Genomic DNA, 72,089 nt, shown 5'->3' on the forward strand with positions numbered 1-72,089 from the left:
GGTTTTAGTGTGTGGGTTTGCTTTTATCAGCTTGATCTGATGTTGGGCAGAGAGTTGAGAGGTGAGGGAGGGGCTTGAAAGCTGTCAGCAATCAGATCCCCAAATGGAATTGGGAGCTTTATTATACAACTTTCCCTCCTTCACTTTTCCTCCTCATCCTCTTTAAATATATTATGTACTTTACACATCTATCTTATTGTATTGTCCATCTCCTCATTCTAAGTAGAATATAACTTTCATTTATATAAGCAAGGGTATTTTTCCTATACCCAGTTCCTAGAAGAGTGCTCAGCACAGAATAAGAACTCAATATTTGTTGTATGAAAAAATTTATCTTTGTTCCTTCTGCATAACAAATATCCTGCACTTAATAGCAATTAAATATCTGTTGAAAGTATGAATAAAATGAAATTTCTGACAATAAAGTATATAAGAATGTATCCTCTAAACTAATAAACTATTATAATAATTGTATTCATCCTAATCACTTTGAAGTCAACTGACAAATAATAATATTTTTAGAAAAAACAGTGCATAAAATATACTATTACTAAAGATAAATTTGCATGTGAGCTACTTTTCAATAACTTCATAAATCCAATGTTTTTTAGACTTTAACTCAAATTAATATTATGTACTATCTCCAAATGAACGAGGCAGTCAATTTGAAATGTTCTGTTGCCTCTTGGATACTACCAGCCCAGGAACCTTAAGCAAAGTAGACATTATTTGACCAGTAATAATGAGTCCTAATACATAGTAGGCCAGTAAATATTCCAGAGCAGTAATGTGCACAATAGCATTTTGGTTGATTTTTTCTTTTCATCAAAACATGTTTTTTTAGAAAATACCCATACATTGTAAATAAGGCAAAGGAAAGGCAGCAATGACATATTTTAAGATGCACTTAAGGATAATTTAATATCCAAGGAAAGGTTACTTTGTTTGACTTGCCATCTACTATTGATTAAAATCCTAGATATATGAAGTTAGTTGTTAAATTGTAGATTTTTTGTAAGTAAAGACACAAATGTTGTCTCTGGCATAGAAAAAAAAAAAAACCCTAAAGTGATAGTTTTATTTTCCTGTAGGAAATTAACTTATAAAATACAGGAATATAAAATGTCCTGTAGAATAACAAATGTTATTCTAACACTCTTTTTCTATTTTAAATATCTATATATACCCAGTTTCTCAAATACTCTTTGAATCAGCTTTATAGTCCCGCTGTTTCCCTCATTTACAAATAAAACAATTTTGGACACATATTCATTCTGTATTTCAATGACAGTTGATTATATTTTTAACTTTGGAAAATTATACTTTGAATCATCCTTTGGATGCCTGATTAACAAAAACAAAAACATGACGTTAGAGGAAAAAAAAAAAAAAAAAAAGCCTAATACCTTAGCCACCAGAGGAGGTGATTTGAAACTAGCTTTTTCAAAGAGAGAGTATTTAAGATTCCATGGCAGTCATAAAATCTCAGAATGCAATCACAAGTTCTAGAATTTAAATGCAATAGTCCATGGCTGGGTAGTATCTAATATAAGAGGCTGAGCGGCTCAGTCATTTCTATAACCATAAAAATGTATTTTTCAGTGAATTCTCAGTATTTGACAAATAACATCATTTAGCTGCTTGTGCTAGAGAAGTTTGACTTTCAGATCATAATGCCAGTTTATTATAACAATAGATAGCTCTTATACTTCTTTCCTTTAGCAAATTTTCTGAAAGAATTTTAACTTCACAAATATATCCCATATATCAGTCCTGGCATGGTCAGCCAGACAGGTAATAGAGGTAGGTAGTAAACTGAAGAAAGTAATAATCTGGGGTAGGTAACATCGTGAAGCTGGAGGACACTGTCTCACCCGTAAGTCACCTCCGCTGTGGATATTATATCTTCCCGTTGACACGACCAGCCCCATACATACTGGGGATCAATCTCCATCAAATCAACTTTTGAAAAAAAAAACAGGACCTCATCTGAGTCCCATATTGATTTAAATCAGCATAGTGTCAGTCTCCTAAGCATTTTTACACTTTGTCTAACATGTTGAAATGAAATGCTTATTTTTCCCATTAAATGCAGGTGGGACTTTCCAAGTCATCACTGGAACGTCTGTTGGAAGATCAAGCAGCCACCCACTCTGTGCCCTCACACATTCACCCCTGCACCTTGTCACTCTTCTCCATCCTCACCCTAACCTGCTTTTCCCTCCTAAGTGATCTGGAGGATTTTGAAGGAGACCTTTGTGCTTAACTCCATATTTATAAAAACTTAATTACCATTCAAAACTTGACAGAAAAAGTGTATTTTCCCTTCCCTGAGGCCTCCTATAATCATTTTCTAATCTATTTTGGTCTAAAATAAATTCTATGTATCATTATATGGTTGTTGGAATATCTTTCTTAAATTTTTAATATATACACTTTAATTGACACATAATTGTACATATTCATAGGATACAGTGTGATGTTTCAGTACATGCATCCAATGTGTAATGATCAAATCAGGATAATTTGTACATGCATTGCCTCAAAACTTTGTCATTTCCTTGGTTGGTAACATTCAATATTTTCTAGTTTACTAGAAACTATAATTGTTAATAAAATATTACCCAAAAACTTGAAAATAGGATAAACTTTATATGCTTTCAGTATTATACTGATGCACTCATTGTCTAACAGTACCAATCAAGTATTAAATAATTCTTTAGAAGAGTGTACCATTGTTTAACTTACTGATTACTATTGATCAGACCCAGACTACATAAAGTTAGGCTTGTAGAAGATTAATAAGTTATAAATGAGTTTTTCTGATAGAGATGCAACAATTTACATCTGATAGACAAGAAAACAATAAAAGTTATAATTTTATTGTTCTTTAAGACATTACCTGTTTTGTATCTTACTTAGCAATCTTATTCCAGCATTATTTATCCTAGTGACTATACACAATCTATAAAATTTTCTTCTGAATAAGCTTCCTTATCCTGTGGGTTTCTTCATTAACAAATTTACTAAAAAAATTTTTTGCCCACTTATTCTTTAAGTTCACATAAATCCACTTACTTTGACCCCAATAGTTGAAATGAATGATTTGAGTTAAGAATATAGAAACTTTGTAGCTTAGCACAGGTAGTCAAGGTTAAAGTCCTTTAGTAGTACTAAAACAAACAAAAATCAGACCATAGGAACTAAATCCTTCCTTATTTTTCATAATCCATTAGTTGAAACCATGCTTTCCTATCTTCTGCATTTTCCTTGAAATACTTGCATCTTCTATAATGACATTCTATAATATTTGCCTTTTTGCAGTTTGGAAATTCTTGTCTTCATCCCTCCTACAAGAAGATACAGTGTGAATAAATTTTTTAAAAAATTCTTCCTATGTCATTTCTCAAAAAAACCTGTCACCTCATTTTAGATATACTGGACTTGCACATATGTTGTATATATGAATATACTATATATATGTAAATATGTGTGCATATATATATACACACATACATATGTATTTTCTGTCTTCTCTGTACTCCAAAAAGGCCCTAAGTTTTCCTAAGCCTCAAAACTCACAATCTAGGTAACAAATCAACTATTCTTTTTTTTTTTAATACAACCTCTGTGGAAAGTAATTTGGGATACCTCAAAGGGCTACAAGTAGAACTACCATTTGATCCAGCAATTCCACTACTAGGCATCTACCCAAAGGCAAAAAAGACATTCTATAGTAAAGACATTTGCACTCAAATGTTTATAGCAGCACAATTCACAACTGCAAAGATGTAGAAATAACCCAAATGCCCATCAATACAGGAGTGGATTAATAAAATGTGATATATTATACCATGGAATACTACTCAACTACAAAAAACAATGGTGATCTAGCACCTCTTGTATTATCCTGGATAGAGATTAAGCCCATCCTTCGAAGTGAGGTATCACAAGTATGGAAAAACATGCACCACAAGTACTCGCCATCAAATTGGTACTAACTGATTAACACTAAGGTGTTCACATGGTAGTAATATTCACTGGGTGTCAGTCAGGTGGGGGGGACCCCAGAACTAATGGAACCGGAGCACACTGTATGGGGGAAGGACAGGCTTATAGCCCTGGCTTGGGTGAGGCAAACGCATTACATGTAACCAAAATGTACCCCCATAATGTCCTGAATTAAAAAAAAATCAAAAAATAAATAAATAAATAAATTTACTAAAAATTTGACGCACACTTTCTATATATTTGCAAATCATAGTGTTAGTTTTTGAAATGTATACATTAACACAATTATTACAGAAAGTTATTTAGAATTTAGCCAATTGCAATGAGTTAAGCAAGTCACAATGGACCAGTGAGTCTAGCTGATGAACTACTCCATACAGACACTCATGTCCATTACCCTAGTATGGAAAATAGTTATCAGAACTCTAAAAAGATTCCTCTCAGCTATGCATGCTTTTGTGGGAACAGATTGTATTACCTTTGCAGCTAAATTGTTTTCCTCTCCTAAATTAGAGCTGTTAACATAGCAATAAGTGAATTTTATAAGAAATGTCTGAATAGAAGCATGAACATTCCATCCAACAGACACACTGTTACCAGATGTGAATGGGAAGGACCAGGAATGAAATGTCAGTCAATGTGATGAGCCTATCAGTACTTGGACTCCTCTAAGACAGGTGTTTAAGCTCGGAGCAGACAAATTTGAGATTCTATACTGTTTTTAAAGTTAATCAGTTATAGTGACATTTTAATTTTATGAAGATATGCACAGCCTTTGTTAACTAGTTGAGATAAATTAGAACTATATTAGTGATACCATTTATGAGTAATTACAACCTACACTTAGTGAATAAAAGAAAACTTATTGGAAAAGTGTATCAATTTGAGTGAACATAGTTGATTTTTTTTTACTACAAGCCTTTTGAAAATGTAGCTTTTTATCATTTATTTTACAATCCAGTTTAGAAATCAATAATCTTTGTAATTATTAAAACAGATCTTTTTGCTATTACAAAGAAACCTCTTTTTCTTGGTTAATAAACAGCCTGAGGAAAAAACTGTATGATGACAAGATTTACAAGTAGATATTCACAGTTAATTTAAATTGCATAATGACAAGATATAAAATATTTAGTAACTATTGTATCTTTCTAACAAAATAAAATGACTAACTCAAGTCTTGATTTCTTAAAGCACCAGTGTCAACATCTGCTATTTCTTCAAGATAATTTATTAGTAACCATAATCCTAGCTGGAAATAACATACTCTATTTCCACTAATTTTCTATCCAGAAAATTTAAGAATATAGGCATATAATAAAATGTGGTATATGTATACCATGGAGTTCTACTCAGCCACAAAAAATAATGGTGATCTAGCACCTCTTGTATTAACCTGGTTAGTGCTGGGGCCCATTCTACTAAGTGAAATATCACAAGAATGGAAAAACAAGCACCACATGTACTCACCATCAAATTGGTATTCATTGATCAACATGTATATGCACATATAGTAGGAACATTCATCAGGTGTTGGGCAGGTGAGTGGGGGAGGAGGGGATAGGTATATTCATACTTAATGGATGTGTCGCACACCATCTGGGAGATGGACATGCTTGAAGCTTTGACTTGGGCAGGGCAAAGGCAATATATGTAACCTAAACATTTGCACCTCCATAATATGCTGAAATAAATAAAAGAATATAGGCATATAATTTTTCAGTTCTATATTTCATTGTTACAAATTCTGTTTTACAAAAATAATAGGTGCACACACATGTCTAGGTGTTAAAATGTTACTGTTGGTAATGCAGCAAAAGAGATACAGTCATAGAAATCCACATTGATTTAAAAGATAAAATATCTTAACCCATGGAGTAGGTTCCTTTCAGAAGCTTAGGTCTCATTCTTCTATTTTATAAATGGTCATTTAGCAAACAGAACAGGAAATGATATATTTTCCATCATTTCTTAAACTTTTCATTTTCATTATATTATCCACATATCAAATATAAACAGAATATAACACCTACCTCACATATCGGTGTACTTTTTTTACATGTCTAAGCAGACTATCATTTGAAGACAATTCGTGTGAAGATATTCACACCCCTCCTCTTGTGCACCAGAAACTCCTAGCCTAAAATTTTATGTTCAGATTTTTCTGTCCCTTTCCTAAACCTTACCTATGTCTTTTATGTATAAGGCCTCTACTGACTTTAAAAGAATGTAGATGAATCACTCAGGGAGATAGAGAAGAATGAGAATCAAGTCCAAGGCCTCTGAGGAATTTGCTGGAATAACAATTGAAACATGGAAAGGAGAATTAAAACTTATCATTTCTTAGCAAAAGTCTATGGAAATGAGGAAACATGTTAGTATGCACTGTCAAATCTCATTAATGCAGTCTTAATTCATTTGCTATTTATAGTCAAGTAAAGAAGTAAAAACTAAAGGAAAGTTTGCCTGGCATTATACATGGGAAAGTGGACTCAGCCAGCAAATAGGTAGAATGAACAAGACATTCAAGTAAACCTCTTTCAAGCACATCAATAACATTTACCTTTTCATATAATAATTGTTCTGTACCCCCAAGTGGAGCATGCCAGGACCAACCTTGCTTACCTGCTGCTTTGATGTGTAAATCATAAATCAATTGCCATTACTCATTCATTAAAGCAGGACCTTAACAAGACAATGGTCAGTTTCTTTGTGCTGTGGTTTGAATTTGTCCTTCAAAGTTCATGTGTTGGAAACTTAATTCCCAATTCAGCAGTGTTAGGGGGTGGGGCCCAATAAGGGTGATTAGGTCATGAAGGCTCTGCCGTCATGAATTGATTAATGCCATTATCATGAAGTAGGTTAGCTATCACAAAAGTGAGTTTGTTATGAAAGCAAGTTCGGCCCCCTCTTGTTCTCTTGTATTCTCACACTTTTGACTTTCTGCCTTCCACCACTGGGTGACAATGCAAGAAGGAAGGCCCTTGCCAGATGCGAGCACCTCAGTCTTGGACATCCAAGAACCATAAGATGCATTTTTTTCTTTATAAATTACCCAGGCTGTACCATTATGTTATAGCAACACAAAACAGAGTAAGACACTCTGTGATCTTGACCCCACATCTGAATAGCGTGCAATTATATTTCAAATTATAAAATCTAAATTATAATAAAAAATATATTTTTTAATTTTTATTGATACATAATAATCGTACATATTCATGGATTACATCTTACATCTTGATACAAGCACACAACATACAATGATCAAATCAGGGTAACTGGGACAAGATTCACCTAAAACATTCATCATTGCTTTATGTTGGGAGCATTTGAAAAGTTCTAGCTATTCTGAAATACAATAAACTATTGTCAACTATAGTTGCCCCATTGCACCAGTGAACATCAGAACTTCTTCCTTCTATTAAACAGAATTACCCCTTCCCAACATCTCTTACAGAGATTAGAGGGTTGGCGAGGACAAACTCACAACTATGGGTCACAGACACGGTGAGCATTGTAAAGGGGAAGGCATGCCTCTAAACCTCACTTGGGTGAGGCAAAGTCATAAAATGTAACCAGAAGATATTTGCACTTCAGGGTTTATTATAGCATTATTCACAATGGCTAAATTATGGAATCAGCTTAAGGGTTTATGAAGGGATGAATGGATAAAAATAAAATATATTTTTGATAGAAGTCCTAGTGACAATATAAAATTTTTGGTAAGAGATTTAAAAATACTATATGTGCATATAGTGTTGATCAACTAATATCAATTTGATGATGAGTACATGTGGTCCTTATTTTTCCATTCTTGTGATACTTCATATAGTAGAATGGGCTGCAGCTCTGACTCCAGGGGGGTGGGGGAGCCGGGGGGCAAAGGCAATATATGTAACAGAAACATTTTTACCCCTCTAATATTCTGAAATAAAAAAGAAAGACTTAAAAATAATTTTTTCAATCAACTAAATTATAAATCTGATTCTAAAAATACTCAAAAAAATATTTAAAAGTATAACAAGGAAGGTACTAACTCATCTGAAACTACATGGCCCTGTGGATTTAGTGATTATCCTATTATAAATAAGTCTTTTCATACATAGCCAAATAATCAAAAAAGAGAAATCAAAACCTTAAAATTTTTATAAACTATTTGTGGCAAATCTTGAAAAATCCTGACACGAATTTATATATAGTCATCATTTATTCCATTAATGTGAATACTTATACATTTTCCAGCACCAATATTAATGTGTTTGATTACAGTGTGCTGCTCCAAGAACTTCTCAAGGTATTAAGTAACATAAGGTATTACCTTTCCAAAATATAAAACCTACAGAATTTTGAAAGATATCTGGTCCCAGTAATTTCAGATAAGAGATCATGGAGTGATATGTGATGATCCGATATATAATTTTACATAATCAGGATATTATCATACATTGTTTTCTAAAAAATTTGTATTCTCCTGGGATACTTAAACTTGTCTTAGCTGTTTGTGGAAAACCTTTATCTAATACAGGTAAATTAAAAACTGTGATGAAATTAAAATATTTACCTCTCTCCAGAATACATTTAAATCTGGTCATTGACAGTATTTGTGTCATTATTTTATAATGGAAAAGGAAGAAAAAATCACAAATTGGATTGAACTGAATTAGGTTGAAGAGCAACTGAAATCATTTACTGTTCAAATTCCATTGTGAATGCCTTCCCCACACACTCACACAAACATATCTGTACATACACACAAACAGAGCTAATACGCTGTGACCTTTGGCATCTATACCATATCTTCAAGATTCCCTTGGTGATTATCAAAGTTATTTTACAAAACTGGCCGAAGCCCATAAAAATTTCTCCTTACACAGTGCTCTCTCTACAATGGGAAAACAGCCAGTTTGAAAAACATAAAATGTTCCCTTTTTTTTTAATAATAATGCAAATTTACAATAAAATAAATATCTTAACTATCAAAAAAGAAGCAAGACAAGGTGAGAAAGGGCAGCTTGATTCCCAGCTATCCACTCTCCACAGTACCTCCCACTCATCCTTCTCAGGCAGATACTAACGTCTTAGGGAAGCAGAACCTGAAAATGTTCAGAGAGGTGATCCATCAGATCTCAGAATCCTGTCCTTAAGAAGATATCTAATATTGAGGGCAGACCTCAAGTCTGAGCTGATACCATAGAGAAATGAGACTTTGGAAAAGATCTTGGGAGGAAGTGATTATAGTTTGCATTTGGAAGGAATTTAAATAATTTGTGGCCACAAATGGATTATTGTGGTTTTGAAATATGGCTGAAAATTCCTTAAAACCTCTCCCATGGAAAAGTAGGGGTCATGTCCCCTCCTCTATAACATGGAAGGGCATGTGAGTACTCCAACCAGTAGACTTGCTATGTGACATCCGAAGTTGGGTCAGAAAAGACCCACCTTATTCTCTGAAATATTCTCTCTTGGAGTGATGAGCCACTAGGCAGATTGTTTGACTTGCAACCCTAAGACCATCATGTTGGGAGGCCATATATAGGTCCTCCATCAAAAGTACCAGCTAAATCAGACTTTCAGCCATCCCTGCCAAGAGTGAAGCCATCTTGGACCCTCCAAACCAGCCCAGATGAACTGAGTACCACAGACTAAGCTTTGCTGATGTCACGTGCAATTAAAAAAAAAATAGCATCTTTAATCTAAATTAAAGACTAAGGATACAAAGGAAAATGTACTAAATGATGAATGTATATTTTTACTAAAGTACTATTATATTAGGGAATAAGAAAATTGAATTAGGAATGTCATTGTTAAGCTTGTTTGGGATAAAAATCTACTTGACAACTGAAAAAAAAAACATTAAGTACTCACTGGAGGAAAAACAAAAACACTCAATATTTCTTACAGGGTTTATTGTTGGCTGCAGGACACAGTAATTAGGTGGGTGGATTACAAATTTTCCTTAGCTGGTGAACCAAAGTGAATGTGCTAAGTTCTTTTTATATAATATAACAAAAGAGAAGGAAGCCTGCAGGATGGTGTTAATCAAGGGTAATCTAACCTAGGAGTTTGAGGAAAGAAAGATAAAACCTTTAACAAGATAAGGGCAAAAAGGTCTTTAGCAAAAGACCTGGATAGAATGAGATGTTCTGGCAGGAAAATCTTTCACCTGCAGAAATTCTCCTCAAAAGATGAAGGGCTTGCTTATATAGTACACAAATACTCAAGTACTGTCAACTTTTTTGAGAATCAAAATATGATTCTGACATTTCCTCAGAAGACAGAAAAACTTACCTTTTCAGTTGGATGGTGGCTAAATCAAGATGGTGCTTCTTAATGTTTAAAGAAAGAATAAGCCAAATATATGACTAAAATGCATGTACACAATGTCTGGATGAAAGTAGTAACTAATTACAGATGCCATCCTGCAGATGCACTCAATTCAAATTGCATTCATAAAGAAGTCATCAATTTTATAAGTTTATATTAGTATATTTCTTAGGGAGATGCAACATGAAATAGCACGAGGAAAAAAGAAAGAAAGAAAAAAGAAAAAAAGGAATGAATTTCAAAATCAAATGTTTTGGAGTAGAAGTCCCAAGGGGTTGTGTTACTTAATCTCTCTCACTTAGGTTCCTCATCGATACAATGATGAAAGTAACCCTTACATTATGGAGTTGTTGTGATTATTAAATGAGATATTCTGCAGGAACTCTAAGCCCATAATACTGGTTCAGTAGGAATCTTATTAGTTGTAGTATGAAAAGGTACTGATTTGATATTTTCTAATAATTCCCAGCTCTGCTCCATCACTCCCTATCTACTTCCCGAAAACAGCTTCATTAATGCAATTTCACACTATTTTTAAAAACTTCATCAATTACTTCCTCTTTTAAAGCAGTAGTCACTTCTTAGTCTTCAGTCTCCCATTATGCTAAATTGTTTTCTCCTTATCATATCCCTGGACTCTCTTCCATCTATCCTCAGAGCAGGTGAGATTCTAATAGCTCAAAGAAGTGTTCTATTTCTCTCATATACATCTCAACACTCTGGGGATGGTATCTGAACCTAAAGCACAAGTGAACTTGCTGTCTATGATGAATTCTTTTTGTCATACTTGATGATCCAACTGGATGGTGAGGAGGTACTCAATGTGGAAGAATGCCTCAGCTGGTGACAGACTCAACCAAGCGTTGCTCATGCCATGTAAGATTTGCTCACAGTCTTTAGCCAGTTCCTTGGCTGGATGCATCACTACACATTCTATGATGCACTTTCCACTTTTCCCCAAGCTGTGTTGCTGCTATTCAACTAAAATCTCCAAACCTACCTGTGATGGTTAATTTTTCATGGCAACTTGGATAAGCTATGATGCCCAGTTGTTTTGTCAAACACTTGTCTAGATGTTGTTCTGAAGGTTTTTTTTTTTTAAATGTGATGAACATTTAAATCAGTAGACTTTGAGTAAAGCAGATTACCCTCCATGACGTGGGTGGGCCTTATCTAATCAGTTGAAGACTTTCTGAGAAAAAGATTGAAGTTTCTGAAAGGAAAAATGAATGAATTTTCCTCAATACTGCAATACAGAAATGCTGCCTGAGTTTCCAGCCTTCCAATGTGAGAAATTTGGACTCAAAATTGAAACATCAATCTTATCTGACTGTCCAGCCTGCTCTATAGATTTTATACTTGCCAGCCCCCACAATCATGAATCATGTGAGCCAATTCCTTAACCAACATATCTCCTTCTCTTTCCTGTCCTCAACTTACAATGGGGCTACGTCCAGATAAACCCATCTTGAGTCAAGAATATAATAAGAAATGCATTTACTATCCTTATAAATGCATGACAAAATCAAAAAAGAATCTCAAATCTGACCATTATAAGTTGTAAATCATCTGTATTTTTTTTCTTGGCAATTGGAAACTCAAAAATGGGAGGGTGTATTGGCCCAGTTCTGCCTGGTGGTGCTCTGCCATGACATTCTGAAACCATCTGTCTTAGTCCATTTTCTGTTGTTTATAGCAGAAAACCTGAAACTGGATAATTTATAAAGAGTAGAAATTTATTTCTCACAGTTGTGGAGGCTGAGAAGTCCCAGATCACAGGGCTTCTTGCTGGTGGGAACTCTCTACAGAGGCCACTTCATGGTGTGATATTTGCCCATGAAACACATGCAGGACATCACATAGCAAGGGGGCTTAGCATGCTAATATGCTAGCTCAGGACTCCCTTTCTCTTCTTATAAAGCCACAGATTCCTCTACCATGGTGACACATTTGTCCACTAACCTAACCCATTAATCCATTAATCCACAATTGGATTAATCCATTCATGAGGGAAGACCCCTCATGACTGAATCATCTCTTAAAGGCCTCACCTCCCAATACTGCCACAGGGGAGATTAAGTTTCAACATAAGTTTTGGAGGAGACATTCAAGCCGCAGCACCTCCCAGCATGTCTCCTCTTGCAGAAGAGGCTGAGTCAATCAGTGATTCAGATATCAAAAAGCAGATCAGCAAACAGCATGTGTGTTTCCACTTTTCACAGTTGCTGGCAAATATTACAAGTCATTCTCTCGGCGTCTTCCTTGCATTGGAGAGTGGAGGGGAGGAGAGAATTCTTTCGCTCTCAGGATGGTGCCTGGCACATAGTAGATACTCAGTGGAATATTAGCTCTAATTATTCACATATATTGCATTCCTTCAGAAAAGGAGAGGTGGGGACAAGGGAGGGTAGAGGAAGGTGAGAGGATGGTATTATGGTGATAAGTCTGGTTCTCTCAACTGCCACATCCATAAACGCCGTGGAGAAGAAGTTGGCACAATCATCTGTAATTCTCAGAACTCAATATATGGGACTTTTAGCATCTATCCCTAAGTAGTCAATTCCCAATCAAGAAGGTCCCACTGTTTCCTTAACACAATCATGTTATACTACTACCTTACGTAAAAACCAGATGACAAAACCAGATATTAAGCCTTTGACCATAAAACACTAAAATAATAAGCTTTAATCAAAAATATTATCTGGGATGAATTCAGAAGCTTTGGCTTCTATTTCTCTCCATGTCCTTGGATAAATTACCTTGGTATGTTGCTGTGAGGATCAAGTAGGTGTCCTATGCCAAAGGGCTTTGCAAAGTACCATCCAACTTCTATTTGAAGCTCTACTCCCCTTCATCTCACTGTAGAAAGGATTAACTTTTGTATTGATCAAAAATTGTGTCTGCGGCTAGTTTTATAAATTCAGTATAGATTCAGAGCTATTCATGCTCCTTCAAAGCCTATACAGTAGCACTATTCTTCAGCCAGATTCAGGACGAGTAAGATCAATGTTTTGACAAATAGAATGACCATTCAAAATGCTATGAAACAGAGTTGCATTATAGCTTGTCTCCCCTCCTTCCATGTGTGCACTTGAATAACAGATGGTGCACTCGATGAGCTGAGTAGGGGATTAATTGTCATTCCTTATAAGTAGACAAGCACTATCTATACTGATATTACTCTTCAAGTACCATAGAAAAGGTGCTGCCCTAAGAAGCAATTAAACCCTCTAACTAAATGTTGGCAGAAAGAACAATTTAACATCAATTACTTAAACTATTATTTTCATTCTTCAAATTTTTAAAGGGCAGTATTAAATGGTTCTGCAATAAGTCAATTTATTGTGATTAACTAAGTAATGCCAGGAGAATTACACTACGTTTCATTCAAAACTATAAGTTTTGGGGGCATTCCAAGATTTTTTCATCATGATGACTCTTGATTAGAAACATTTTCTTTTGAATTTTTAATACCATAATCAATGTTCCAAATACTGTATGACTCAGAAACATGTATCTAGCTCATGTTTAAAACAGATTAAAATTTACTTTTTCTATTAAAAGAAATATAGGTCCTATTTTCTGGTAATCTTTGGACCAACCTCTGTATAAATGTAACATGTTACTTTCAGGCAAGAATATTAATTAGGCTCCTTAGTCTTCAAAATCAATTACCAACTCTGTCTGTCACTCACACGTCCCATGATTATAACATATGGTGGTTTCTCTCTTTAATCAAAATCATAGAATATTAACAGTTGAAGTGCTTATAAAAATCTAATATAAGTTGTCTTCAATCTGAGATTTAACACAACTTTTCTTGAGACATATGATATTAAGAAACATAGAAAGGGACATAGAAACAATGCACACCTCTGTGCTAAGCTATATCTCTGTAATGAAATATGAGAAACTTACTATCTTATATTTCTTCTCTGGGTCTAACACTGCTTCTTTGTGCCCCCAATAATTGTTTATTGAAATCTCCTCCCCATAAAGTCTACCCCAAACTTCTTAATACCCCTACTACTACACTCTTTTCCAGAGTCCAAGTCTAAGGTGTATAGATCTTTACTATAGTGCAGAGAAAAAGACAAAGAGGCTAGTCCCCCATCCAAAGCACATTAGGGAAAACAGAAGGTCAAACTCAAGGAAACCAGATAGAAGCTTTGAGTCCTTTTGAAGATCAAATAAAGTTGAAATGAGTTAGGATCCAAACAGGATTAGATTGGAAATAAAATGAGGTGTGTACAGGTGAGCAAAGAAACAAGGAGGCTATATTCCCAGCACCATCACAGTTCCTGGTATATAAAATAGGGGTTTAATAAATATCTGATAAGTGAATGAAAGAAAAATACCAAAGTGAATGAATGGAAGTTCAACTGGTTAAAAACGTGGTGGTTAATTCAAAGCCAATTCTCTACTCAGCTGGCCATGCCCTATAAAACTGGGAGGCAAAAAAGCTACAACACCGCTAGGTGATCACTCTCTGCCTTTGGAATTATTCCTGAGGAGACTCTCCTTGAGTTGAAACACCCTGGGTTTCTGCCTATACCTATTTGACATTTGCCCATTTTTAGACTCTTTTCTAGGCTCTGTAAACCAAGTTTCTGGCCTAAACTGCTAAATTTTTAAATCCAGCATATTTAGCCTTAGTTTGTGCCCTTGATCATCAATATCCTATTGCAACTGCTTAGCACCTAATTACTTGCTTCCAGAGACAGCCTGATGCTCTCCTCTAAGCTTTTATTTGAGTATCTTTTTCCTTTATTTCTGATGCCCCATCTTATTTATTATTGATTAATTTTCCAGAAGTTTATCCACATTGTGGGCACTTTTATAAGGAAGTGCTGGTAGGTTACTTTTGAGCGTACATAGGGCTACACTTCTCCAGCCAAACCCATTCATCCCCCACAGTTGGAAAAGGCAAAATCTCTCCCTATTTCAGCTGCTTTTCTGAAATCCATCTGTTTTGCTTCCAGGGAGTACATGCCAGCTATTTTTGTGATTTTTCTGCTCCCAAGTCCACCACATGCTGCCTGCTTTCATCGTCCTCTCATAGCATGCCAGCATCAAGCAGGTCTTGGGGCTCTGAGTAATCTGTCCCCAGTCACTTATATTTTGGGGTACAGGGACATATGCTGTATAGAAGACAATACTTTTCAAAGAGAACTGCAACAGTATTTGTCATTCCACATGGTCACATTACGATATGGTTTTGATACCATTTCCACTGATGGGTGGGGTCTATGTCCTCTCTCCTTGAAACTCGACTGTCTTTTTTACTGCATCTGTAAATAGAGTATGGCAGAAATGCCACCAGTGACTTCTGCAGCTGGATCTGAGGATGTAAAGCTCCCACCTGGCTTGATGGAATACTTTTGGTGCCTTCAGACATAACACAGGCCGTCTGACGTCCCAGGCGATATCATGCTCCGAGGAAGCCCAGACTACCTGATTTGGAGATTCTTCATGGAAAGACCCTGACAACACATGAAAAGAAAGCATTTCCTGGCCAAATCTGAGCTTCCTCAGCACACAGTGATCTAGTTTCAGAGGTACCATGTGACTGCAGCCTTAGGAGAGACCCAGAGCTAGAACCATTCACCTAAGCTGGTTTCAATTTTTGAGCCCACAGAGACCTTGAAAGATAATACAATGTTGTAATTTTAAGCCCCTAAGTTTTGGGGTGAGTTATGATGCAGCAATAGATAACCAAACCACCCTGTCACCTAGTTTTGTTGTAAATATGGGCCAAGGGTGTTTAGATTTGCTATTGAATTCTTCAGGTTGTTTTATGTGGAGATTTGGAAAAATTATGTTACCACTGCCACTATCTTCCCAGAATCCCCAACAGGGATTTATTATTGTCACTTTATCATTATTATTATTATTATTATTATTTGCTCAGGTGACATTAATGTCCCACTAGACTTGAGAATTACTTGTTTTCATAAACTGACTCTAACATATAACTCAACTCTTGGAGTCAGGTTTATATCTGGTCTTTCCTCTTGGTTTACATGGCCCATTTCACCCAGATGTGCCATGATATGGGTGAAATTGAACTGATCAGCAATCGAGTAGATTCTATAAACCTCCTTGCAATGCTTTTGCATATATACCTGCTGAGAATTTGATTGGCAGTTGGCATCATTGCTGTAGGCAATGATTGGCTTCTTCTAGTGAGTTTTCTTACTATTGTTTTGTAGCTGATGGGTGTCCCCAGTGAATTGATGGAGGATGGGGGAATCTATAAATGATCATGCAAACACTTCTCTCATATACATGTGTATAGAGTGGGGTGCTTCCTATCAATTTAAAATTGTTCTACCATTTATTCCCATAAATAAGTTCATTTGTGTAAAATGTTTCTGGTTACAGCAGAAGAAAACATTGACAATAATTAGAGGAAACTGGCATATCTTATAGTTTGACCAGATGTGATAATTTGGATTTTTTTCCTCCAAATATTCACTTGCCTATCTTTCTCACCACAGACAGAGTATACTTTATCATGCTATTGATGTTCAGCTTGGCCATGTGAATTTTGGCCAATGGAATGTTACTAGACATGACATGAGACCTTGCAGAGCATTCCCAGATCTTCCATTTTTCCAAACCACCATAAGCATATTTTTCACCAGGTAATCATTGCCCCTTTAGCCTGGGCCCAAGAACAAACACCTGTGTTGAGCCTTGACTCAACCTGGTGCCTGGAGTGAAGCCCAGCCAACCCACAGCCTGGAGGGATCCATTCAGCCAGGCCATCCCAGGTGAGCCAAATTGTAGTTGCTCTGGAGTTTTAAGAATAATAATAAATTTTTATTTTGGAAAGCTGTTGAATGTTTGTGTAGTTTGTTATTTAATGTTATTGTGGCAGCATTAGGTCAAAACATCAAGTGTAGTCAAACCATAGTTAACTAGATACAGACTATCTTAGTCTGTTTGTGTTGCTATAATTGAATACTTGAGACTGGGTAATTTATAAAGAAAAGAGGTTTATTTAACTCACAGCTCTGACAGCTGGGAACCTCAAGGACATGGCTCTGCTTCTGGTGAGGGCTTTTGTGCTGTGACATAATGTGGCAGAGAAAGTCAAAGGGGAAGTGGACACCACGTGCAAAGAAACACAACAAAGAGGCATTCTGGCTTTTTAACAACCCATTCTCTCCAAAAAATTCCTGCTAAAACTATTCTAGTCTCAAGAGAGAGCAGAACCCTCATGACCCTAACACTAGGCCCCACTTCTCAATACCACCATATTGGTGATCAAATTTCAACATGAGTTTTGGTGAAGACACACAAATCATATCCAAACCATAACATAGAACAAAGGTCAGCAAACTACAACCTACAGGCTCAATCAAGCCTGCGGCCAGCTTTCATTAGTAAAGTTTTATTTATGTATTTTCTATGGCTGCTGTCATGCCTCAATGGGTAGATAGAGTAATTGTGGCCAAGATGGTATAGTCCCCAAAGCTTAAAATATTGACTATCTGACTCTTTACAGAGTGGTCAACAAAGTATAGAAGAATAAATCAGACAAAGAATGACTGAATTAATAACCTATTCAGACTACACAACTGCTAGATGAGAGCCCCAGCAAAGGCTGCAGGGAAGTTCACTGTGGCAAAGCAAAGCTCTCATAGATTGATCTTTGGCCTCAGTTCTTCACTCATCCCTGTATCTACCTTCTCTGCCTTCAGCCTTTGCAGTTCTTCCCACCAAAGGCTCAGAGAATATTTCTTTGCCCTTTGACTTTGGTCATGTGACTTGCTTTTGCCACTAAAATGAAGAGCAAGTGACCAGGACCAGAAGAACCAATTCTGAGCCCAGGTCACGAGACCCCTTGCAACTTTCTGTTTGCCCTTTTTCTCAGCCATTATCAGGGTCAACTAGCCCACCAGTCCAGGATAAAAGACAAGAGACACGTGCAACAAAGCTGCTCCAACTAAGGAACCCAAGCTAAGCCTAGACCAGACTAACTGACCTCCCACTCCCACCAACCAAACCACAGAGGTGTGAGGCAAATAGACACAGAGGATTGCATGCTGCTGACGTTTTGTGATGATTTGTTAGATAGCATCACTGGGGGACACAGTTAACTGATTACACTAGAGAGAATGTTAACACGGTGCTCAATATTTCTCACTCCCTGGTGTACATGACTTGCATAATTCCAGTCTGTGAGTATGATGAATTTTATTCCCACAATTAGGTTATGTTGTGTGACACAGTTCACTTTACGAAAGGAAGACTATCTGGATTACATAAACCTAATCATAGGAACCCTTTATATCCAGATCTAGAGGTTGGAAAATGGGAGAAGTCAGAGATTTGCAGCATGAGGATGTGATGTGCTATTGCTGGCTTGAAGCTGGAGGGAGCCAGATGGCAAGGAAGACAGTGGCATCTAGAAGCTGAGAGTGGTTCCCCAGCCAACAGCAAGCAAGGAGACAGGGACCTCAGCCTTACAACCACAAAGAATTGAATTCTACCAACAGCTTGAATGAGCTTATCAGCAGAGCTATCCCAAGGCATCCAGGTGAGAACTCAGCTGAGACAATAACTACATGTCAGCCTTGTGGCATCCTAAGCAGAATACCCAGTCACACCATGATAGACATCTGACCTACAGAACCATTAGCTGATAAAAGGATGTTGTTTTAAGCTACTAAATTTCTGGTAATTTGTTTTGCAACAGGACAAAATTAAGGCTCTGATACAATGTCTTTGTACCTCATTTTTATCACCTGTACAACATGGATTAAAACTGTCTCTGCCTTAAAAGTTTGTTGTGAAGATTAACTAAATGATATAAGTATTTTTATTACAGTGCAAAGCACATAGAAGACAATTGAGTGTTTTTATTATTTTTATTGACATGATTAGTAGCTTGTAATCTAACCCAACCACAATTAGTGTTGAGGCATATAAACAGCCAATGACACAATGATAAACTCTAGAATGTGTGAACATTCCAATAAATATTTGATGAATAAAATATTAATGCACGCAGAAAGTGGATCTGAGCCTGCATGGAGCAATAAGTTCCAGATCTGGAGAGGAAAAGGAATAAAATGACTAGAAACTAACCTGTGATTATGTGAAATTGGAATATTATTTTATGATCTAGTTCAACTCCATACTCTAGGCAATTATAATTACAAACTTCAATACAACTGTATCTATCATATATTTCCTAAATTAATGTTTATTCCATAGTAACATACTACAATGGGATTACAATGGGAAAAATTTATTTCCAACATTATACTTACAAAAACAGTGTTATTGGCTTAATGCATCTCCCCAAAATTCACATGTTGAAATCTGAGCTCCCAGTACCTCCAAATGGGACTGTATTTGGAGATAGGGTCTTTAAGGAGATGATTAAATTAAAATGAAGTCTTTAGGGTGGGCTTTAACCCAATGTTACTAGTGTCCTTATGAGAAAAGGATATCGGGACACAGACACTCACAGGGGGAAGATCATGTGAGGACACGGCAAAAAGGTGGCCATCTACAATCCAAGAAAAAGGGAGGCCTCAGAAGAAACCATCCCTGCCAACACCTTGATCTTGAACTTTTACCCTCCAGAACTGTGAGAAAATAAATGTTTGTGGGTTAAGCCACCCAGCCTGTAGTACTTTGTTAGGATAGCCTCAGCAAACTAATAGACAGAAATACAAATTTAATTCGAGAGGGCGTTAGTCTTATTTGGGGATTTTTTTAATCTAAAATAATAGATTTCTATTCTAATGGTACTGTTTTATTGATCCTTCCCAAGAGGTCTACTTTATAATATTGAAACCTTTTGCACTTTGACTTAAATATGCCTGACTGGTAAAAGTCTCCCCATAGAAATTTTGAATCTGTTATGTTTAGAGCCATACAACAATTCCATGCTGAACATGGCCCAGTCCAAGAATTTTGCATGTATTAAATATAGTAACAATACCTGCTTCATTTAAATATAGGCATATGTATATTCAGTGAATATTAAAAGTGGAATTTACTGGTTATACACTAAACTAATAGTTTCCATCATTTTAATTTAACGGGCACCAAAAAAAAAAAAATCTGTTTTCCCATGCATGTGTCATATGATATGTTTGTGATTACTTCATTTGCATTCTGCCACTGAACCACATTTGCCATCTGCTGGCTCACTAAAAAAGTTATCAATCCTTTCCAGCCATCTTGCATTGTGCTTGAGTCTTACTATCACTTTGAAATACTGACAACACAAATATTCTCTTTTGAATGCCATTAAATAAATTATTATGTGGGGTCCCAGGCATTTTGCCAGGTTTGGAGTATTTCACCTATTTTGTGGTAACTAGAATTATATAACTTTCTGTCCACCTCTCAATCACATCAGATTTTTTGGTGCCCAAGTCAGCATATTTATTGATAGGACCAAGGCCACGGAGGCACATATCCTCTATTTAAGGCAAACTCCTCCATTTAAGTCTCACAAGAGCAGAGTCTTCCAAGGTGGACAAACTGAAGCCCAGGAAAGAACTGGGACTCAGTAAATAGCTGAGATGAGCATCCAAGACACAGTCAATGACAATGCACACATTGCTTTGCTTTTCTCTGTAAGTTCCCTGTATACACAATTAGAGATGTAGAGATATTAAAGTGAGGTCCCATCCAGTGTAATGGGGAATTTCAGCATTCAGAGAAATGGGAGAGTCTCCAGATAAAAACTTCTGATCTGCTAAAGCCTTCTGGCCCAGCGTGACTCCTTTATTCTTATCAGGAATGCCTGGCTCCCCTGTCATAGGATACTCAGCAAACTCTTTGGGGCCAGGCAGTCCTGTGTTCAAATCCTCACTCTGTTAATCTGTTATGCACTGATTTTGAACAAGTTACCCATATCTCTCAGCCCCAATTCCTTTATTCATAAAATGGGGATGATAACAGTCCATGCTTCACAGAATTTGGGGGAGAATGAAATTAGCCAATCTACTTATAAAAATTGTGCAAAAAATGTTAAATACTGCTGCTGCATAATTACTTTGTTATTATGCAAAAATAATGATATTTATTTGAAGGATGGCACACCAATGAGGATTAGGTACCATTTAACAAGAGGTTTTGTTTACCAGTGGTTTCAATTCACTGGTTCAAAAGCCAATGATCTTACTCAGTCCAGACCTTCTCATAAACAATACAAAGGGTAATTCTTCTATTGTAGGACTTACAAAGACATTAGTAGGAAAAGAAATTGCTTGCTGGAATTCAATATATATAATGATATAATCATCGAAGGCAATTAATGAGCATAGAGAGATGTCGATGGACACATGCACATACAATACATGTGGTCACAGGAGCTAAAGCTAATGGACACATTATAGTGTAAAGTGGTTTTGCAGTTAATCAACAATTTCTTCTAATTACTTTATTAGAAAGTCTTCATTCATCAGAGGAGAGGATAGATCTCTGTCCATTTGTTGTTTATTTCTGCATTATCCTGATTCATTACTACAACCAACATTAAAGTATACATGAAAGTCAGCCTGCTAAATACAGAATTAGTCACTTCAATTCTCTGGCTCCAAATAGGTCTCTACATTCTCTTTCTTTTTTTTTTTTTTTTTTTTTTATTTTATTTCATCTTGTTATGGGGGATACAGAATTTCAGGTTACATACGTTGCTCCTGTTCCGCCTTTCCCCCCAAGCCAGAGCTCCAGACGTGTCTGTTCCCCAGGTCGTGCGCATTGCACCCATCATGTAGGTATATATCCCTCCCTTCCCCACCCCCCCTTCCCGAGTCAGCACCTTCAAGTGTTACCACTCCCCAAACGGTGCACAATGCACTCATTGTGTAGGCATACCCCCATCCCCTCCCCCGCCCCCCACCTCAGTCTGACATCCAATTGGTGTTGTTCCCAGATGTGTATTTAGGTGATGATCAGGGGTGTAGAGAAAATAATTATACACTTTGTATGGAACCAGAGAAGACCCCGTATAGCAAAAGCAATTTTAAGCAATAAAAACAAAATGGGAGGTATTAATTTGCCAGACCTCAAACTATACTACAAGGCCGTGGTTCTTAAAACAGCCTGGTACTGGCACAAGTACAGGGACACAGACCAGTGGAACACAACAGAAAATCCAAATATAGAACCATCCTCATATAGTCACCTAATTTTTGACAAAGCAGGAAAGAATATACCCTGGGGACAAGAATCCCTATTCAATAAATGGTGCTGGGAGAATTGGTTAGCCACTTGTAGAAGACTGAAACAGGACCCACAGCTTTCACCTCTCACAAAAATCAAATCACGGTGGATAACAGACTTAAACCTTAGGCGTGATACAATCAGAATTCTAGAAGAAAATGTAGGAAAGACTCTTACATTCTCTTTCATATGTCAGGGAAGCTCCTGCTGTGGTGTTGGGTTCCTAACAGGCCACAGACTGGTACTGGTCTGTGGCCCCGAGGTTGAGGACTTTAGATGCTAAGAAAAAAAGTATCAAAGTGTGTATCAAATGTCTGTACTTACCATCATTTGGTTATGGTTCCTCTAAGAAGGCACTGTGCACATACTTGATGAAGTGTGCACAGATTTTAGCACCTATAAAAACAAACTGGTCATCTCAGAACTCCTGCTTCTTTTAAAGCTGTAACTAGGCTTAGATATCCTCTGATACAGCTACTTCATTTGATAAGTGCATGGAGACTGGATGAATTGGCAAAGATTACCCAAATAATCAGTGGCAGAGCTGGAACTGGAATGATGCAATTATACAGGCTCAACATGACCTTCACGCTTGCTATTCCCCAGAAGCCACTTGCTGGTTGAATCAGTCTGACTATTGCACACTATTTTCATTTTCATCAGCTCTGTAATTCCGAAATTTCCTGTTATGTAGATGACTGTTCTGCTCAAACCTACTTTTAGTTATACCATTTGTCCCTTGTATGTACAGTTCTTTCTCTAACCAAGTCTGATCTGTGTTGGGCCCAAAATTGTTCACATATTGCCATGCTTTTGAAACTTTACTTCTGCTGTTTCCTATGCCTAGAATATTCCTCTAAATTGTATAATTTAAAATTGTCTACTAGTTCTTGGGAAGTAAATCAAGTATAACCTTATATTTATTGCAACACATCAGATCCAACTTAATAAAAATAAATGTGTGTTACATTGTATCACTATTATTCATTTATACATATGCTTCCTTCAACAATGTGTTAGTAGCATTGTCTTCTTCATCTTTGAATTCCTAGTCACTAAAATATTGCTTTATCCATACAGCCCCATAAATGTTTGATGAGTGAATAATGCTATTTTTAAGTTCATCTTGTATGTGAAACTCTCATAACGAGACTCTGGGTACTACCTAAGTACCTCAATATTAAATACTTTGTGAATGTGATTTTGTAAACATCCAAGCCTTGCATCACTAACTAATTGTGAAGTGAGGCTTGGATATAATCTTAATTGGAGTATTTACTGAGCCCATTTTTTCTTACCAGTTTGATTCAATAGTCATGTTGCAAAATAAGGGAGGTTAAATTTCCCAGGGCCAAATTAAGATTATAAAGAAGATGACTTATATGTTTCTGGTGTAGAGCTCTCAAAATGTCATTAAATAATCAATATGATTTCATAAGGTCAAAATCAATCAACCGTAGACATTAAAATCTGATGTATAAGAGTTTATGGACATCACTAATCCAGAGCCTTGAAATCCTGTAAAGAATTTCTCATATCACATTCTGCACTCTGGTGTAGAATTTAGAGGATAACAAGTAAAATTCTATAGTGCATAGCACATTCCTATTAGATAGGTAATCTGTTAAGGCTTTTACTTTGATGATTATCAAAGGTTTCAATAGAGCTAGATATTAAATTAATGACTGCGTTCAACACATTAAAAGCCTTTTATTTTCTGCTGAGTATAATTCAGGGCTGTCTGAATTTTTAAAAATGAAACCTTTTTCTTCCATCTTTCAAGGTAGGGCTTGTGTTTGTGCAAACCTGTTAAGTTTTGCTACCTTTCTAATATGAGAAGGGAAGCAGGAAATAAAGGACAAATGCAAATTTGAACAAAGATCAGTTGGCTGGAGTGATAGGCTCAGTTTATACACTGAGGCGCAGAAAGTTACTCCTGTGCTTCTATTAATAATTGTGTTGTAGTTATATGGGTAATTCTTATCTTCCCTACAAAATGACTTGCACTGGGGGGCAGGAATAAGGTTTCATTCTTTGGAAAATCCATGGTACAGAAAACAAATGTCTTATGCAAAATGTGTGTTGAATAACCTTTATCATTGGTGGTAGAGGCTACCTTTATCACTGAGTGGTAGCATAAAAAGTTATTTTTATTTCTATTTCATTTTATGTGCTTTGATACATTCCAAATCCATATGTAAATATTTGTCTTATTGTAAAAATACAATAACTGAAAAATTATTCCATTTTCTTTGTATGAATAAAGGCTCACCAGATATATTAAGCTCACATTTACTTCACTCAATTATTTTCATCAATCCTAAAATATATCTTTTCAAAAAATATTTTGACTTCTCTGATATCTGGACCTCTCTCAATCACTTTCTCCCAATCGCTGTTGGCTATGCAAGAGTTGCTTTGCAGTTGGCATTGTCTGTGAATACTTGAACTTGGTCATAGTGGTTCAACAGTCAATTTAATTGAGTAATGTTCATTTTTGGTAATATCTGAATATGTTTTACATCCATTTAAGATGCATTCTAAAATATTACATTATCATTCAGCATTGAATCCAAAAGTTACTGTTTCAGCAAAAAGGCATGGAAATAGAGTAGGGGGGCATACATTCAGTGATGAAACTGATCTTTGGAGGAATGACCACATTCCATAGTTTCTTGCAAAAGAAAAAAAGAGTTTTATGGAATCTAAGGGAGGATGGAATCCACAGGAAGATAAATTTTTTAAAACCTTATTACTGAGATATGTACAAAAGGACTATCCAACACTTACCAAGTAGTACCGCTAAAGACAGGATAAAGGGCCATACCCCTAAAAAGGATAAAAAGATATTTCAAAGTAATGAGAGGCTGGTGTGACCAATTAGTCAATCAAATGTAAGAAAGTGCTTACAAAAAATAGAGAATAAAAAGTCTTAATAACTAGGCAAGGCATTAGTGTATCCTAGTTTAATCGAAAGTATTTTTTTTCTTTCTTAGTAGAAATAAGCTCTCTTTTATAATTGATGGCAACTCAGACACAATGAAATACAGTAACTTCAATCAGAAAAGGCCAAGGAAATATTTTAAAACTAACTGCCCTTTTTCTGATACTCTTGGAGTCTGAGGAGTGTTCCAGGGTGGTCTTCGGCAAAGTGAATTCACCAAAATGCCTCAAATTCAGCACCTTGATTCTCCACAATGCTTCCTCTCCCTGATTCTCCACCTCAATTCCGTCTCATTTCCTGCTGTCCCTTAATGAGATGTCTACTGCGAGTCTCTGTTACGTGCATTCAGTATCTATTCACCCTCATGTTCACACCTGCTTTCCAGGTTACTGGAGGTACCTATTTGTGCTCAAGGATACCAAACATTGACCTGCAAGTGTAAAACTGCCATCTCTGTTCAAGCCCTGTGATTCCCCAGGTGCTTCAAATAAAAATGGAATGTATTCAAGAGATTACATGACACTTTCCATCAAAAAAAGATTACTTTTCAACTGATGGTCTAAATTTTGAAAATTTACGACATTTTACAGAATTGTATACTTCCTCTTCTATTTCCCCTATGCCTAGAATTTGTAATTAATCAAATTATAGTTACTTAGAGCTTGGGGATTTTCATCTTTCATGTAGTTTCACATCAGTGACAAAAAAGTTGCAATTCGTGAGCACTGATTGCCAAGAATTATACCTATTTCCTGAAAGAAGCAGAGTTGCCATTTGTAATTTTTCTTTATCTTATTTCCAGGTTTGTCTTACAAAGTACACACAGCTGTTAAAATGGCTGGGCGAAGTGAGAGGTTGAAAATCCTGCACACTACATGTGTACCCTTCCTGAGAATCAGGTGAACTCACTTAGCCATTGATACTTGGCTATGGAACAAGATTTGGAGCTATTGTGGCATGGCACAGGAGATCAAATGTTTACCTTAATAACCAGACCTTCTGCATGAGCCTGAATATTTTCCTCACCAGGACTTAATCCTCACTCAATCCACTCAACTCAATCATCCTGCAGACATTTACTTCTGACTCAAAACACAGAAGAGATAAAGTCCAAGAAATGCTAAAATACACGGTCGACAGACAGAAAAATAACAGAAGGGAGAGGGAACTGACCAGAGGAAACTATAATAGAAAATCCCATTCCTCATCATGAGCTGAGCATGAAAACATGGGAGGGATGAATTTCACATAAATGATAGTCAAAGATTGCAGCCACCCAAATATGGAAACACAGATTATCAATGCTGATTTTTATGCTGATGAAATTCAATGTCCAAATCAAGTAAATACACTCTTTATCCCCCCATCGTAATAGCCTCTACTCCCTGTCAACTCCTTTCACCCCTCGCTTCAAAGTAAGTCTCTCCAGGACTTGGCACTTGAAAAATTCGAAAAATAAATCAAACTCCAAAAATCCTTAAAGAGGAAGAACATGATTTTGTAGGAAATCAGGGGGAAAAAATTATAGAATTCTTTTTAAACATTTCTATTCTTTCTCCAAATTTTCTGCCTAAGCAGCAGCATCTCCTGTGCTCTCTCTCATCAGCCATGGCTTTTCTCCCCAGAAACAACCTGACATTCTTCCCATTTTTGCAAGTCGCTTTACTTTTTTGTGTGCCTGACTGACTGCGGTACTATACAGAAAGGGGCAATGTTCCCAATTGCTTTTGCGGCTATGATGTTTGCTCTTGTACCATTTCTGTACAAGGGAGTCACACTTCAGATCAGAAAAGCTGTTCCCTTATCATGCTCATTGATAAGAAATGAAATGTTCAAGAGACCATTACTACCCAAACCACATAGTGTTTTATAAGGTCCATCCTGGAGTTAGAATATCTTTATACATAAATAAGCATCAGCTAAGGTATCATATCAGGAGTGTCTGCAGCCTCATGACATCTACCAGCAGTGCTGGGCTACTGTCCAGCAGGTCAGGGTTGTCTACAGCAGTGCCACTCAAAGTATGACCCACAGACCAGCCGCAGTCTGCTGTCATCTCTCCCTTGACAAGGTAAGTATAGAAATTAGAAGTGAGTATTTAGATATTTTTATATAAATATCTAAAGATCAGTGAACACATCTCACAGAACAGGGTGTAACTAGCTTGAAGTTATTCAACCTCAGGCAAGGGGTGGTTTTTGGTGTGAACTGATACCAACGTTGGTCTTTGACACATTGGAGAAAAATAACTGGTCTTCACCACATTTAATTTAAAACATTCATTCAGAGCATGATCTCACCTCCTTTTCAAGGATATTTTGCCTTACATGTTGTCCCAATCTTCCTCTCCTCAGAGAATCTCTGTAATCTGCTGAGAAACTGTGCTAAGGAATTAATACCTATGAATATAAATCTATGTTATAAACAGATGTTATAGAGACAAAGACACTTGATAGAATGCGTTAGATGATGCCTATTTACGTGCAAGGATCTTTTGATTCCAGTACAGTTCTTAAACAACACTGCATGAATATATATAACATCTAGGAATGGAAACCTACTGTCCCAGTCCCAGCTTCACCCCAACTATTCATAATATAGCCATGCTCGCTTTAATGAAGCTCTGATAGATGTGTCATGTCTAGGCAGTAGCTTTCCCAACACCAGGCAGATCCACCAGCACCCCAAACTGTAAACATGCAGTTGTAGTGTCAACTGCCTTAAACTAAAGGGATTAATCTGCAAGAATAACTGAGATTAATCATTGGAGGACACTTGGGAGTCTACTTTTCAGATCACACTCTGGGCAAGGACCGTGCTCTGCAACAAAGAAGAGCCAGATGTTAATACCTTGACTATGTACATCATATCCAGTGTATGAGTGCACCAGCTGCCGTGTTTATACTAAAGCAATTGTCTTTTGTTTGAAAAGCAACCTGCAATGCATCAACCAGCAGACTCAGCTTTGGCCTAGCTACTTAATAAAGACAGTAAAAATTCAAAATTTTATTTAGACATTGACATTCTGGGTTAGAATAGGGACTAAAGATTTTATCTAACTTGACACAAACATACTCATCTTTAACCCAGAAGTTGAATAGGTGGTGAAAGACTTTAGGGCTCATTCCTGTCCTATCACTTCCTAATGTATGGTCTCCAGCAATTTGCTCAATGTTTCTAAGGCTATTTCTTCACCTGTCAAGTGAGCGTAACCATACATGTTTCATGGAGTTGTAGGGAGAATTAAATTATTATAAAGTAATTAACAAACTGTCTAGCGTATAACACATATTTAATACAAAATAGTCTTTATTCAGTTTTGATTTTTGCAGAATGTCTTTTCAGCCAAGACTTCTTTTCAGCCAAGCTCATCCTAGACCCATCACCTTAGATGTGGCTATGAAATGTGTGATTGGTAAGTTCTTTGTTTATACACATTCACTGTCTCCAATAGGCAGAGTCAAACCACAAGACAGACAAAGGAGAGGCTAAGAGAAGGGAAAGGAGAGTCTATCTTAAAGTCATGGTGAAGGATGGCTCTGTGACCCTTCCGGGATTGTGGTAAACTGCTCCAGGGACTGAGCCTTGCCAATATCTAGGAATTGGAAGGAGTCTGTCCACTTTGGGACATACCTTAGCTTATCCTGTGTTGGAATCCCAGAAGAGAGCAGGTATTTGAAGAGTTCTTCAGACAATACTGATGTGATGTCACCCTTGAGAACCACTGAACTGGAGATGGAAACATGAGAATGATTGTAGCTGTCGGTGATGATGCTACAATTAAGTGAAAGAGGAGCAGAGAGAGGAGAAAGAGAGAGAGACAGAGAGAGAGGGAGGATTCTGCTCAGGACACCCGCCAAAGCTAGGAGATGACACTCTAGCTGAATTTCTGGGAGTGACCAACCCAAAAAGGTACACCCAGGGAAGAAGCTCAGACTGAGTAAATTTGCCAGAAAAAAAAAAAAAAAACTAGTTAAAATGAGATCTCGGAGTTTAGAATAATATTATTGGTTTATTTGTTTTGCATTGATGTAAGTTTCAAAGGTATTAAGAAGACATTAGAAAAGTATTGGCCTCAGGCAAAATATAAAGTACTTTTCCAGACACCTGGCAAAAAGAAGGATCATTTCCACTTATAGCTCTTCATAGGATACGTTTGTTTGAGTTATAATGATTTTTTGTTGACTTGAAAAAGATGAATATTCATCAACACAATTGTATGAAATAATTCTGATCTTCCCAAAAAACTATAAATTAACTTAAAATCTAAATTGCAAATAGGTGTATATAGGGAACTTCCAACTCATGTAAACAATCCAGCCTCTAATAAGTTTCATTCTGCAAAGAAATGATTGCAATGGAATACACACTTCCCAAAATGCATTTCAGCCAGGACCATACCTTCATGCTGGTTGTACTGCTTCTCAATAGCAAAGAGGTAATTTTGAAAGGACAAAGTAGTAAGTGTTTCATTGGCTTTATATAAAACCACAATGTGGGCTGTTTTCAAAGTTATGCTGAATAATATACGAATAAACTCTTACATTGTTTATCTAGATTGTCTATGTTCTCGGTAATTATATGTTTTGTACAGTATCTGTACAGTTTGTTTTATTGGTAACACACCAAACAATTCATCAGACTCTACAGTGCTCCCTTTCCTATTCTAATTATTGATACTACCAGTCCAGTGATCAAATATTTAAGCCCTCAGAGAATGCAAAGGGTACACATAGACATTATGTTAGCATCACAGTCAAGAAAGACAATGTGGGAGAAGAGAAACAGAAATATGGTGAAATAGAAAACTCATGCAAAGATACACTTCAAAAGTTTACTTTCTTCAAGTGGCTATAACCGTAAAGACAGATGTTAACAAGTGTTGATGAGGATATAAGAAATTGGAACTCTCCTACATTGCTGGTAAAATGGTGCAGCTGGTTTGAAAACTGTTTGGCAGTTCCTCAAAAGGCTGAACATAGAGTTATCATACGACCAGATACTTCCCTTCCTAGGAATATGTTAGGGAATGAACTGTGTCGCCTCTGAAATTCCTATGCTGAAGTCCTAATCCCCAGTACCTCAGAACAGTGATCCTATTTGGAGATAAGATCTCTAAAGTGGTGATTAAGTTAAAGTGAAGTCTTTAGAGTGGGCCCCAATGCAATATGACCAGTGTCCTCGTAAGAAGAGATTAGGACACACAGAGAGACACCAGGAACATGCGTGCACAGGGAAAAGGCCATGTGAGGACATGATGAGAAGGTACCCATCTGCAGCCAAGGACAGAGGCCTCAGGTGAAACCAAACCTGCCAGCTCCTTGATCTTGGACTTCAAGCTTCCGGAACTGTGAGAAAATACATTTCTTTTGGTTAAGCCACTCAGCCCATAGACCACAGTATTTGTTATGGCAGCACTAGCAACTGGTACAGTATAAACCCAAGATAAATAAAAACATATGTCCACACAAAAATTTGTACCTAAATATTCATAGCAGGATTATTCATAATAGCTAAAAGGTAGAAACAAAAAACAATTATCATTACTCATTTATCAGCTGATAAATGAGTAAACAAAACGTGGAATATCCATACGATGGAATGTGAGTCAGCCATAAAAGTCAATGAAGTACTAACATGCAACAGGAATGAACCTTGAAAAAACTGTATTAAATGAAAGAAGCCAGATGCAAAACAAAAGACCACATGGTATATGATTCTCTTTATATGAAGTGTCCAGAATAGGCAAATCCACAGAAACAGAAAGTATGTTAGTGATTGACAGAGGCTGGGAGAGAGAGGAGTGGAGCATGACTGCTAATGGGTAGCAAGGTTTATTTGGGGGATGATTAAAATATTTTTAATTAGATAGTGGTGATAGCTGCACAACTTTGTGATATACTTGAAAAACAACTGAAATAACATGTACAGTTTAAAGGGTAAACTTTGCAGTATTGAATTGTATCTCAATAAAGCTATAAAATAAAAAAGAGAAGAAAATGAGACATGTTCCGGCTTCTTGAAACTTCATCCAGAAAGAACATAATTGCTTCAAAAGAAAGGGCTAAAGCAAAAGAGAAAAACCATCTACTCTAACATTTGGAAGTGAAATGCAAAATAAGAAAATACTATGAGGGTATGGCTTTTTACTTTATAAACCCATGCTTCTAAATTTTTCTTCTTTATGCTTTAATAAAATCCCAAAAGTAAATGTCAGCTATAAGAACAAATGCTAAGTGTACTACAAGAAATAAAAAAGACAAAGAAAAACAACTTTACCTCCTGCAAATGTGAGATTCTGATACTAAATAATGGAGCAACTGAAGGAAGTGAGGGAATAGATACTTGGGATGAAAGAAAAAGCCATGAAAGCTAAGAGAATATCAGGCAATTATTATTACAAGAAATGACGGGATGATCAACTGGGCTTGCCCTTAATGTTACAACACAAATCAAGAGTTTGCCTACTCCAAATTGGGGATTTGGGCAAAGGCAGTGACTTTGGAGCTATCTATGAGAGCTTGACATGGCCACTAGTAAGCGCCACCTTGTCTTCAAGGCACTTGGAAAAAAGAAAGACTTGCAGACTCTTTATGGATCCTGAGTGACAGAGTTTCTGGTCCCCAGCCTAAGAGGGATAACTGGCAGAAAACCACCAGTCTCTGTGATGCTCCCACTACCCTGAATCAGTCCTGGCACCCAGCTCCCTCCAGACGGCCCCTTCTGCCCTAGCTGCCTTGGGTAAGAAGGCCATATTGGGTCTCTTAGTGTGACTTCTCCATATTTGACTGCTCTGAATACCTTCCTTCAAGGGTAAGCAGGTTGCTTTCCTTGCCTTTTAGACACATCTTTTCTAGACAGGGGCTGCCTCCTGGGGTCATCACTGATGTGGCAGGGTCACTGCTACCATCTCTGCCTTAGCCACCATCTGATAGAGCCACTCTAAGCAGGCATGTTGCATTGCCTTGATGGGCTGAGTCGGCACCACTGTTTTCTCTGCTGAAGTCTTACTCTGGCCCACCAGCTACATTGATACTTCTAGCTCCTGGCCACCTCTGCCCCAACACACATCTTCTCCTTTCAAGGACAATCAGCTTCCCCCGCCTATTCACATAACTTTTCACCTGGGCCACACTTTGTACTAGACAATAATTTCCTGTTTCTTCCTAGACTTCTCCTTATTGTTAAATGGACCCCTCTCCACTTTCTTTCATGTCTCAAAAGCAATTCTTCATATATCCATGAGTGATAGTGCATTTGAAAACAGTGAAAAATCTGAAAATGTTTCATGAAACTAAAAATGTTACTTTTTTCTTATTTTCCTATTAAAATAAATATTTTACTTTCCTTTTGCCAAAGACTAATGAAAATTTTATTTTTAAATGTATATATATGGCATCAACTTCAGGTAAATATAATATATGAAAAGTTTTTAAGAAGTTCACAGGGCATCTTTTATGCAGCACATGATTAAATTGCATATGTCTTCTTTTTGCTGTGTTATTGATTTCCATCATAAGATGCCAAGGGGTGTTTATGTGATAAGTTGCCCTATAAATGGCTTTGTAATCAGACAAAGAAATGAGAAATGTTCATCTATAACCGTAGTCCAGATGCTTCCTTGAAAATGTTCCATTTAATGCTGTCAGAAACTTTCTGTTTTGGAAAAAAACAAAACAAAACAAAACTAAGCTTCCCTTTAATTGACATACCTTGTCTTATGAACCCAGTGCCAGCCAAACTGTAAAACCACATCACAGAAAATGTGATTGCCAGAGGGGAAAAGATTCCTAAGAGAAAAATCCCAATGTTAAAATATTTAAACTTCTGTGCCATTTTGTAATCAATGGCTGAGATTAGTCAGTGTTAGTACAATGTAATTTACAGCTGCCAATAAAAATTTGATTCCTAATGCCCAGTTACTATGATGGCCAAATTTAGACTTATTTTTCACTTAATTATTTGGCAGATCTGTTTCTATAGTATTCAGAATTAAGACACAGAGACACACTGTGGGAAGACCATGTGAGGATACAAGGAGAAGATGGGTATCTAAAAGCTGGGAAGAAAGGGCTTAGAAGAAACCAACCCTTCCAACACCTTGATCTTGGATTTCTAGTTCTGTTGGTTAATGCAGCCTGTCTGTTACACTTTATCACGGCAGCCATAGCAAACTAGTACACCCCCTTCAGACCCACACACAAATGTGAAGTTCAGATTGGGAGTGATGTTCCTCCCTTAAAGTGTTCTTTGTTGCATGTTCAGGTTGCTGGCACAGTGTAACAACTATGAGATACCTTGTATTTTTTTCTCTCCTTGTGAGTTACTATAACTAATAAACTCAGCTGTTACCAGCATCATTGTTTTGCAGGCAGAGGTAATCTTGCATCTTACATAACAAGATGCTCAGCAGATCCTAATTGGATGGATAGACACATAAAAAAGACACTGTGTAAAACCAGACAACAGATAAGGCCATTCTCATATATAGTAATTGATAAAGACAATGGATAGAAAATCTGTCAGTCCTACTGAAAGCAATATTTCAGTTACTTACTTGAATCTTGATTTGCTCTATACTGCAGAAAGACACTTTTGATTTATATATTTAATGAAACCTGAACTGAAGCAGAAGAGTAACATCTCTGCATAAATTTTAAAAATTTGCTTCATAAGATAAAATTGAAGGAACTCAAACCACACATTTATTAGAAAATGATATATAATCCTAATAGATAATATAATGGTACTATGATAAATTAGGGTTCTTCAGAAAAGCACAAATCAGATAAAATATTTCCCATAAGATTAGTCAGTGAGCTAAGAGGAAGTATTGAATCAAAAATATATTAAAGGATACAAAATTATAGCTAGATAGGAGGAATAAGTTCTAGTATTCTATACCATTATAGGATGACTATAGTTAACAATAATGTATTATATAGTTTAAAATAGCTAGAAAAAGAATATTGAACGTTCCTTACGTAAAGAAATGCTAAATGTTTGAGATCATGGATATGCTAATTACTCTGATCTGATCACCATGCATTATATGTATCAAAATAGTACTATGTATCCCATGAATAGGTACAATCATTATGTGTAGACTTAAAAAATATATATATATACACACAAAATGGAGTAAAAGACATAAATTACAGAAGAATATGCATCTCTAAGCTTAATCTGCAAAAAAGATACATATTTTAAAATAGAACAATAAAATATTATTAGCTATGAGTTTAAATAGAAATGATATTAAGGTATTATAGAAAAACTAAAAAAAAAAAAAAAAATACCAGAGAGAACAAAATGCTATCATTGGGATTCCCCAGGAACAAACTCTGAAAAGTAAATTTGCCTAGAAGAATTTTATTAAGGAGTGCTCTCAAGAGCATCTGCAAAGGAGTAAAGGAAACAGGGATAGGCAGAAAGAGAAATGGAACTGACATTAAGTTACAACGAAGTCCCCAACTGATCCTATGGGGAGTTATGGAACAAGGATGGTCCTTTAGAGTTGTTTACCTCTGAGAAAGGAGTCGGAATTTTGATCTTCTACAGACTAGTCATTGAACATAAGCTTCCCCTGGAGAGGTAGAATAACCCTGAAAGAGGCAGCTTTCCTTGGCTGAGGGGGAGTCTTCAGGAGGGACTCAGCTTTGAACCTTCAGCAGGCATCCCTTTCAGCATCCGGGGTCATGAGTGTTGGTTCCGACAGGGCAGTCCGGGCAGTGCTCTTTATCACGCTCTATGGTCCATTTCTCCCACTATTAATTACTACTTGCTTATAAATATGTGACCTTATCAGGGAATATGTCCTCCGTGATTCAAATTTGTCTCTTTTCCTGGGGAAACTTATAGGACAAAGAAGAAGGAAGTAAACTACAGAACCTGCTGCTGCTTGCAGGATTGCAACTAACAGTCATTGTCTCTCTCCTCTAGTATCCATTCTAGACTCACCTTCATCCTCGGTAACAGTGTTCCTGATCTACATGGCTTACCTGGTGGACGGCCCCAGACCCTCATTCCTGAGAGGTTTGGAGCCACTAGTCATCATGCCTTTATCAGGTCATGAGGGCTTTTCCATCTGCAGGAGAATTTCCAAGAGAAGCTTCAGTATATCTGGGTGCCAAATACATTTCTTCTGTCTGTGTTACCTAACAGCAGCCCTACCTGCTTTTGACATTCAGAGTCACTAACTCCTAAAGGATGATACTTCTTTTTCCTTGCCTGCTGGTCTCTTGGTACAAAAAGCTTAAAGGGATGGGTGGTAGTCATTGCCCTCTTGATTATGTCTACTCTGCTTTAGATAATTAAGCTCTCCCATCTGTCTCCTCTTACTGCCCTATCATCTTATCATCCCCACTGCTATTATGGAGCCCTGTTCTATAAGACCAGCTCTACCATCAGCCCAGTGTTCTAAGTACAGCCACTGCTGGGCTTCTGCACAATGTTGCTCCCCCTCTCACCCACACATTTCTTATTGATTTAAGGAATTGGAGCATCTTCCATGCCAACCCATGCAGTAGTTCGTGTGTTTTCCAGTTTTTCATAGTATATCCTCTCTAGGCAGCACACTTGTCTGAACATTTTGTTCCTTTTTGCCAAATTCTTCCCAGACATCTGGCGTTCCTACTTACTATGGGTCATAGCTGTCTCTAAGCTTTCAGCAGTCAGTCTAGAATTTGGCACCATCACTTTGTATCCTTGCCAGATAGTTACATCCTATATCATGGGAGTGTTCCCTCTTACCAATAAACCCTTCCTTATTCAACTTTATGTTCTGCTCCTCCCTCCTCACTGGTCAGCCTCTCAGCCTCCAGTCCTATACATATCCTCCTGGCTGTTATACGTTGGCTAAATCTTACAGAACCATTCGTGACAGACTCTATTTCTTCCCTTAGCATGTCTAGCACTTGCTTTCCTGGCTTATACTGTGACTTAACCTTTGTTATTTATCTGATGGGTAGAAGGAATGGGGAGGTAGATACAAACGGAGGGTGGAAAGGACATACATTGCCTTGCAAGGCATAGCCCCTTGTATCGTCTTCAAACAATGCAGAATTACTGGCCTTTAAGAGCGAGGAATGGGCCATTTCTGCCAACCCACGACATTCATGGAAAACTAGGAATGCAAGATTGTCAAGTAAATCAAGCCAGATGTCTCTCATCTCAAGTTTTGGGGTTCCATCCTTATCCAATCTGCTGTCCTTGGCATAACAGATTTTATGACGTTCAGAATTTAATCTTCTCGAGAGCCTTGGCACCCTTATAATTCAGTTCTGGGCCTGACCCTCAGGTTTTTCTGCCCTTCGATTCTAGAAGGTGAGATTTTCTGTTTCCAAGAAAGGTGTGTGAATTTCAGACTCAGGACAAAAAGGGTAATTAATCACCCTAAGTGTTTCATTTCCTTACTCTAAGACATGAATAGCACTCTGCATGAGACGTTCTATTCCATAGCCCAATAATTGCTAATTATCCTAAACTTCTCAAATGCCTGATACAGCATTCCCCAACCACTGCATTCTCTGCAACTGCCTCCCATCCCAATTCAATGCTGTTGAAGTTTTCACGATCACACTATTACTGCATTGCAATTACAATAGAGGTCTCAGTCCACCCGGTGGAAAGGTCTGGAGTTGAGTTGGCCCTTGGGAGATGTCCTAATATACAGAAAGAGGGCCAGGCTTTTGAACTCCTTCTGTCATCATGTCATTCCATGAGAACTTCCCTTTGGCTGTGCACATAATCTCCATGAGGCTTCTGCCTCAGCTGTGGGGGCACTTAGTGCAAACCGTCAGTGTGCATCACTATTAGCAGCTGTGGGAATAAATGTCTTGAAATTTAGGCATCCTCTACACAAGACTATTAGTAAATATGTGTGGGACTGAAACCCACAATGGGACTAAATTAATTTAGCACTTCTCCAGAATGAGTAGACCTGTTTTCAAAAGAAAAAAAAAAAACTCATAAAAGCAGTTTGAAACAATGGCAGTGTTAATTTTTACCAGAAAAAAATAGATAACAGATTTCTATAGTCTTATAAAATGTTGAAACAGACTATACTAGACTTTAAAGAATACCCTATTGGGAGAAATATTATGCAGTGATAAAAATACATTCAACAATCTCACAGAAAAAATTGTGGGGTAAAGAAGCCTTTTTAAAAATCTCTATTTTAGAATTAATCCATTTATCTCAGTTCTACTTTGGAGTAGATTTTTCAAAAAGAGTAAATTAATCCTTTGTTTCTCTTTCTGCCCAAAGGACCATTAATTTTTTTATGGTGGCAATCAAAAGAAAATATTACAAAAGAAAATTACTCATATCAGAATGCAAAGGTATTGATGCAAAGGTATGCATATGTATAAGTGTATAATGGGCAATGATATCTATGCACACAACGGATATACACCAGATTTCAAATTCTTTGAGACCAGGGATTACATCTTATCCATCTTTATGTGCTAAATACCTGCCACCATGCCTTACAAGTAAAATGTTTGATAAATATTTTATGAGAGAAGGAACCAATTTGTTAAGAAATATATTCACATAAACTTTATGTCTACACTCAAAACTCATTTCAATTGTCTAGGAAATAATTTGTCTGAGGTTGACTAAGACATGTTTTAAATAAAGATTTGAACATTAAAATTATTCTCATAGACTTTGTTGTGGGAATTATGTAATTTACTGAAGATGATGTAAAGTTATTTTGCTAAAAGAACATAGTAGTACATAGTAGTCTGTGTTACTCAATAAATACTATTAAAGCCAGCATATGTTGATTGGGGATGGACTACATGGCGAGATGCTGCCAGATGCTAGGAAGTAAGATAAATAATACAAAATTCCTTCCTACAAGAAACTTATAGTATTTTAGTGATGGTAGCATTCATGTGAAAACTAACCATGATCAGGTAAGATAATGTAAGCATTAGGTAGAGACTGATAATTAGGTTGAGACTGATAATTCCCTGCTCAGTGACCACTTATCCTTCCTTGAGTAACAGACCTCAATTTTTACCTGGATACTTAACCTCCGGAATAAATTGTTTCCCAACCTCCTTTGTAGCTGCGGTAGCCTTTGTGACCAATCTCTGGAAGACAGAGTATAAGCAAGTGTTCTGTGTGGATTTCAAGAAAGTCTCTTTAAAGAACCTGACTATTTCCCTCCTGCTGACACCTAAGAATGGGACCATGAAGATCAGAGCTTTGGAAGCCATCTTGGGCCAGGAGGTAACAGAGGAAGATAGCCACATGCTGAGAACAGGAACTGGTAAACAGCCTGAGTTCCAGGACTATGGAGCAACCATGCTATCTCTGGAAAGAAAAAAACACTTCTATCTTGCTTAAAACTCTTTATCCTGTTTATACTAGATTTTTATACTTTATTAAATAAACGAAAACCTAAATCTAGTGGGTACTGTAAGAATGAAAAAGCAGTCATTTATTTTTTTTTATAGGATTGTGGTTCCAGGAAGGAAGTGTCCCTTGAGTCAGAACTGAAAGGATAAAAAAATTATGAACCTTAAATTTTCTCAATAGTCTGAAAAGAAAAGACATGCATGGTAAAATATTCACTCACTATTAATTATAAAGCAAGAGTCAGTGATGAGAGCTATATTCATTAATGTTCAGTTGTTCCGCTCTTCCTATTTGGCTTTCACTATATTTAAAAGTTTTCTTTGGATTCCCTAAATGAAAGCCGTAATTAATTTGCCTGAGAAAAGCCAATATTATCATAAAATGATTATAATTTTAAAATCACACTTCAAAAATATACATAAAAGCCAATTATTCTTTCAAAATAATTAATTTTGAAAGCAGAAATATATAGGTGTTTATACTTTCGTATATATATGAAATGCCCTACTTGATACCATTAAATAGAGAGTGCATTATTTTGGTCTCGTACTAAGTGCATGATAAAATGTGGGACAGGGCCTTCTGTGAAAGTCAGTGCAAAACTAATAGAAAAGTATATGAAAAACATCTTCACTCCATTGACACTTCATTATTTGTAAACTGCAGCAAATTTTGCAAAGTAGGTTATTGTCTTCCTTGACATATATTTCTAAATACATGACTATATAGGCTGGCATGCACTCCTGAGAAGGGCGCATGTGGGGTTTGAAAGAAAGTGGATGAAGAACATTGGGGAACCTTTGCGAGTCATATAATATTGTAACTAATCTAAATACGTTATTGCAAAGAATATTTCGGCAAAGCAAATGATGTTCCTGTAATTTTTTGAAATTGCTTGTCAAAACGTTTGACAAGCTGTGAAGAGTCTGAGATTTACCCTACTTGCAAGCTAGCAGGTTAGCCTGCCACAGTTTCACTGCTGCTGGCAAAAGACCTGAGACTCCTGGGTCAGGGACAGAGGAGTTTATTGTTCATGGCACTACAAGCCGCAGGAGCTTCAAGCTTGTATATAAATTCCTCCTGCCCCCACATCCCGTGAAGGCAATACAGGAGAGCACAGGAGGATACTACACACACCGTGAACTGCTGCCACAGAACTCAAATTGTTTAAAATGGACCGCAAGCAAACTTTCCTGATTTTTGCCAAAATATAAGACATTATCTTGTTAAAATGGACAACAAACATTTGTTTGTGTCATCTGTGATTTCATTCCTCAGTGCTTTGCAGTTCTCCTTGTAGAAATCTTTCACCTCCTTGGCTAAATATATTCCTAGACATTTTTTTTGCAGCTATTGTGGATGGTATTGAGTCTTTTTTTAAGATTTCTTTTTTTAAAATTTCAGAATATTACAGGGGTATAACTGTGGGTATAACTGTCTTGGTCACTTGGATTGCTTTTGTGCTGCTTGAATCAAAGTTAGAAGTGTGCCCATCACCCAGCTAGTGTACATTGCACCCATTAGGTATGATTCTACCCATGCCCACCTCCCACCTCCCACCTTCATGATTTCCATTGAGTTTTACTTCCATCTATGCACATGAGTGCTAATCAGTTAGTTCCAATTTAAGAGTGAGTACACATGGTATTTGTTTTTCCATTCTTGTGGTATCTCCAGTTCCATCCAGGTTGTCACAAAAAATATTAATTCATTTTTTATGGCTGGCTAGTACTCCATGGTGTATATATACCACATTTTATTAATCCACTCATGAATTGAGGAGCACTTGGGTTGATTCCACATCTTTGCGACTGTGAATTGTGCTGCTATACACATTCAAGTGCAAGTGTCCTTTTGATAAAATGACTTTGTTGTTGTTGTTGTTGGATAAATATCTAGTAGTGGGATTGCTGGATCAAATGGTAAGTCCACTTTTAGATCTTTAAGGAAACTCCATACTATATTCCATAGGGGTTGCACTAGTTTACAGTCCCACCAACAGTGTATAAGTGTTCTTTTCTCTCTGCATCCATGCTAGCATCTATTGTTTTGGGACTTTTTAATAAAAGCCATTCTCACTAGAGTTAGATGATATCTCATTGTGGTTTTGATTTGCATTTCTCTTATGAACAGTAATGTTGAGCATTTCTTCATATGTTTATTGACCATTAGTCTGTCTTCTTTTGAAAAGCTTCTGTTCACGTCTTTTGCCCACTTTTTAATGGGGTTGTTTGATTTTTTTCTTGCTGACTTCCTTGAGTTCTTTGTAGATGCTTGTTATTATCCCTTCATTGGATATATAGAATGTGAATATTTTCTCCCATTCTGTAGCTTGTTTATTTGCTCTGTTGATTGTTTCCTTGGTGTGCAGAAGCTTTTTAACTTAATCAAGTTCCATTTATTTATTTTTGTTGTTGCTGTGATTGCCCTTGGGGATGTCTTCATAAATTCTTTGCCTAGGCTGATATCTAGAAGAGTTTTTCCAACATGTTCTTCTAGACTTGTTATGGTTTCATGTCTTAGATTTAAGTCTGTTATCCATCCTGAATTAATGTTTGTAAATAGTGAGAGATATGGATCCTCTTTCAATCTTCCACATGTGGCTATCCAATTAAATTATAAAAGCCATATATGACAAACCCACAATGGACATCATACTGAATTCAGAAAAGCTGAAATCATGTCCACTCAAAACTGGAATAAGACAAGGATGCCCACTGTCAGCACTTCTATTCAATAAAGTGCTGGAAGTCCTAGCCAGAGCAATCAGGCAACAGAAGGAAATTAAGCATATCCAGACGGGGCAAGAGGAGGTCAAACTATCGCTGTTTGCTGATGGTATGATCATATATCTAGAAAACCCCAAAGATTCTGCCCAGAGACTCCTGGAATTTATAAATAAATTCAGCGAAGTCTTGGGCTACAAAATCAATGTACACAAATCAGGAGCATTCCTATACACCAACAACAGTCAAGCTGAGAATCAAATCAAATACTCAATACCTTTCACAATATCTACAAAGAAAATAAAATACATAGAAATGTATTTAACCAAGCAGGTGAAAGATCTCTACAAACTATGAATCACTTGATAAAGACCTGAAGTAAGGACAAAAGTGGACGGGTACAGACTAGACATCTGCAGGTCTGTGAGGTAGATATTGAGGTGATAGACCCATCATCCAAATGATCCTCCCCTCTCTGCTGTATCCATTTACTTCTACTCTGCTGTGGATGGCTTTAAAAGGGAGCAGTTAGTACCATTTCTCTCTCCTTTCCCTGATCTCCCTCTCCCCCAACTTCAGGATACGGGATGAAGTGGCAGAGGCAGGGGGCTGGACTGAGAAGACCTACAAAGCTCTTAGGAAAGCTCAGTTACATTTTCTCAAAAAGATTCAGGAATAAGTTAGCATGAGCAACCTGAAGAATCTCCCAGGATTAGGGGGAGGCTTGCTCGTGCCCCAGGACCCTGGCAAGACAACTTCACTTCGAACTCTACCTCCTTGTAGGCATGTGTTGCTTGAAAAACGTGTTCTCCCTTCACTCTTCTTACTTTGTGTGTATGGGAGGACTGTGGAAGACTGAAAAGAACTGTATCTGAAGGCAAATGATCCAGTATTAATTTCAAAACAATTACCTTCTGCGGACATGGCTTCAATGCTCGCCAAATGTTTGTAATAAGCAGAAACATTCTCCTAACAGGTGCAGTTGTCGCAATGAATGTCGCAGCAGGCACACACAGCGTTTTATCTGCAGTTGGGTCGTTGAAACGAAGTGCAGAATAATGGAAATATATGACTGCTCAGAGGTATTTGGAGAAAGTCATTTGCCCGATGGTAACTGATGCTTATGGAGGACTGGGGAACACGAGGAAAGTATTGCAAAGCATCCCATATTTCTGTTGCCACCTGTATAGCCACTCGAAAGGCAGAGCAGAATAAAATGTGAATTTGTCTTTGGGGCGGTATATAATTTCATGTATTTCTTCTGTCTTGGGTATCTTTTTATTCCTTTTTCACACAACAGCTTTCTTTGATTTTTAAAAAAATGTGCCATGTAGTATACATTTATTTCTCTTTTTTTCCCCCCTCATGGCATGGGGGAAAAAATTCCCGAACAGATGTTGTGCTAAGATTGCCAAACTCATTTTGTTTTTGATGTTCCGTGCTCAGAGCTACTTATTGGAGAACACATTTGTGGAATGTACTCCTTGTTGTGTACTGTACATTGAATAGCAGGAAGTCAGTTGGAAAAGGATTATAACACAGTTCCTGAAAATGCCAGTGTCGTTGAGCTTTCGGAGATAAGCAGAAGGAAAAATCTGGAAAGGGTCCACATGATGAGACACAAAGGTTGCAGTTACAAGTCTGTTAGCTATTAAAAACAATATTATATTTTAAAACAGGTATAGATAGCAACGAAATGCTCAGAGCAAGGAGAAATTTAACAAAAGCCCGCAGATGCAACTTGATAAGCATTCAAAGTTAGAATAAAATGAGTAAAAAAAAAATCCTCACGATTAACAACAAACAATTAGCAGGAAAATTGCCTCTAAAACCTGTTGGCAGTGAAACTGCATAGGTTAGGTCCTCGTCCTCCTAACACAAACACATACCCACAACACACATTTGCGTGGCAGCTATTATCCTCTGCAGTGATGAGTGGGAGATTAAAACGGAGCTTATGGAAATGCAGTGTCTCCTTACAAAGAGGCACTGCCAGCTTGGCCACTGTTAGCTAGGGAGGTGTGGAAATGATGGACATAGAGATGAATGAGATCCAGCGCCGCAGATGAAGGGCGCTTATAGGTTTTATGGGGACAAGTATTACACAGGGAACAAAAAATATTGGAATAAAAGGAAGTGATTATGGAATGCACATGCCTTCATTGCTTTGGAGAGAGAACTGAAGATAAGAAATGGTGTGGGGCCGGGTGCGGTGGCTCACGCCTGTAATCCTAGCGCTCTGGGAGGCGAGGCGGGTGGATCGTTTGAGCTCAGGAGTTCGAGACCAGCCTGAGCAAGAGCGAGACCCCGTCTCTACTAAAAATAGAAAGAAATTATCTGGCCAACTAAAATATATATATAGAAAAAATTAGCCTGGCATGGTGGCGCATGCCTGGAGTCCCAGCTACCCGGGAGGCTGAGGCAGGAGGATCGCTTAAGCCCAGGAGTTTGAGGTTGCTGTGAGCGAGGCTGACGCCACGGCACTCACTCTAGCCCGGGCAACAAAGCGAGACTCTGTCTCAAAAAAAAAAAGAAAAAGAAAGAAATGATGTGACTGTGCACTGTATTCATTTACTAGGGCTACCATTACACTGCTACAGACTGGGCGGATTAAGCAACAAACATTTATTTCCTCACAGTTCTGGAGACTAGAAGTTTGAGATCAACGTGTTGGCAGGATGAGTTTCGTGCTGGTGCCTCTCTCCTTGGCTCATGTGTGTCCCGGTTCCCCCTATGTTTTCACATGTTCTTCCTTCTGTGCTGTACCTGTGTCCTAACCTCTTCTTATAGAAGAACATCAGACATATTGGATTAGGACTCACCAAGAACCTCATTTACCCTTAATTACCTCTTTAAAGACCGTATCTCCAAATGCAGTCACCTTCTGAGTTAATGGGAGTTAGGACATCAATAAACAAATTTGAAAGGGTGGACACGATTCAGCCTGTTATAACAGGCACCAAATAAACTGACCCAACATCCAACATCTGTTCAGCATCCAGAACTGAGCTACCTATAAGGGATACATAGAAGTGATCTCTGGTCCTTGTCCTCAAGGAGCCTACACGTATGCCAGACAGTGCCTATAATAAAGCTTTCTGGTTTATTATTATTATTGAGACAGGGTCTTGCTTCATCACCCCGGGTAGAGTGCAGTGGTGTCATCATAGCTCACTGCCACCTCACACTCCTGGGCTCAAGCGATCCTCAGCCTCTGGAGTACCTGGGACTACAACTAGGTGCCTGGCTGATTTTTCTATTTTTAGTAGAGACAAAGTCTCGCTCTTGCTCAGGCTGCTCTCAAACTCCTGAGCTCAAGCAATCCTCCTGCCTCAGCCTCCCAGAGTGCTAGGATTATAGGCATGAGCCACTGTACCCGTCCCCTATAATAAAACATTTAAAATACCCCTCACAGAGGATTAGAACGTGTATGTTAAGGGAATACATATGTTTGGGTAACCAAGTTGATGAAATCAAGGAAGACACACATAACATGTGATATTTGAGCTGTGACTTAAAAAAATGAGCAAAAACTCACTAGAAAGAAGTAGATTTTAAAGACCATGTTAGGGAGGAACTATGACAGCCTCGCAAAGGCACAGACATCTCAGGGAGACTTTGATAAGGCTTATGATGCCCCCAAGAAATAATCAAAGCACAAGCAAATGAATTGGCACGAAAGTCATTAAAATGTTCCCTCTAAGAGCTGTAATGTATTCTAGACAATAAAAGGAAAACTTCAATTATGTATAAAATTCAACTTTAAGGTTAGGACTGCATGGACTTTTTACCAAACTGTCCAAAATAGTCCAAAAATAGTGTACTAAATATTACATCAGGAATTGCTGACCCTCCAGGAATTTGGAACAGAGACACATTTAAGTCGGAATTAGGATCAGGCTAATGCAATCACACATGTACATGGAGGTGGTTTTATGTATACGAGATACTTACCTACCAGGGATTCCCAATACATGTAAATATTGCTCAGAAAGGTTTGTGCTATTTTTGCTCTCATTTATCTTACAAGAGAAAACTCAAGATTTTACTATCTCTGATAACCAGAAAGATAATTCTTTTAGTAAAGATGATGAGTATGACCATCTTGTGTGAATGCATAAACTTGTAAAATCACCTGCTGAGGACATACTTATCATTTTAGGTTGATCTCTGTCAACTCAGTTTACTTTTCTGGACAAGGTCAATCACACGGTCCTTGGAATGCTATTCATGTAGCTCAAATGAAATTCAGAGAAGTCGAAAAAAATAGGGTTTCAGGTTGATAAGTGATTTACATCACTTAACTATGCATATTAATTGCCACATTCTAGCTCAATCTGTCAAACACCACAGTGTTTATTTGTAGCACACCCTGTGTCAAAACGCCCAGAGGGGGGGAAAAGCTTTGTTACTAATCCCATACCGAGAGCTACGTAATTATTTGTCTATCCTGAGGCATGCATTTCCTTAACTATGTGCCCATTCTTGTGTGCATTCAATCTACAGATTGTAATAACTGGAAAGGTCCTCAAACCAGGTCTCTATGAGATGACAAGTGATAGATTGAGATTACCTGAAATCACTCCTATTCATGAAGATCTGAACAAGATAAACCATTAAGGATTTATAGTATAATAGATTCTGATATTATTCTCCAGGTTCTCTTCTTAAAACAATTATTGTGGATAAGGAAAAAGCTTGGATGCTGGGTGTCTTCTGTATTCCTGGTCCAATGCTATCTAGACAGGGATGCCAGCTTGTCACTTCAGGGCCATTTACTGCATTCTTAGATTTGAAAACACATTTGCTCAAAGCATAGACTTTTGACTATCGGGTGTTTATAAGCTGATTTCTTCAGGATAACTTGCTTTCATTTAATAAACTCTGCAAACTAATACATGCGATGATGTGACACTTTGATACTTTCTCTCACCCAGACCACTGGACCCAGGTCTCCTGGACCTGGCAAGGAGGGATAGGAGAAGGATAAGAGAGATTTGTAACAATGAGGGCAAAGGAAGACAGTTGCTGTAAACCATCTTTAAGATCTCTGTCATTTCCTATGTGCCTCATTAAACATGTCACCAGAAGGACTATACCAGGACGTTGGTATTTAATTGTCTTGCTCAAAGTCAGGGATCTATCGAAGTACCAAAGTTTAATATGTTATATTAGTAAACTATATCAGACTGACTTTTTAACTTTGGATGGAAGACTTGATGCCATCCGTAAACAGAAGCATTTCAAATATTTTTTGTGTTAGCATAGCATCCCACCACAACCAAGGCTTGTTTCTAATTATTTTGTCCAAACACAGGACATTTTAAAAAGCTAACAAAAATGTTACTGAGTATTTCATATGCAATATAAATATTGTATACGTATCTATATGCACACAGGTAATTATTATGTATTCTTAAATTGTGACAGTTGTTTTATTGATCAGAAAATGTAATTCTATCTTGCTAATTAACCAAGTTCCAGAAATACAGGTTTCCTTTTAAAAATTCACAAACTTACTAAAAATAATCAGATATAAGCACTAAATGTTAAGTATTCAAACAAACTGTTTGAGAATATAGGACAGAAAATATAATAACATCTCAATTACCTATGTAAATGACCTTCTGATTTGTGCTGTTATCTATTTTTGGTAACCATTATTCTAGAACTGCATTCCCACTTAAAAAATAAAAGAAGAAAAATGTGCAGACCTGTAAGCTGAATTGAAGGAATACCGTGATGTAAGAGTTTCTAGTTGCTAGGGAAACCAGATCCTTTGTATGCCATATTTAAATGGCTTTCTCCTTGGCAAAGTGAACCTGGCCTTGTGACATTCAGTGAAAAATAAAAGTTGAAATTATACAAACATATATGTATTCAATGAATAGTAAAAAGTTAGATTTTCAATTTATATAGCATTCAATCAGCACATTGATTGAATTATCTCACTGTTGTTCATAAATAAAAATAATACCAGTGGACACAGTAGATAATATTAGTGGACAAAGATAATATTAGAGGGCAGAGCTGAAAATATCAAATCATTATTAGCTGTTATTTTAATACTGCAAATGGGTAAAATTTATTTTTTTAAGCAACAAACATTTCTGAGTACCTACTTTGTGTAGGCACAGAATTAACTGTGATATGCATGATTAATACTGTATTTTACCAGGATCTTCTTATACTGGCTATTCACTGTCAAATAAAATACATCATAAAAGAATCCAGGGCCCCATAAGGTTCTTATGAACACCACCCACAAAAGAACAGTTAGGTATCATTACTATTATTTCACAGGCAAGGATGTAAATGCTCAGAAGGATTAAATAACTTAACCAAGAGTCCCTCTAATTATTTTTTGTATATTAAATACTTTTCCAACTAGACAGTATGACCTTTAAGAGTATGAAGAATGTATTACACTGAAAAGGAAACACAACATAGAAGACATCACAATAACTTTCAATATATTTGTCGGTTGAATTATGATTTGTAAGTTATGGTTTCTGACAAAGTGTCTGCTCTGATGCATGGATCACAGATACAGTCTTCATGCAGCACTGAATCTGGCCTTTGTTGCTTCTTCTATGAATTTCCTTTCACACACCCTATCCATTTTGTCTAGCACATCTTGTTTGATTTGTAATAGATTACTTACATTTGCCATTGTTTGCTATACTTACATGCTTTAGAATCCTACTTATTAAAGGAAATCACAAATAGAGTTTCACATTACTTAGGCTAAATAATGTACACTAAATAATCCCCTACTAATGATCTTTCCTCATTTGCCTTTAGATTCTTATTCTCCGGGTGATGCATCTTCTGCCTGATCCAAAAAATGTTGTTCAGGCCAAAGATGAGCTTGATTGGAATTCTTCACTTGAGATCAGTGTCGTTCACTCTGGTAATTTAAAGAAAAAATATTTATATGATTTAAAGATTATTATTTTTGTTACACTCTATTCAAATGAAGCTTTACATTTGATGGTTTGGGAGAAAAAAAGTAATAGTCCTTTTAGAAAAGAAGTATTTGAGCTCAATGAATGGTTTATGTTAATTAGTACTCCAAAGGTTTGGTTCAAATGAGCTCAAAGTTCTTTATTTGTGAGGGACAAACCATCTCTTTCTGAGAAGAAAGTAGAAACAAAAGAAAAAGATAAAAGAGAGGCAAATAATAGAGAAGAAAATCAACCATGGATCATTGGTATAGAGAAAAATTGACCTTATCTGGTAGGATTATTTTTTCTCTTTTTGCTCTGTGATTTGGCAAGAACAGAAGAAGGACTTGTGAACAAGGAATTTGAAGGAAAAAGAGAAACCTTTCTATGAATAACTTACAATTAGGAAATTTCCATGTTTTTCTCCATATATGGAAGGAACTGCTAAACTGAATATTGTTCAGGTGTACAGGAGGATTTGACCAGAAATACGAAATATCAAGGTGCTCTGAAACTTTCAAACCTAGGGGAAAAATGGAGAAAATTAAATTATATGAAGCAGCAAGTCATTAAAGTATAATTTGTTTCTCCATTCTAGAGATACTTCACTTAGGAGGATGGCTTCCAGTTCCATCCAGATTGTTGCAAAGGTTATTAGTTCATCTATTTTTATGGCTGAGTAGTACTCCATGGTATACATAGACCATATTTTATTAATCCATTCATGAATTAATGGGCCCGTGGGTTGATTCCACATCTTTGCAATTGTGCATTGTGCTGCAATAAACCTTTGAGTGCAGATGTCTTTTTGATGATGTGCACAGAGGGAAGTAAAACTCAGTGGAAATCAACCAGGGAAGCGGGAAGGAGGGGAGGGGTAAAAACCTACCTGGTTTGTACAAGCAACACTGTTTGGGTGATGGGCACACCTATAGCTGGGACTCAAGCATTACAAAAGAGATCCATGTAACCTAAAACATTTGTACCCCTGTAACATTTTGAAATAAAAAAATAAATAATTTGTAATAGTAATGCATTTAAATGTTTGCTTTTCTATATAATGCTCTATAACTGTTTCATATTTCTTCTTATTTCAGTGTTTTAATACTATTCCTATTTCTTAAAGAATTATGATGTTTTCACAAGCCATAACTAAGCAGTTAATTATTGTATTTCAGTTAGAGTTACTATAAGAGTATATAGTTGCTTTACCAGGAAGTTATAATAAAAAATGTAATGTCCAATGCTCAACAGCAAACCCTAATTATGAAATAATCAGAATGGCAATAAACTGCCTCGACAGTGCAAATTATTCAAATGCAAGACTGTGAAGAAAGAACACAACACAGATCATGTCCTGCTCTAAAGCTGAAAATGTACATAGTGAAGAAAAATCTGTATGCAATACCTAAGGGCAGCAGGAGGTACAGAGCACTCCTGGCCTCAAAACACACTCTATTGCTGCACCTGGAGCAGTTAACCTGTCAGAGAGCAAAATATATGAGTGATATATGTCTACATCTATTAACAGTAAGTGTCCAGTAGATTGAATTATTTGTAGGAAATAATTTTTCAAAACAGGAGCTACTATTTGTTGTGAGGCATGAAATACTTCACACATCAAGTACCATCAATAGTAACAACAATCCAAGTATAATTATCCTTAGTTTACAGATGTGGAAAATTTCCTTGGGTTTTCATGGAACTAGGAAAGTGACACCATAAGACAGAATTACAGGCAAGGAGTTGATTGGCATGGGACCTGAAGAACTGCTTATTGATGTTGGAGATTCACAGGACTATATCAATTTTTCCATTACTTTGAAAATTAAGTACCTTGGACAGAAACTTGTTGTCATTTGATGGGATTCTTGAGTTGTGAAAAACATCCTCAGAAATTCATTAGTATCACTCCTGCAAAATAAATCTTTTTTTTTTTTTTTTTTTTTTCCTCCTGAACTTGTACCAGTAATTTTGTTTCTGGTGGAAAGAGAATAAGTCTAGAGTCGTACAGACTGGTGGACTGTCCCTGCTTTTCCGTATACTGTCTGTCTGAGGTCAGGACAGTTATCTGAAGTCTCTAAAGTAAGTCTCAGCATCTTTGAAATGATTCCTTCCTCCTGGGATTGGTGAGTGTTAATTGATGGATGATATATGAAAGAGTCTAGTATAAGAACTGTCATACCCTTTTCATACATATACAGTTAAAAAAATAATATTTTATTATATCTTATTGTTCCAAATAGATGGAAAGTTCATGGAGAACAACTCAGGTCTGAACACTCTCTATTATCTCATGAGACACCTGGGCTAGTACTGGATACGATGTAGGCACCGATAAACGCAAAGAAAATCATCATCACAACTTGGAGTCTGCCCCTATAACTCTCGCATGCCACATTGCTCCTGCTGCAACCCTCCCATGGACTCCTAGGAAATGACTGAAAGAAGTTATAGGGCCATTTGCAGATTTTAAGGAAAACCTGGAGAGAGAGAGTTGGAAAGTTGTAGTGTTCAACAAGCCAACCTAACATTGAATCTCCTGGAGGAGTAATGAAAAGAAATCAGGTGTCTAAAGGTCTTCAAGAGCTGGAGAAAGTGGGGAAAGTGCTCCCCCAGGGCAGACTTCAAGTATCACATGCATGTGCCCGGTGCCACCTCAGCCCTGACACGGGCAGCTTCTGGGAGCACAAACGAAACAGGCCCTTTCCTCAGAAACCCCTTTTCTCTATGTGACAACTTACCATGTGCTTCCTGGTATTATTATTTATGCACTCATTTTTAACTTCTTTCTTAAATTCGAAGCTCCTTAAGGCAGTCTGACCCATCTCCATCTCCCTTGCAGTACAGAGTTTAATGACATGAGCACATAATATTAGTTCAAAAATTTTAACTCTAATCGGATAGCAAAGCAGGCCCTCTGGCAACACTCGGAGAGGCCAGGGTGTTCTATAGTTTGTGAGGCCCATGAATGCTACAAAGAATCAGAAAAGAGCGAGAGGCCTGGGGTTAGGTTGATTGAATTCTGACTCTGTCATTCAACACCTGTGTGGTTTGGGGCAAGCTTTTTGTGTGTGTTTTCTTTTTGATTTTTTTGTAATTTTTATAAGTCACTAGCACCTCCTACCACATATAGCATGTACATACCACATACAGATAATGATGTCGATTATGTACTATTGTGTTGAAGATTGTGGACTTTCTAAAATACCTGGCCTAGGACCCAAAATCTCATGTCCTGGGTTTTCATTCTAAACCCCAAAGGCCCTGCAGCTTTCTGTGTTATTCCTGGGGCAGCAGCCTTAGTTCTCGAGGTCACAAGAGCTGTGATACTTGGAAGCTCCGTCCCCTGTTGGATGTGGAGTCTACCCCACTGGTGAGGCTGCGGTTTGTGTCTCTGCTCCACACTCACTAGAGCCTCACGCCAAAGGACTTGCCAGCCACAGCAGTGGGTGACTTGGGCTTGAAAAGTCCTTCTTCTCTCTCCTCATTGAGTTCTACACAGAATCATTATGTCCTGGGAGACTTGGAGCCAGAGAGAGGAAATGTGCCTTTTTAAGCAATCGACGTAGCAGAGAGTGTGGAAAATAAAACCTCAAAGGAACGTCACAGTGTTTTTCATATTTATTTCTCTCACAATGGTGAAACAATCTTACCAAATTGTGCAGCATTTCTATAAGACAAAAAAGAAAGAGATTAATCCTAGCTCGGAGCATGAAGTAGAATAAAAAGGGGAAGGAGTTATTTCCTTGTAGATAAGAGAATCACATTAGAACTGCTTTTGCTTCCAATAATAATGTTAACTTGCCAATATAAATGCATCTTGTCTTCAAGCTTGAGATTTCATGTCATGGTAATAGAGGCTTAGGTAGTGTTAATAATTATATAAAATTGCATGGCTGGGAGTAGAAAAGAACTAAGACAGACTTCATCAACAACACAGAAGAGGAGGAAACTCAAAAACAACATATTAGGAATTCATAAAATCCCTTGTGAAATATAGCATTTCACACACAGGGAATGATGAACTCACCGATGACATTAGCTACTAATGCCATGGTAAGGGAATCTTGTAATTTTGTTTTGAAAAGAAAATCACTTCTGTGACTAAACTTCAAAGATGTCATTTTAAGTGAAGAGAGCACCATATTAAAGTAACTTTAGCGAACGCTAAAATTTTCTTCTCAAAACAAAGATTTTACTGGAAACAATTAATAATACAATTCCCAAATTATTTTACTTTGTAAGAAAACTGGCTGCCCTATGAGATTATGCTTTATAAACTCAAAAATACCTCAAGTTATTGCCCAAGAATAATGTTTGAATAGAGAAGGAAACCTAAACAATGTTTTTATTATATTACATGTGCACACACACATACATATGTACTTGCATATATAAATATATTTTTACACATGGGTGTATGTGTAGGTATATTTATACCTAAGACTTGCTCAGCCATTGACTAATACCACACACAATTTGTCACCTATTTATCTTGTAACCCCAGCATATGATACAGTGCCTTGAATATAGTAGGTAATTCATAGATTTGTTCTATGGACCTGCAACCTTTATAGTTGTTTGGGGGGATTTAACAGATTCAAATATGTCAAATTTCTTAATGAAATAAAGTCAAAATTTTAGACAGCTGACTATGCCAAGTAGAAAATTCCATTATTTTTCAAAAGAACAAAATGTTATCAGGGAAATGGATTATGATAGATTCGTTTTAGAGACACGATCTCCCTATGTTGCCCAGGCTGGTCTAGAACTTCTAGCCTCAAGTGATCCCTTTTGAGTAGCTGGGGCTACAGACATGCACAACTGCTCCCGGTTTGGCAACGGATTCTTAAATGTGCCATAAGCATCTTTTGAATCTCCCAGTCTTTGCTCTCTGAAGATAGTCTAGATTAATTTCTTAAAAAAGCAAAGAGACCGAAGCCACATACTGAGATCCTTGGTCTGTGTGCTGAGCCCCAGACCAGGCAGTCCAGGAGGACAGCAACACCAATGATCCCCTCACCCACAGGCAGAAGAGGATGCCCAGAGGGACTCCAGGTATTATCCACACTAAAGTGAAGAATTCATTCACTGATCAGTTTTGCATATCTATGTTCCAGGTAGGATGCATCAGTAAACAAAACAGGCAAAAATCTCTGTCGTTGGACTCTACTGGGGAAAGAAAGACAATGGAATATAAACACCCTAAATAGTTTAATTATATAGTGAGTCAGGAAATGGTAATTTCTGTGGAAAATAGAGCTGGGCAAGTAGAAGCAGAAAGGTGGAGGGTGTTTGCAAACGCCAACAGTGTGGCCAAGTCAACCTCCTGGAAAAGGTAACCCGTGGTATCTAGAGGGGAGTAAGCTTTAAGGGAAACTGGTTAACTAAAAGAGAGATGAGCATTTAGATCTAGACATGGAAATATAGCTGGAAGAATTGAAAAATGGACAGAAGAAAATAGAGAACATTGTAATAATGAGGCTCAGGGCTGGAGTACTCTAGATATGCGGTCCCCAAGCCCCGGAGAACAGAGTAGAACCTGTCTGTAGCCTGTTAGGAACCGGGTTGCAAAGCCGGAGGTGAGTGGTGGGCGATTGAGTGAAGCTTCATCTGTATTTACAGCTGCTCCCCATTGCTTGCATCACCACCTGAGCTCCGCCTCCTGTCAGATCAGAAACAGCATTAGATTCTGCATTATGGTGAGTTCTATAGTTATTTCATTATATATTACAAAGTAATAATAATAGAAATAAAGTGCCCAATAAATGTAATGTACTTGAATCATCCCAAAACCATCCCCAACCCCAGTCTGTGGAAAAATTGTCTTCCAGGAAACTGGTCCCTGATGCCAAAAAAGGTTGACGACAGCTTCTCTAGATGATGAGTTTCCCCAGGCTGAAGGTGATGAAGGGGGTGGTGAGATGGTTCATTATTTCCCCTAGTCACACTCCCAAGACAGAGGACGAGGCACTGTAGGAGGCCACTTGGAACTTTTGTTTGGCTTATGCTTATAACATGAATTGGACACTTTGGAAATTATTGCTGGTCTGATTTACGGATATTCCAGGAAACCTAGATATGTCTGTGCTGCATGGTGATTAAAAGAGGAGGAATAAAGGACTATATTTTGGGGGAAATTAATATTGCTAAAGGCTGACCCTTCCAAAGAAGTGCCAGCTGACTTTAAGGCATAAGGTCAATGTGTCGCAGGGCCCTGGGCTTCAGTGGACTTTTTATGTATCTCCATCTGTGTCCCTGTGTCCTTCAGGGCCAGCAGGAGTACAACGCCTCATCCATCCCCTTCCTGGCTCGGTGTTCTCCAGACCTGTTCTATCAATATCCAAACTGTCATTCTGTGTCTAACATCGTGAGGCTCAGTGGCACTGCAGTGTGATCCCCAGCAGTAAGAGCTTTCAACTGTCAGTGTAGTCTTCATGGAGAAGGGTAGAAGATGATGTCTAATGGAGTCTAGAATCTAAATCTTGTTCCTGGGTCTTGCTTGAGACTGACTGCAAAACCACAACAGCTAAAAGATGAAATGAAGGAAGGGTATATGAATTAAGAGCAATGAAGTTGCTCTTAATTTTTGAGTAGCCACTTTCAGGGGCTAAGGGACAGACATGCAAATACCAACAGACTTGTCAGATGGCTGACTTTACATACACAGGTGGTTGGATTTTATTTTAAAATTATTAAAATATTCTGATGCATGTTCAAAGACATTTCACGCAAACATTAGCAGCATGTTTTTCCAAAGTGAGCAAACTTGCAGAGTTTGGAACAATGTTTAGCACTGAAGGTTTATATCTCACAGAGTTCCAACTAGTTAGAGAATGAACTCTGCTCCAATCCATCTTGTCTCCTACTTAGTCTGGTTGATAAAGGCAAGACATCAATCAAGAAAGAGAATAACTATCTAGTGCTTTAGGGAGAAATATGGACACCTTAGTGAGAACATGAAACCGTTATGGAATAATTTCAGTTTGGATGAACATAGGTCAAAAACATAACTTCTTGAAAAATGTCATTGCCATAGAAATCAGACTCTGTACTGGAGGGTTATTGCTTCCTAAAAATTTTCAAACTTTATTCTTTTCAATAAAGACCACAGTGTTTAATATATTCTTAAAAGCTATGCTATTTAGAGGCACAAAATCAAAGTATTCAATAAAAACCAACTTTGGTTGTATAAACACATACCCGACACACCCAACTGTTCTGTCTATACGTCCTTTCTCTGTAAATGGTATCAGTATTAGTGCAGTTAATCAAGGTGACCTCCAACATTGCTGAATACTACCTCTTCCTCAAATAACCCTCTTCCTCTAGTAGAAGTCCTTTCCATTTCTTTTCAGAGCCTCACTCTAGGTGAACAAATTGTGCAGCTGATATAGAAAGCAAAGCAACAAGATGATTAAGAGCTGGCATTTCTGGATATTATAGATGTGAGTTTGAATCTTGGTCTGCTACTCATCTGCTATGTGGCCTTGAAAAGAGAGTTCACCCTTCTGAGTATTAATGTCTCCATCTGAAATGGAGATAAAAATAAAACTTCATAATGTTGTCACAATTAATTGAAATAGCATACATAAGGTATTTGGCACATATTACTATTCAATAAAATTTAAATATTATTGAATTTATTATTACTCATACATAATGGGCTAGGAGGGAGTCAAAAACAGCACATGTGAACTCAAGTGAAAAAAAAATATTAAACATGCTGCTCCATAATTTCATTGTAATATTTAAAAGCTACAGCTAAAATGCATATTTATATTTTCCTGCCTTCTTTAACAATAAAATATTTTGACATCTAAAAACCACAAATGACGTTTTTAGATTTGGCTCCAAGCAATTGAATACTAAGTGACTGTCCATCCAATGCATGCCATTTTGCTTTATGCTTCACTGAACTTTTATCAGCATTTGTTTTAATAGGGACCAGAGGTGGAACAAGAGGGGCTAGAAGGGGATGCATTTGGGGAGGTCTGGCACGACCCCGTCATGTGACATCTGCATTATACAGCATTATTTATCCCTCATTTCTTGCCTGGTGAAAAAAAAATGCAGGAGTGATCTTCCTAAAATGCAGAAAGAAGTTTAGTTCCTAATTGCAGACTCATTCCCTGATTCTGTACACTTTAAACTCTTCAGCACAAGATCCAAGGCCACTCTCAAGCCAATGCTATGCCAGACTAACCTACTGCTGTTTCCAATCAGACATCAAAGACTCTAACTGTCCCTTACTAATCACAACTCCCAATCGAGTATGTCATGCATACTCTTATCTTGACTTACGCTTTTCACTCTATTGAAAGTACCTGAAAATGTCAATCCTTGACCTGGTAAAATCCACATTGTTTTTCTTATTCTCTGCGCAATCTCAGGTTGTATCTGATTTTGTCTCCTGGTATACGGGCTAATGACTTAGAGTAATGAAAGCAGAAGCAAAACATTTCTTGCTTGGACTTTGTGCTGTAGACTCAAGGGGAAATATCAAAAGTTAGTGTCTGAGAATGGGTATAAAATTCAAATTTTTGCAGTCTAATTTGCTTCACCATATACCATATATACAACTACATAAATAAGTCATAGACGGGAAAAGATGAGGGAGGTGGTGATAGGAGCCACAGAGCTGGAAAAACAAAACAGATATGGACTACAGGAGGTAGCTGGGTTGAGTCCTGAAGGCAGTGTTGAGATGGACAAGAGGATATGCCTCCCAGATTCCCCTTCAAGGAAGAACTTGTTGCCTGGCTGTCAGCAGACAGCCTCCAGCTACCAGCTCCTTCAGCCTTTTCCTCAGCTGCAAAGAGCATCCTCACCTACAGGACCTTGGCATCATCCTTGACTCCTCTCTGTCCATCATACTCCACGCTCCAAACTGACAACTACAGTTAGCTCTGCCTTTAAGCTTCTCACCAAAGTCTACCATTGGAATCTCATTCTAAGTCAACCGTTCTCAACTGGCAGTGATTTTGATTTCTAAGGGATATCTCACAATGTTTGGAGATACTTTTTGCTGTCATAACTGGGGATGCTAGTGGCATTTTTAGTAGAGGCCAGTAATGCTGCCAAACATCCTACAATGAACAGGACAACCTCCTGCAACAAAGATTGGCCAACCCCAAATGTCAGTAGTGAAATGCTAATCTGAGCCACCACCACCTATTACCTGATAATTTCAACACCTCCCTCCAGAGTCCTCTGTTACCCTCTTCAGCCACACTCATCCTTTGACTATCTTAATTGGTTCAGAGCATACCACTTTCAATTCTCCGAGGCTATTCATCACACTTAGAATAAAATTCAAAACTCTTATGTTGCCCCCAAGCCCTACTTCAGCTGGCTCCTGACTATTTACCGCTCTGACCCTCCTTCCTACTTCTCCTCCTCTGCTCCCTGGATCACTGCTCCAAATTTCATTGGCCTCTTTGTTGCTGTTCCAAAATGCTATACTCTTCCTGGCTCAATCCTTGCATTCTCCCTCCAGATTTTGCCCACCATGTTTCCTCACTTCCTTCAGTTCCATGTTTGAGTGGTCCCTTATCAGAGAGGCCTGCCCTGACCACCCCATCTAAAATTGCACCTTTTCCCACATCATGCATCACCTTTTTCCTGTGGCATTTTTCTTCATAGCATACACTGTAAATCTATTTTATATTTGCTTATCATTTATCATTTATCCACCACACTAAACTTTGTCTTTCTTGGTCTCCACTATATCCCAAACACCTCGAACAATGCATATAATAGGTGCTCAATAAATATTTTCTTAACTAATGAATGCACGAAGCTACTTGCAATGGTTTTCTGAACAATTTGTGTTGGTGAGTGGGTTAGTTTCAAGAGTAGCAAGGAGGGCATGGTAGACTTTAGAATCCAAATTTCTCCTATAGGCTCCTGGCCCATTTCCTATATGCCATTAAATTATTTGTTTATATATTTCCTTCTATCATTAAATTATGTATATTAAGGAGGAGAATTGCAACTTTTTCATTTGTTTCCAAAAAAACCTAGTTCTATGTGAATCAGTAGTTGGCTAATAATGGCTTGTTGAAAATAAAAAGGAAAACATTATTAGATATTTTATGCCACAATATGCATAATAGAATAAACCTAATCACTATACTCAAGGAAAATGGCTATTTAGAAACTCTTTTTCAAGTAATATCTTAATGTGATCCTAAGAAGTTTATTATCTTACGCCCACTACATATTTTTTTAAATTCTATGTCCTATAATATCTATATTCCCCTGTTCCAAATGTGATATTTTTATATCAGCTGCATTCTGACGGTTGTAATTTCTATAAAAATACTCTATCAAAAAGAAGGGAGACCATGGTTCTTTTCTTTATTTTTAACTCTTTAGGAATTCTCTTTTTAAAATCATCTTTTAATATGTAGTATTTTCTGAGAAACTTTAAGGAAATGGAGCAACATATTAATATTACCCACAACTGCAAAACAATTTTATATTTTCCATGAGGTCTTGTATTCTGGATAGTGAATTTGCCCATGTTTGAAACATGAGAGCAGCCACCTTTCAGTGTTGTAGATACATAATGCCATGTTCTCCGTCCATAATCTCTGTAAAGCTTCCTCAGTCTTCTTTGCCTTTTCCAACTTTTTCTGTCACTATGGACTTTGTTGCTTTAATTTCAGAACATCTAGAATGTCAAACCAAAAATTGCAATAGGAAAAAGTTAAACACACAAAGGAGATTTTATCCAAGCTATTACAATAGGGGAGAAAAAATAACTAAACTTAACTCCACTGAAATAAAAGGCAGGAAAGTTTTTAAGTGCTGGGGTGAGCTCGTGGAAAAAAAATGGAAGATATTAGGGGTTATACTGATCAATGAATGTGTTGAACACATTGAGTTATTCTGAGTTTGCAAACGTTTTTTCCATGATTAGACCATCTATGTTGGCTAACTGGTGTTCATCAAAGTTAGACTCCTACCCTCCCACAGAGAATAGAGATAGGGGTAGAAAGCCACTATATTCTTGGATGTTTCCATTTCTGAGATAGTTTCCAGGTCTTTGAGAAAGATATGTTCTTGGTTGTAAAATTGACAAGAGGCTGGGAGAAGATTTACCTATCAGAGGAGCAGAGAAAGGATTTATAATTGCAAACTTTCTAAAATAAATGTTCTAAAAAATGAGAAATCTGGGTCTATAGTCAAGAAGAAACCTGTCTTAAGTTTAGTCAACCTGAGAGGGACATTAAGGATGTCTTGGTCAATATTGTATCATTAGAACACCTGCAGATGCATACATTTCGGTCATTATTACAGTTGTTGACTGGAAGACACCATTATGAATTCTCATCCCTATTTCCATGAGCTCAATCACTTATTATAACGTGTGTGTGTGTGTGTGTGTGTGTTTGTGTTTATAAAGTACTATTTGAGACTTTGCAAGACTTGTTTATTCTGCTTGCAACGGACTGCATGTTTTTGCCCCTCCCCCCCAAATCCATATGTTGAAATCTTAATCACAATGTGATGGTTTTGGAGGTGAGGCCTTTGGGAGGTAATTAGGTCATCAGAGTGGAGTCCTCATGAATGATATTAGTGCCTTATAAGAAGAAGCTAGAGAGCTCACTCAGTTCTATGAGGATACAATGAGAAGTAAACGAGATGCAACTTGGAAGAAGTTCCTCATCAGAAACTGACTATCATAGCACCCTTATCTTGGGGCTTGGGCATCTCATCCTCCAGAACTGTGAGAAATAAATGTTTGTTGTTTATACCATCTAGTCTATGATATTTTGTTATGGCAGCCTGAGCTGGCTAAGACACTGCTATGGGCTCTAACATTGCCCTGGTTATAGGCAATATTATTGCCAATATTAACATCAATATAGTCATTGATATTATCATCAATTTTATCAACAAATGGTATGCCATAAGAGGATTTCCAGACCTGGTTTAGCAATGATCAAAAGCAGAAATTTCAAGGAGAGCAACGCACCCTCACTAGTTTCCGTATCTTCTATTACCTCTCTGAAAAATGCTCTGGGGCTATGTCTGAGCATGCTGATTGTAAAATCTCAATGGAATTTATAAAGATTCCCCAGGAGCATCACAGGTCTTCCCTTTCATAAGACTACATTCAAATAGCTTTCTAGAATCGAAAAGTCACTACCAATTCTATAGTTTAAGTAATGGAGTGCCTGAGGAAAGAAGGCCACTGCGATGGAAAAGCAGGCAGAGCTTCAAGCTGCCGTCTCGCTTTGGCTGAGCCGATGCTGCGGAGCAGAGAGAATACTGCTGTGCCCTCCTGCTCCTCCAGAGCAGTGAGCAAGACAGTGAGCCCTGAGTTCACAGGGCACAGAAGTGAGCCAGCTGAGACTTCCACTGCCGACCTCATTTTCTACCTACTCGACAGGAAAAGTAATATACTCTCTACTTCCAAATTAATCCTCTAAGTCATTAAAAAAATAAATCTCATGCAAGCGGATCTTCAAAGTAATAACAAAATTAATTGGATAAGGATGAGGGAGAGAGGTCCTCAAGAACATAAGAAAGAAATGAAAGGCAGTATGCCAGAGGCAGAAATATATATATTTGCCATATATATGTATTTTATATGTATATAAAATATATGATTGCCAGCTCAATCAATGGCAATTAATACTTTTATATACTTTGCACACATTAGCTTATGAATTCTCATTATACCATTCCCAGAGACAATCTCCCCCACCCCTCTTCCCCTGCCCACGTGTTATAAAGCTGGGCATTCAAAATGCAGTCTTAAAATGCTAGAACTGGGAGCTGAATTAAACACTTATGTTTCTGCCTACCCATTGAAAATTCAGATTTCCATTTTTGGCTGTTTTCTGAAATTGGACCTTCTCAAAGCTTGTTCTTACAAAGTGATAAAACTGGATACAAAGCGAAATGATCTCAAGCCACCAGGAAATACGCTGTGTAACCACGATGTGAAGGATTTCGCTGAATGTAGAGCTCCAATATGATTTATATTTTCATTTCTCCTCTTTATAAAAATAGCAATATGCGAGTAGCTTGTCAAGTTAAATTAATTATACAAATCATCTATTTTCTTGATAGTTCTCTTCCCCCAAAAATAACAGCACAGCACTTATTAATTGTACCATCACCTTAAATGAAGGTATAGCTATAAGCAGCAAAGTCAGGACAGATACACATCAGTTGTGGCTTTGAGGGTGAAAATTTCATCTCACCTGAAAATTATTACTTCATATAATATTTGTTAAGTATCATAAGGTACTAATTATTATGCTACACATATATAACTACATAATTCATGCAAAATACAAGTCTTCCTAGGCTCCTGAAGTTAATTTGTAACCTAAGTCATAAACATTATTTTAAATGATACATACTTTTTAAAGAAGGAATACATTTATATGATTCAAAAATAGAAATGCTAAAAATATATAAATTAAAAGTGCCCCTTCTTCCAAACCCACCCAATTCCCACCACCCTCTTGTATCATGACAGATGATTGCAATTTGTTGTCTCTTATGTATAATACCAAAGTTCTTTTGCTTATCCTCCATGGATTTTAATTTAATATATACTTCTTGGCCTAAAAAGCTGGTATAAAACAGAGAATAAAGCAATACTTCAATAAAAGCAAAAACTAATTTGATAAAAAAATACATTTTTTTACTAAAAGAGACACACTTTTCTATATCTTTTTTTATTAATACAGTTAAAGCTTTATAATTCTTACTTCTCAGTATTTCATTTTTAGTGAGTGGTTCAATTAATAAATATGCCCATTTGTCTCCAACAGGTAAAGTGCAGTTTGGCAAATAATTGTGAATCAGACCTAAGGGGTGATCTAATTTCTATCTAACAAGCATAAATAGAAAAGAAATTTGCAATGTTATTCTCTAATCTAGTATTGATGTTTCACAGGGATGCTAATTAATTAGAGGATCAGACCTTATCAGACCTGAAAAGCCCTTTGAGAAATTGTGTCAAAATAGAGTTCTAACTTTTTATGTTACACTTGCATTTGAGATTGCCACTGCAGAGGGTGGAAAGGAATTACTGGCGATTATTAGCCAAACTGATATAAGAAACAGAATTGTCATAAAAAGAAAGTAGGAAAATTTCATACTTCACTGTCAGTAAATTTTTATTGGGCCTTAATTTGATGTCCTATATTTGTTTTAACCCCATCCTTTAAATAATATTGTCTCTAACTTCCAAAGACTGACAATGCAAATGAATGTGTGAAAAACTAAAATCAGTATAAAAGTCCAATAAAAACTTGTCAAAATGAAAATATATGTCATAAGAACATTGTTTTCTCAATTGGTGATCATTCTAGTCAGCCATTTCCCTAATAACCTTATATAACAAAGCACACCCAAATTCAGTGACTTATAACAACAGGCATTTATTTTTCTCCTTTATATTTCTATAGATTGGTTATGATGGCTCAATTTAGGCTGTTTACCCCAGCTGAGCATGGCTCCAGGTTGCAGGTTGAATTCAGGTCTGTGTCTCATTCATCTCTACCTTGTCTTTGGGCAAGTGGAAACTGAGAGCATGTTCTTATGTGAATGGCAAAGGCACAAGGAAGTAAGACACAATAACATCAGCATATTGAAGCCCTCAGTTTGTGCCACATCTCATTACATGACACAAGTTCACAGGGACAAGCCCAGTATATGGCAAGAAAATATGCTATGCCCACAATGGGGGGGAGATACTTCAATGTTTCATGGCAAAAGTGCATTTTATAACAAGATAGTGAAGAATATGGGGCAATATTTCAATCTATCATAGTGGTAAAAATAAATAAATAAGCATTATAGCTTCAAGGGTTAGAGTGTTTGACAAAACTCTGGCATACCTTGACCATCTATCTATAGAAAAATACCAATAATTGCTTAAAGAAAGGAGCTGAATAGTCTGAAGATATATTGATATATTAATTCAAGCATTTGCTCTTCCAAAAATTTCCAAGTGCTTTCTAATTTTCAAATGCATTGTCTGAATGTGACAATAGAGACACATCTGTGAGCCATACTTGGGGCTTGTCCCAATAGATGTCACATCTAGAAAAAGACACATAGAATGTGAAACTATAAATGTGTTAAATATTAGAAAGCAGAATTACCTATTGTTATGTAAGCATTTAATAGACCTCTAGTCTATAGAATGTCATTATCAGATTTGATGTCTGTCTTGTGTTGTAGTGAGTGTCTAAGGGTAGGCAAGGATGAATAATGTAGTCAATTAAGAATTCATTGGAATAGCTTAAGAAACAAATGTTGATAACTTGGATTTTATAATGATTGCAGGCAGGAAGAAGAAAAATATATTTAAGAGAGATCCAAGAGGTCATATCAGATTACTGGATATGGAGGTGAGAGAGTGGAGGAAGTAAAAATAACTCCAACGCTCTTAAGTATTAAATAGATTGTGACACACTTTGCTTAGATGTGAAAACTGAAAGAAAAAAAGATAAGGAAAATCATAAGCTTTGTGTGGGATATGATAAATTTGAGGTATACTTGGGATATACAATGGAAGGTATATAGTACTCATTTTAATATGTGAGTCTGAAGTTTAAAAGAGATCCCTGGTATGGAGACATAAACGTAAAAGTTATCTTCATAAAGATGGTAATTGAAGGCATGGGAGTAATGAGATTGCCTGACTATGGATTTAGAAGAAAAGAGGGTCTTGAAAAAATGCTGAGGAACACCAAGATGCAATGGCCCAGTAAAGGAGAATGAACCTACAAAGTAATCATGAAAAGAAGTTGACAAAGAGACAAATTTAGGAAAATATGAGTCACAAAGCCAAGGGAGAAAATTGTTTCTCAAAGGAGAAAGTGATTGGAAGCATCTACTGCTGCTGATAAGATAATATGTCAGGTGAGAAACATCCATCGGATTTCATGACGTGGAAGTCCTTGGTGACCTATGCAGAAGTGCTGGTAGAGAGGAGGAGTGGAAGCTGTAGCACAAGATGATAGAAATGAGAAGAAGGTGGGGAAAGCACATAGCTGTAGAAATCCATCATGTGGATGAGATCCAATAATAGAGAGGCCATGTGGAGTTCAGAGAAGATATTGAGCATTTTATTCATAAATTCTGATGGCCCAGAGCCAGTCATAAGGCAGAGTTTGCAGATAAAAAAAGGAGTATCATCAATAAATCAATACAGAAGTGGCTTAGGAATGAGATCCAGCAGATAAGTGGAGACAGAGGTCTTAGCAGGATGGAAGATCATGACCTTCATTGTATTAGAAGAAACAGTTTGATGCAGTTGCAAGCAGGTTTATGCATTTGGTGGTCATGAGTAGATCTATTTCTCTTCTAAAGACTAATTTTATGGTTATTTTATAGTAAGTCAGGTCAGCCTCTGGAGGTGAGGGATGACCACTAATAATTACAGCTACTACTTACTGAAGATTTACTATGTGCCAGCCACTGTTCAATAGCGGCCAGAAGGGGACATTTAACCACCAGGAGACAGAAGCCCTCAATTACCATCATTGTTAGCAAGACTTGAGGAGCAACCAAGGGCCCTTACTGACAGTAACAGTATGTCAAGGGGCAAAAGAAATGGGGAGCCTTTCATAAAAAAGCCAAAAATGGAAGAAGCTTGTGTGATATCAGTGGGAGTGGTGTAATAAAAACCTCTGAAAATTTTTTCACCTATAAAAATCAATAAGAACACTAGCAAAAATATTCAAAATAAACTTTTTCAGAACTCTTAACATTAGTAAAGACTTGCAATAACCCAGTGAGCACCTCTTTAAAAAATGGCTGAATCTTGGTAAGAAAAGCGAGTCCTGTGGCATTTTAACTTACCCTTTTCCCTTTCCCCTCCCCCTAGCTCTACGGGAGCCTTGGAAACCAGCAGCTCCACAATCACAATGAAAACCAGAAGACTAGCAATCATTGGAAGGGACAGAATGTGTTTGGCTCTCCTCTTAAGCCCCATGCCCAGAGAAATGTCATTATTCGACCTCTCCAGAAGTTTCCTGGGAAACTCCACTTGAGGACTTGTCTTTATTTGACCTAATTCTGAGCTTATCCAATGCAAATGGCCTTTTCCTTAGGGAATTTTTTTTCAAAAAAACTGCACAATTGTTTAATATCACAGCTGCCATGGCAATGATAACAGTGAGGCAAACAATGAGCTGACCAAAAAAAATTTTAAAGGAAAAGTTGGGAAATTAGGGGTCATAGAAGGCTTTAGATCCTGTTCCTCTGATTGGGCCTTATAAGGAAATGTCAGAGGGGAATAATTATTGCCTCTGGTATAACAGCCTTGGGTGAAGACCAGTCAGGATCACTCGTACTGCTAATAGATATACTGGAGGGGTGGCACATGGGAGTTCAGTGACTGATGAAGGGGAGGGAAGGTCTCCAGCTAGACACTCTGTTTGTTCTCATGACATTCTGGGCATCCATATAAACCTGATGACTTTGCTACATGAAAAATTCAAGCAACAAAAACATGAAAATCACTGGAGCCCAATCAAGGTGCCAGAATCTGTTGATATCACACCCTGCCCAGCTCATGCATTCTAAGAAAGGGCTCCTATACCATGTGCAGAGCTTCCCTTGGCTCAGGCATAGGAAATACAGCAATGGGCAGCTTGCATCTTTTTCTTCTCTAATGCCCACAAATATTCCCCTTTCCTTTAAAAAAAAATGAATAAAAGTAGTTGGGCATGAAATTTCAGACACACTAGGGAGAATTTAGGTAAGCCTTGCTTGAATTTCAGAAGCTAATCTTAAAATGATTCTATTCCACTAATCGAATGATGCTTAAACTCTATTGGATTAAGTTGTCCGTGTGGCATTGAAGAGGAGAAATTAGGACTTCAGTGCCAAATAAATTTACTTTTTCATGCATTACAAGTTCATTTCTTGGCCAAGTTGCCTGTCACCTTTAAGATTCATTCAGAAAGTTTTTATGTAGTAATTGCCACTTGCTGTGGGCCTTGGATAAAATGTAAGGTTTGGATGAGTGGGAAAAACATGGATATTTTACATGAAAACGGGATCATATGAGCAAATTCACAGTCTGGCAATTAATAATCATTGGATAATAAGATGGGGATGAGGCATGACTGATAGCAGAGAAGATTTCAGAAGGAAACAGATTTTTATTTTCTAAATGTTAAATCTTGTAACAAATATTAAGTTTAATTTTATTTAACTCTTACAGTTACATTAGGTAATGTCATCTCCTTTTTACAGATCAGAAACTTGGATTTCAAGAGACTAAATAGCTAGTTTAAGACCACACAACTAGAAGGTGGACAGGCAAGAGATTAAAAACTAGTCAACCAGCTAAGGCTGCCCCACACAGCCTCCATGAACTGAAGAGTGGGGGGCAAAACCAGAAAATCCTGGGACACTGAAGGGAGATCTTCCATTGCTGGAGAGAGAGAGGGAATTTTATTCTGGAGGCAAAGGGGCCACCAAACGCTTGTGTTTCGGGAGTGATGTTTAAAGTGGTGTGTGGTTCTGATGGAAATCAGGGTGATTAGTCGGGAATGAAGGTGGGCTTTGTCAGCACCCAGGACCCACCACTTGTCTCTTACTCATCCTGCTCTCTTTATACCTGAGGGACTAATGAAAAAGTCCCAAAACATACAGCCCATAGACGCATTTCTTTTCTCCATAACTGCCTTTTCCCCCCCTTCAATTAGGACAAGGATACCTTGGAACTATACTTTTATCTTATCTCCCCACCCCTTTTACATTTGTAGCTTTGCTAGAGCAAGTTATTTGGCACAAATTTCTAAATAGTATATCATAGGCTAGCAACTTCTAGATCTTCTAGGGTCTCCTAAAGGGTCTCTAGCTGTCATTTGTCCCCTGGACATTTGAAATTTTTTTCACAAGTTTTCATATTTGTGCAAAAGAGAACCTGAAGAATACACCCATGAGCATTGCAGCGTTACTCATGATAGCCAAGAGGTGGAAGTAACCCAAATGTCCAGCAGTGGAGAAAATGGAGAAAATGTGTTACATAAATACAATGGAAGATTTTTCAACCTTAAAAGGGAGGGAAATCCTATCATATTCTACAACATGAATGAACCTTGAGAACATTATGCTAAGTATAATAAACCGGCCACAAGAAGACAAATACTGTGTGATTTCATATATGTTATCACAGTTAAAAATAAAAAAGATTAAAATAGCAAAAAATACTTAATCACAACAGTGTATTCTTAAACAAAATATTTGACGATTAAACATCATGCAACTGAGATAATAGAAGAGCTTAAAAAATAAAAATAAAAAAATGAAAAAAGAGAATTCAAAGGAGCAGTCAAGGAGCAGAGCTGTGCTCCTCCCTTGGGTCCAGGAAGACATGTAATGACAGTCACAGGTGTGAGGAAGGCAAGGATTCCAGTGAGAGGTGAACAGCCACTGCATTTACCGATACATCAAGCGAACCTCTGCACTTTTATTTGTTTTATTGCTTTTTCCTCTCCCTAGTCCCTGGGCCTAAATGCAGACATGATGGATGTTCTTGTCATATTGTGTGCTGATAACTGTCAGCCTTCCCCTCCCATTCTCACTCTAATTTCCTTTAGGAGGTTTGGCTTGCTACTGGCTGAGTTTGGATAGAGCCATTCTTGTCAAACTTAGGAGGAAAAAGAAAGAAGAAATATGGATTTCTGAGTCCAGTTTAAATGAAGAGGGAGCACTTTCCCTGGAAATATTAAATTAAAGACTTCTGGGTCTCACTCTAGTGACTCAGCTTTCACTTAAAAAGCAGGACTTGGAAGAAAAACACAATCTCAATATTTACCAAAAACATTTAGGGAAAATCATTTTGGTCCTCCCATGAGAATTAATGAGAAATAATATTTAAAAAACATTTTATTTTACAGAATGTCAAGTATCTCGGGTGCCCAAGACCTTTGGAATTATTAATTGTGTGCATGGCCCTTTGAGGAGGACTTGTGGGCTGCTTGCAGCCTGCTTGGACAATCACAAAGCAGCTGAGAATTTCATGGAGGGTATAACTGATGCAATCAAATCTAATGCCAAGGCTTGGAAAAAGACCAATCCATCTCATTGAAAAATGAAAGGCCACTCTGATAGCCACCATCAAACTGACAAAATAGGGAAGACAAAGGTGAATTTGGTTTTAATCTTAAAATAATCTGAAAGCAAATGTTTGACTGATGTTTGACATCAACAAGTGCTTACAATTTGATGGACAGATGCTACCATGGACATGTCTGGGAAAAGTTAACAAATATGGAATTTATGTGGATGGTCACCCCAATTCAACAATATAAGAAAAGCCCCTGCTTTAAAACCTCGATGTATCCTATTGACCTGGGGAAAATGCAAGTTTCCAGATAACCAAGGCAGAAGATGTTGATTGATCCTTTTGAAGGGGTAATTTCAAAAAAATATCAGAGTTTGTTTACATAAGCTCCAGTGGGCATCATCTCAATCTCCTCGGAAGAGCAAAATTAGGCTGCAAACCTCAACCAAATAAAAAAATTCCCATGAGATAACCTATCTTTCATTTTTTTCAAACCTTGTTCAGTTTCTTAGAATTTTACAGAGTTTAACTCAGTGTGCACATAAAACATTGATATCAAAGTTTGGTTCTCAGAAGGAAAAGAAAACTTTCCTTCAGTTTGTCTTTGGCCTTGGTATATTGTTACACAATGCAAAGTTAAAGATGCTATCGAAAATCCAGGCAGCAATTTTATTACAGCTGGCTTTTGAAAGTTCACAGAAGGCTGCAATCATAAATGTCATTTTCATTAGAATAATGTGAACGTTTACACGCCAGACAGAATAAGACAAGTCTCGACGGTGGACTGTCGTTTACCACTCCTTTTTAATTTCCCAATGTAAAAACTGTCCCTCAGACTCGAGAGCCACAGCACCTTATAGGCAAATCAAACTAAATATACATAAAAGAAAGCTCTACTAGAAAGAATGCTTAGTGTCCTGGCAGCAGAAATTCTATAGAAGTTAAACATTTTCTCATTTAATACCCCTCAAAGAAAAAAACCTTGCCCGATGCTCAGCATTATCCCTGGAAACACATTTCTAAATCTGCAGTATGTTTTGAGCCAAATAATAAAGGAACAGCAAGAGCTCTCTTTTCAGAACACATAAGGTTATATAAGACCACAGAAAAGACCATCTCAGGAGAGAAAAGGAAGAGTGTGTGTGTGTGCGCGCGTGTGTGAATGTGTGCACAGTCAGGTATGTGCTGTGCATTTATGAGGATTCCTGACCAATTTTAACAAGTCTCAAATGTCACATGAGTTCGTTTTTGTGTTTATCATTTAAAAAAATAGATACAATGAACCAGGATTCCAGGATAATATAAACTTTCTATGGCAGAACTAAAGTGTGCAATGCTTAGTGGCTTCCTTACTTGCTCTCTAGTATCTGCATGTTCCCTCTTCAACTTTATTTGGATCTCTGCTCACATATCACCTCCTCAGTGGCTCACCCATGGCTCTCTCTAAAACGACAGCACACACCATTCCTGGCATGGTTGATTCTATGTGTCAGCCTGGCTAAGCTATGGTTCCCAGTTATTTGATCAGATACTAGTCTAGATGTTGCTGGGAATGTATCCTGTAGATGTGATTGACATCTACAGTGGACTTTAAGTAAAGATAATGTGGATGGGCCTCATCCAATTAGTTGAAGGCCTTTAGAGCAAAAACTGAGGTTTCCCTGGGAAAGAATTTTGCCTCAAGACTGCAATATAGAAGTCCTGTCTGAGTTTCCAGCCCACTTGGTCTACCCTACATATTGTTTCTGTTACAGTGATCTGTGATCAGTGATCTTTGATGTTATTATTGTAATTATCTTGGGGTGCCACAAACCGTGTCCATATAAGATAGCCAACTTAATCAATAAATGCTGTGTGTGTGTTGACCGCTACACTGATTGACTGTTTCCCATCTCTTCTCCTCTCCTTGGGCCTTCCTATTCCCTAAAGTACAATAACATTGAAATTAGGCCAATTAATAATCCTATAATGACCTCTAAGTGTTCAAGTGAAAGAGTCTCACATCTCTCACTTTAAATCAAAAGCTAGAAATGATTAAGCTTAGTGGGGAAGGCATGTCGAAAGCTGAGATAGGTCAAACCTCCTGCCAAACAATTAACAGAGGAAAAGTTCTTGACGGAAATTAAAAGTGCCACTCCAGTGAGCACATGCATAATAAGACAATGAAACAGGCTTACTGCTGATAGGGAGAAAGTTTTAGTAGTCTGGGCAGAAGATCAAATCAGCCACAACATTTCCTGAAGCCAGAGCCTAATCCAGAGCAAGACCCTAACTCTCATCAATTCTATGGAAGCTAAGAAAGGTGAGGAAGCTGCAGAAGAAAAGTCTGAAGCTAGCAGAGGTTGGTTCATAAGGTTTAAGGAAAGATGTCATCTCCAGAACATAAAAGTACAAGGTGAAGCAGCAAGTGCTAATCTAGAAGCTACAGCAAGTTATCCAGGAAATCTACCTAAGATAATTGATGACGTTGTCTGCACTAAACAATAGATTTTCACTGCGGACAAAACAGTCTTGTATTGGAAGAAGTTACCATCTAGGACTTTCACAGTTAAAGAGGAGAAGTCAATGTTTGGCTTTACAGCTTCAAAGAGCAGGCTGACTCTTTTGTTAGGGGTTAATGCAGCTGGTGACTTTAAGATAAAGCCAATGCTCATTTACCATTTTAAAAATTCTAGGGGCTTTAAAAATTATACTAAATCTACTCTGCGTATGCTCTATGAATGGAACAATAAAGCCTGGCTGATAGCACATTTGTTTATAGCCTGTTTTATTGAATGTTTTAAGCCCACTGTTGAGACCTACTGCTCACAAAAAAAAAAAAAAAGATTCTTTTCAAAATATTCCTGCTCATGGATAATGCACCTCATCACTCAAGAGCTCTGATAGAGATGCACAAGGAGATGAATGTTGTTTTCATGACTAACACAATATCCATTCTGTAGCCCATGGATCAAGGAGTAATTCTGACTTTCAAGTATTATTACTAAAGAAACACATTTTGTAAGGCTATATAGCTGCCATAGACAGTGATTTCTCCAATGGATCTGGACAAAGTAAATTGAAAACCTCTTGTAATGAATTCACCATTTGAGATGCCAATAAGAACATTTGTGGTTTGTGGGAGGAGGTCAAAATATCAACATTAACAGGAGTTTAGATGTTGATTGTAATCTTTATGGAAGACTTTGAGGAGTTCAAGACTTCAGTGGAATAAGTAACTATAGACTTTGTAGAAATAGCAGGAGAACCAGAATTAGAAGTGGAGCCTGAAGAGTGACTGGGTTGCTGCAATCTCATGGTAAAACTTGAACGATGAGGAGTTGCTCCTTAGGGACAAGCAAAGAAAGCGATTTCTTAAGATGGAAAATACTGGTGAAGATTCTATGAATATTGTTGAAATGACAATAAAGAACTTAGAATATTACGTAAACTTGTTGGTAAAGCAGGATTTGAGAGGATTGACTTCAATTTTGAAAGATCTATGATGGGTAAAT

This window comes from Eulemur rufifrons, chromosome 17 (genome assembly GCF_041146395.1).
Source record: "Eulemur rufifrons isolate Redbay chromosome 17, OSU_ERuf_1, whole genome shotgun sequence".
Classification (NCBI taxonomy): Eukaryota; Metazoa; Chordata; class Mammalia; order Primates; family Lemuridae; genus Eulemur; species Eulemur rufifrons.